At 38.3% G+C, this 67,259-nt stretch overlaps 4 protein-coding genes and 1 non-coding gene across 6 annotated transcripts; 1 reads left to right on the forward strand and 4 right to left on the reverse strand.

Moving 5' to 3' along the window:
* Window positions 1-4,875: 4,875 nt before the first annotated feature.
* On the forward strand, window positions 4,876-7,588 carry LOC103707209 (transcription factor bHLH112-like). Its single transcript, XM_008791613.6, has 7 exons — window positions 4,876-5,332; window positions 5,454-6,048; window positions 6,164-6,280; window positions 6,386-6,451; window positions 6,569-6,634; window positions 6,755-6,805; window positions 6,903-7,588. The coding sequence occupies exons 1-7, from the start codon at window positions 4,998-5,000 to the stop codon at window positions 7,050-7,052; spliced, it is 1,380 nt and encodes a 459-aa protein (XP_008789835.2). The 5' UTR covers window positions 4,876-4,997; the 3' UTR covers window positions 7,053-7,588.
* A 6,615-nt stretch (window positions 7,589-14,203) lies between these two features.
* Window positions 14,204-14,884, reverse strand: LOC103707210 (uncharacterized). Its single transcript, XM_008791614.3, has one exon. It carries the CDS (start codon window positions 14,882-14,884, stop codon window positions 14,204-14,206), a length of 681 nt encoding a protein of 226 aa, XP_008789836.2.
* A 5,610-nt stretch (window positions 14,885-20,494) lies between these two features.
* On the reverse strand, window positions 20,495-24,841 carry LOC120110658 (uncharacterized). The gene is made up of 2 exons (XM_089931073.1): window positions 23,931-24,841; window positions 20,495-20,714 (listed from the first exon to the last, which is right to left on the reverse strand). The coding sequence occupies exons 1-2, from the start codon at window positions 24,652-24,654 to the stop codon at window positions 20,701-20,703; spliced, it is 738 nt and encodes a 245-aa protein (XP_089787199.1). The 5' UTR covers window positions 24,655-24,841; the 3' UTR covers window positions 20,495-20,700.
* Window positions 24,842-34,973: 10,132 nt separating this feature from the next.
* LOC103707166 (putative NAD(P)H dehydrogenase (quinone) FQR1-like 1) lies at window positions 34,974-39,892 on the reverse strand. 2 transcript variants are annotated; one of them, XM_008791553.6, is made up of 4 exons: window positions 39,739-39,892; window positions 37,521-37,614; window positions 36,305-36,567; window positions 34,974-35,491 (listed from the first exon to the last, which is right to left on the reverse strand). In XM_008791553.6, exons 1-4 carry the CDS (start codon window positions 39,759-39,761, stop codon window positions 35,260-35,262), a joined length of 612 nt encoding a protein of 203 aa, XP_008789775.1. In that variant the 5' UTR covers window positions 39,762-39,892; the 3' UTR covers window positions 34,974-35,259. The 2 variants fall into 2 exon arrangements, with proteins under 2 accessions (XP_008789775.1, XP_088557098.1); XM_088700972.2 differs by having other exon boundaries at window positions 37,521-37,639; window positions 39,739-39,853.
* A 4,755-nt stretch (window positions 39,893-44,647) lies between these two features.
* On the reverse strand, window positions 44,648-44,753 carry LOC120105756 (small nucleolar RNA R71). Its single transcript, XR_005508069.3, has one exon. It is a non-coding gene; the product is annotated as a small nucleolar RNA R71 (small nucleolar RNA).
* Between the last annotated feature and the right edge of the window lie 22,506 nt (window positions 44,754-67,259).

Below are 67,259 nucleotides of genomic sequence, written 5' to 3' on the forward strand. Positions count from 1 at the left end.
TTTGTAATTTTAAATCTAGACTCATTCACAGAGAGACGGTAAAAAAGTAGGTAGTGCAAATATAATATAAAATATATATAAATAATAAAATATAGTGTGATAGTGGGAGGAGGTCCTGCGGCCATTCCCACTCATCCTGCTCCTAGTTTTCTTCTACTTGCATGGAAATTACAAAAGACAGCCCTTTCAAGAATTGTATTGCCACAGGAATCATTGGATTTTAGTGATGCTAATCTTCTGATGACCAAATTGTCCCGAGAGGAAAGTGGCTATGGTGTAGCAGTGTATCGTATGTCGAACAAGATACTAGTCAATCATAGTCCTCTTAGGCATATGCATCACTTGGGATGTCTCAAGCTTAGCTTGTATTCTTGATCTTTAATCTTTAATTATTTCTATCTATCTATTTATATGTCCATCTATCAATTTATGGATGTAATTATTTGTTCATTCATTCATTCATTCAGTGAAGTAGGCAACTTCTATATAACTATGAGTCTATGATAGAAATTCATGTGTTAAAATCCATGCATCGTGATTTAAGGTGGTATGCTGGTTTGCCTAGAGAGAAATACTTGGATCAGCTTGCATCTCAATACAGTCTACGTGGTGCTCTTGGATTGGAAAAAAAAAAAATATTCTTGTTTTCTTGGCTAGAGAATTTGTACTACTTCCCTTATAGTTTCAAACCTTTCTGTCGTTCAGCATAATCTAAATTATTTGATGGGTGAGCAAGATCTGTATTTTGGTTAACGACGGGTCGTCTTACCTACTTTTAGTTAAATTCAACCATGAGCGATGACTTTAGGACTTTGACTTGGATAGCAAATATGCCGATTGATTTTTGGCAAGCCAGCTTTTAGGCTCACAAGAGTTTGACTATGAATCTAACCAAGTTCAAGTAAATATGAAAAATTCCAGATTGCGCCCGCTAATGACGTCAACGCGTATCTAGCTACATATGAAGGAATCTAGCATTTATTTTCAAACTCGTAAGCTTTTCATGATCCCCTAGAACGCAGATCATAAATGAGAAAGTGTGAAGCAATTGAACTCCATAAATGTTTCACATTTACAAATCAAGATGTATGTTATGCAGATCATAAAGATATTAACTGATAGTGCAGATTCTTTTCTTGAGAAAAAAAAAGAAGTGGTAATAGATTCAACTCACCAATTTAAATTATTTTATTTTCCAACAGAAAAACAAAATCAAACCAGTTCTTTTATCAATGATCTGATGTTTTGAATCCTGTAGTTAAGAATAAATTGATGGGGTTTGTGTGGATGATCACATCTAGTTGCTTGTCGACAGAGTCCAATAATTGAATGATATAGATCATATTGTCTCCTTGTCAGGTGCAAACACTTTTTGATAGCCCAGTGAAGACACTGTTGTACCAAAGGTTAGTTCGAGAACCGGATGCTTCAAAAGGTTGGAACTTGGATATAGAATATACACTTGAAAAACGTAGGTGGAATTTGATCACATTTTTTGAATAATCTTGTGGAGGGGCCTAAGCAAACTGACACATAAAAAGAAAATTGATAGTGGCTGCAGAATCTGGAAAGCAATGAGAACTAAAAGCTTTTTTTAAATCTGTATGATAGATGCTGAGTTTATAGGGATTATCATATTGAAAAGGATGAATAAGCATGTTCTTTGTACGTAGCCCTACAATCCTGACCTTGTGAATGATTGTAGGCATCTTTTTCAAGGGACAAACACAATTTTCTTGTGGATGATTGAGAACCTAACAAGTTAGTTATCGTTGGAAATCAAATTGTTTACCCCTCTTGTTTGAGGTGCTGAAAACCCCAAGCCTACCTACAGCTTAGGTTCAAGGCATAAGCATACGTACATCGGTGGGCTCTGTTGGTAGATTTTGCTTTCTCATGCATCATGCATGCAATCTTTGCTACTGGTAGGTTGAAAAAAGCACACCAATACGGTCGTGCACCACACCAATCACTACGTCTCCTCCATGTGGGCTAATCACCAGAACGAATGTATGATGAATGGGCATGCATAGAGGATATGTTGTGATTGGCATGGTGCATGCGGTGTATGGTATAATTTCTCGTTAACTTGCCATTCACGACCATAAAGATGTACCCATCTTGTTTGGGTAGGCCATCTTAACTAGTTAGTTATGGAAGCTAGATTGAATTCCTCGGAAAATAGCCTTAGAGCTATTACATTTTAGGATGCACAAACGTGCACTTGCCAAGGATTCTAGTATACATCCAAAAGTAGTAAACACTTCTTGCAGTCTAGTCGTGAAATTTGATTTCAAGGTTAATCCTATCTAAATAGAGAAGGGTCTCATAAAATTTGACTAGGCACTTTGTAAAATCAGGTCTCGGGCTTGTTTTTGTGGTTGCACCTTTTGCTTAGCAATTAGAAGATTTATGATCAAGTATCTTATAGTGCTTTCCCAAGTTTTTATGGTCACAACAACAATAATTATAACATCATTGCATTAGTTTTTTAAAAATACAACTTACATGAATTTGTTCAGCATTGGCAGATCATCATGTTATGAGCAATGTCAACTATCTATTACTGGTGAATTCGGGTATCTATCAACATTAAATTTCATCGGATCCAGGTGCAATTTGCTTAAATCATATGAATCTTCCGCACCCTTTCTAATTCAAATTTTCTACCTTAAATGTGGCATAAAAACTCTAATATGATGTGCAATAGTTCGTATCTTGTCATGCAGATAAATCGATCAGTAGATGCCCAACTGCTCCAGTTCATTGCCTATTGATAAAAATCACATCAAGCCGAAGATACATGCATTTTAGGAGCCCTAATTGACCAAGGGTCCACCAAGAGACGCGTCCATGAGAATGTTAGGAGAAACAGAGCAGCTCGATGTTGGTTGCTAGCATTCGTCTCATCCTAATTGAAGGAAGACAAATTGAATGAACGGTCCAGATCTATCCATCTATCATGTACCCCTAGACTAATACAAGACATTTGTGGGCTCCTAAGACTACCGACACAAGATATCCCAGTGGCACTACCGTAATTTCAGTTGAAAAACGAGGGACCCGGATGTCAAAGAAATGAGGAGACGTGGGAGGGTATTTCAGTCATTTCGAAAATAAGACAGCAGTGAAGAAAACTTATAAAAACTTATAAAATGTATATATTTAATAAGAGAAGAAAAAAAAATTTCCCCCTCGTCGACTCATCGAGCGGGGAAGCCGGGGAAAATTTCCACCGTCTGCGCTGACGTGGCATTCCGAAGAGTTGCATATATGGAAGTTTTCTGCTGTGGTCAACAAGTCGGAGGAGCACCGGAATTTTGGTATGAATGGTTATTGCTATATATGTTGTAACAAAAATGTTCTTTAATTTAGTCAAAATTCTTTTATAATTTTTAGCCTTTTTATTCTATTTAGGGACATGCAAGGTGCTCATTGAACTCGTTTATGGAAACAGAAACCACACGACCTAGCAAGAAAGAATTAGATCTTCCAAGTATAGCTAAACGAGTTTCATGCTTTTTATCCAAAACTTGGGTCTAGAAAGCAATGCTCTTCTTGGAGTTTTTTTTTTTTAATCTTGTTGTGTAGTTTCCAAGCAAAACTCTCATTGAAATGATTCCTGATTATCAAATAATTTATGAGTTTTTAAATAATTTATATTATCGATCTATTTATAAAAATGAGTCACACATCACCGATTCCACTTATAACATCTTTGTTGAAAATGTAATGATTGATAATTTTATACAGAATTTACTTTTTCTAAAGTTTTTTCTTTAAACTTCTAATACATTCTCTATAAATTTTTTCCGATATGGTAAGAACAACTGATTTTCCGAAGAAGTGCTTTTTTCTTGTCTTTTCAGCTAAATCAAATAAAAAAATATAATTATCAATGAATGTTATAATCAGAATTTAACAATTAACTATTTGTGTGGAATTCATTAGCAATGGAGCCTTGACTTGTATGTTAAGCATCATTAGCAAAAAAAATTATAATTGACATGCGTATTTATAGAATTATTTTTTATGTAGAATGTCTCTCCTAGGCTTCTTTTGCTATTTTTTCCGCTAGATTTCTTCTTAGATATAGAAATCATTTATGATTAATTAGCGTATTCTCAACAATCTTTAAGTATATAGAGGTGCAACACCTTTCTAGATTATATCTGCCTTTTGCAATATATAGTTTTTTTGGATCACAGAAATGAAATTTTAAGAAGGCATCAAATCAAATAACTTGGATTGTTTAATGACATAATTTTCTAACAAAAATATTAAGACATGCGAATACCTGTTTGAGTAAATAGCTACCGCAAAATGTGAAAGACGTGATAAAAAATGAAAGATGTCAATTATAGAAGCTTCAAATTACAGCATGATGCCATTGGAGAAGATCTTTTAACACTCATTAATCTTCTTTCCCGTCAGGTTTGTATGTGAATGGAAGTTTTCATGATTAACACAGAAAGTCCTTTTGGATGCCAACATCAATACACATGTGCTTTTGGATGCCAAGATAAGAATATTCATTTAAAACAATAAAGCTAAAACTCTTAATTCTAAAGAAAAAAGAATGAGAGAATCCACAAGCTAAACAGTGGATCCAAGATTTTCCTTTGGGCATCTTATATCACGCCTTAGCAGACGTTTTTTCTACTTATTTCCCTCGCATGAAATTAGAGTATTCCATTTTTTTAAAAAGAGAAAAAATGAAATAATAACCAAGTAGTGAACGGGCAAAAAAAAAAGTAAGCCTACCGTCTCCTCACCGTTCCCTTCTATTGGTCAAACGCTTCCCAACCCTGCCCAAACCTGGATAGCCCCCAAGGGGGTTATATAAAGCGAGCTCCCAGTTCCCCCGTCCTTTCCATTCCGTCAGAAGCCAAAGCTCCAAGTTAACATACCAAGCCAACGGAAGAGAATAGAAGAGCGGAGAAGAGAACAGAAGACACACAGAGAGAGAGAGCGAGCGAGAGAGAGAGAGAGACACCATGGCAGATGAGTTCCAGTCAGGGATATGCAGTGGTGGGAGCTGGTGGAACCTTGCAAGAAGCGATGGCTTCGACGGCCAGGCCTCGGTCTCGGGTTCAGCTGCGATCCCCGACATGGGTGGTGGGGGCTTCAGCTGGGCAACTGCCGAGCTGGCGGAACCCAAGGCCCGATCCGGTGAAGAGTCGGTCGGCTCCGTCTCCGGTAGCTCTGTCAGTTTCCAAGACACCCACATGCTCCCGCCCTCCGACGTCGGCCCCTCCGTGATTGATTCTACCTTGCAAATGCCCGGTTTCAGCCTCTCAACTCCGTCGATTGATTGGACCCAAGCCCTACTGTTAGTGCTTCTTCTCTTCTTCTTCTCGTTCTTCTTGTTATAAGTTCTCTTATATTTACTCTCCACTCGATGCAAATAGAACCTTTTGATTCATTTAATTATGCAATATAAATTGATGCAGTAGGAGTAGTGGAAGAGCTGAGACCAGTTTTCATGCCGTGCTCCAAGAGGATCTAAGCTCAAGGCCTTATTTTCGGCAAGACCCATCGATGGAATCCAATCAAGTCCATGCAGTTACCGAAGATCCCTCGACAAACTTATTCAAGGACATGAATCAATCTTACTTATTAGAGCAGCAACATCTTGGCTCCGGTGAAGAGTCCAGTGTTGCCGGTGTTAGTAGCTACCCCCTTGTTCCGGCCTCCTATGGATGTTCTTCTATGATGCTACAAGGCCTGCTCGAGCCTGATGCCAAACCGCAACAGTCCATTTATGACAACCGGTTGGTGAATTACCAATCTCCGATGATGGCATATCGTGGCAGCTCGAGCGAGCCCTTGCAACACTCATGGGCTAAATTCCCTCAGTTCCTAAAGTCTTCGCCTCCAAAGCAGCAGCCCGGTAATCAGTTGCAGTTCTCCAACAACACTCCCTTTTGGAATGCCTCCGCTGCCTCCATGAGTGAAGTGAGAACGGGGTTTCCCCACCCGATGCCTCCCCAATTTGTCTCGCAGGCTTTTGAGCAGAAGCCCATTTGCAGTAACCTCGCCGCGAAGGTGAATATCATAGCTATGCTGATGTAGTTCGAGTTATTTTCTTCTTGATATTTAGGGTTTTTGTTTTGGGAGCTCATTGGGATCTTCTTCTGCAATATATTTTGGAACCTTTTAGTCAATTTCGGAACGAGTTCGAGATTCCAGTTCCTCTGCGTCGAAGAAAAGCGGCAGCAACGAGTCCGCATTCAAAAGGCCTAAAATCGAGACTCCGTCGCCATTACCAACCTTTAAGGTACGGAGGGCAATCCGATCAAGATCTTAATCAATGGCAGTTGGATCTTTTTCTTTTCCTCTCTCTTTAAACATGTATGATAGCTTTTAGATTTCATGTTCGTAGGTCAGGAAAGAGAAATTAGGGGACAGAATCACTGCACTACAGCAGCTTGTTTCACCTTTTGGAAAGGTATGATTTTTCGATCACTCTTTTCTTAAAGACTATGCCTAAAAATGTTTTTCTTCGAGTATTCATAAAAGCATTGCTCCTCGCTTTTCAACTGAATCGTTTCATAATTCTTTTCAGACCGACACCGCATCGGTTCTCCACGAGGCCATCGACTACATTAAGTTCCTTCACGATCAAGTTGGTGTAAGTCTCTTCCCCAATACCTTCTCGTTCGGATATGTCTATCGCACCAATTACGCTCGTTCACTTATTAACATGGTTTACTTCTCTCAAATCAATGTTAACATCGGTTACAAATTTCAGGTATTAAGCAGTCAATACTTAAAGAATGGGCATCCCATGCAACACCAGCAGGTACTAAAATCTCTTAGGTTTTGTTAAATGATTTAGTTGGATTCCCGTCTTGTCTACCGGTGATTGCATACTAATATTGTTGCATTGATTTGTTAAGGGCTCGGACAAGTCACAGGATGGTGAGGGACCGAAGCAAGACCTTAGAAGCCGAGGGCTGTGCCTGGTTCCAATCTCGAGCACGTACCCAGTGGCCAGTGAGACCACAGCTGACTTCTGGCATCCTCCTTTTGGAGGAACCTTCAGGTAGAGAGAAGCTAGGGTTTCGAGGAAGGGCGAAAACCACTCTAAAATCAGAATGTTGTCAAGCGAAAGCAAGGTAGGGAATGGTAGATTAGGAGAAAAAGGAAAAGAAAACACAAGTCATTTAGTACTCTGGGGAGAAAAGCAAAATCCCAGTAAAGGTAAAGATAAGCAAAGGGAAAGGCAGGGACCCTTCAAAGACAGGCTAAGTTTGGGACGGCTACAAGGTGAATGATGTGAGGCTGGCCATGGAGTAGAGGACTTCGGAGGGAATAATCATAAGTGTATTGTATTAAGAGGTGTCCAGGCCTCGGGAATGGGAACAGGTGCTAAATTTGGCAGGTTTTTATGAATTAGTTTAGGCGGGGGCTTCATGTAATTAGTTGCTGAATTTAGCAGAAGGTCATGGGGAGGAAGGTGAAGAAGGGAAAGGAAGGTGGGTCCTGTTCCTGTTTCATGCGTGTACAAGGCCTGGCACCACCTCTTCTTTTTATTTTTTCTTCTCAGAAGAAAATCAATAATAATAAGGAATAATTGAGTTCAGGGATATGGGCAAGTGTGCGGTCTTGTTTGCGGATCTTACTTTTAAATTTATTTATATGGTCTGAATGTGTTAGTGGAAGTCAGACGGTGGCCCACTCGAGACTCCTCTCTACTCTCTCTCTCTCTCTCTCTCTCTCTCTCTCTCTCTCTCTACAGGGGTGTTCGATAATTTAGTAAGGTGGGGTTGCCTCTATGCCTTTTTTAGGATCATCACATTCACGGGCGTTGATTGGAAGAAGCATTAGGCTCATTCTGTTTGAAATTTTCTTATTTGGATAGGACTGCGAGCAGTTGCACAACATAGGAGGAGAAGATAGTCCTTTCAAATTCTATCTGAAATCGTCCCAACATGAATTATGTTATATTTATGGTTAGAGTTCAGTAATTGACATAAAAAGAGAACTTAATGCAATTTTAATGGCTTTTGTTTTTTTTTTAACATCGGTGCTCACACTGATCTTGCATGAGCACAGCCAGCTACATCATTAACAATATTTTAAAGACCGATCAAAACGATGTACAGACCTAAATTTTAGTTTAAGACCTTTTCTGTCATTTTCTTTTTAATTTTTAGGAATCTTTAGCAGTAAGAGATATCTGCGAAGTTTCATTTAAATTGGAGGAATAAAGCCTTAACCTCGAGTCACATATCTTGGGAACATGTATGCATGCACTTGGCACTCCCACAAGCTTACTATAAATAGAGAAAGATAATGCTTGGTCTAACATGCACTACTTGAAGGACTGGGGTGTGAGGGATGTGGGTTTGTCGCTGTCCAACTTGCAGTATGTTTTTTTCTCTCTTTTTTTGGCTCTCTTAGCTCTTATCTGATGCTGTGCTGCAGCAAGTTATGATGACACTCAACAGTTTTGAGTGGCTGAAGAACTTCAGATGGATGTACCGAAAAAAAAGTCGAGACCGTGAAGCTTTATCATTGTTACTGTTCTGAATGATGTCGGGATTTTAATTTAATTTGGCGATATGCGTTTTTGCCCTTGAGAAATGATTTCTTTTTGAGGAGAAAGACTAGATGCATTTGCATTTACTTTTTGATTGTGAAATGGAGAAACTTCAGGCCTCCATTGAACTCAGGTAGCTTAGGAAAATAGATTGGGATTTCACCTTGGAGAGAGAAAGTGTACGGCTGCTTTGCGCGATAGAAAGTTGTCCCTATGTGAGGAGCATGTGCTTCTCAAGTTTCGATGTTGGTTATTCGTCAAATCTATATGACTTGAATTATGGCTCATCAATGTGTTTTTGTTCAAAATGGATGCTTTCAGGAGGTTGTTTCTTCTGAAAAGCATGTGTGCATACTTTCTAGTGGAAACTCAAGGTAACCTACAATTGTCTTTAGAGTCACCATGGGGTATAACTCTAGTACAGAAATCATAACGGGTATGAACGTTATCTTGGGTAATGCTATTTGCCCAACTTGTTATATTCACGTTTCAAGATTTAATTATTAATAATCGGGACATAATTTGTTGGAGATTTCCTAATCCCATTGGGTCCGATAGGACCCATTTTGAATTTACAATTATACCAAGTATTCTATTCCGTTTATGAGGCATTTGGTTTGGAACCATTTAGCTTCTTTTCTCTTGGCAATGTAACTCATCTCTGCCCCTCATCTCTATTGTAAGTATGATTAATCTTCAATAAAAGCCGGGTGGCTCCTTTTGCCTTCCTTTTACAACAACAAAAAAAAAAAAAAATTATACCAAATATGTTCATAACTATTTTTGTCAAAGGGAGAAAAAAAAGTTATGTCCGTACCTACAGATCATTTTAAGCAGCTGGAATATTCATGGTACTTATTATTTCTTTTAACTTCATCATGAAATCAAATATGCTCCAAAATTCGGACATTATTATTGTTAAAAAAGATATTTTAGAAAGTTTCCTGTTAAATAGTCAATAACAAAGGTTCCTTTCCTCATTTTTTAATTTATTTTTTCATGAGTAAACGCTATAAGATCAAAGAAAGTACAACTGCTGGTGTGTGTTTTTTTTTTTTTTTTGAGGGTGACGGGGGCTAAGAAGATAAGCACTCCATTAGCCACCAAAATTTTTATTAAATACAAAATATCTGCAACATAGATGTACAGGTCGAAGAGAGTAAAGAGAAAGAGAAGAGTCGGAGAAAGGTACAGCCACTGGTGTTGCCATTGACTTTTTGCGCAAAATGAATAGTGAATAACACCAGTGGCTGTTCCTCCTTTGTTCCAAGAGCATTTGTGTGTGTACGTGTGTGAGAGAGAGAGAGAGGGGGAGAGAGAGAGAGAGAGAGGGAGAGAACCAGAGTCAAAAATATGTCAGCAAAATAATATGAATGCAGGTCTCGTCATTCCTAGTGAATACCTAGCTTTAAGATGAATGCAGCAGCAAAATTGTTGCCACAGTGCCACGTTCCACGAGCCTGTGCATTTTGTAGTAAAATGTAATGCTACGAAACACTTCAGCATTTCAAGCTACTAGAACTCTGCATGCGCAATTAATGCATGCGACCGCGAGTATGAAAAACACATGGCAGGGATAGTTTGTTAAAGAATATAGTCCGGACTCTCGAGCAGGTGCTTGGGTGCTCGGAAAAGAGAGAAATGGCGGAAATTTTAGATGCAGAGCAGCAGTTCTGTATCAGCATTAGGAAATGGGGGTGGAGCTGGTGCTGGAGTCGAACTTGGACACCGCTTTGGTATTAAAAAACAAAGTTGCTGTGGAGTTGGACTCGAGTGGTAGAGTTGCACCCCCAAGTTGCTAGATAAAAAAATATGAGGAAGAACACTCAAGAAGAAAGTTTGGAAGAAAAATAATTTTCATTCAACTCACATAAAAAAACAATTAGAGTACATGAATATTTATAGGGACTTTATATGGTCTTTTAACCTCCCTAATTGAATTAGTCATTACACCATTCATAACCCCAAATAAATCTCAAATAACTCCCTCTAAATAAATTCCTTATAATTCCATGTAACTCCTACATGACCAAAAACCTAAAAGACATGTAACTCCTCACCATACTAATATGCAATTATTGAAAATAAAACCATAAGTTACTAAATATTAAAAACTAAGTTTAGTAACCAACACCCTCCTTTAAACTTAGTTTTGCAACTCCAAGCAAACTCCTTAACTTGCAAAAAGTTTCACTCTTGAGGGGCTTAGTAAATATAACTACTACTTGATCTTGAGATTTGACATGTATAAGCTCGATCTCCTTGTCCTTCACGTGCTCTCTTATAAAATGATATCGAGTATCAATGTGCTTGCTTCTTTCATGATAGATGGGGTTCTTGGTTAGTGATATGGCAGATTTGTTGTCAATGAACAATCTTGTAGGTTGTTTTTGTGAAAATTGTATCTCCTTTAGTAGCTTTCTTAGCCAAATTGCATGACAAACACCGGAGGAGGCAGCTACATATTCGGCTTCATATGTAGAAAGAGTAACAATTGGCTGCTTCTTCGAACACCATGTGAATGCAGTGTTTTCTAAGTAAAATACATAGCTGGAAGTACTTTTTCTGTTATCCAAGTCTCCTCCCCAATCGCTATCCGAGTAACCTACAAGACAAAAATCTTTGGAAGAAGAATAAAATAAATCTTGTACAATAGTACTTTTGATGTATCGAAGGATTCTTTTAGCGGCCTTCAGGTGATATGATTTTGGCTCCTTCATATAACGACTCACAGGTCCAACTCCATATAATATATCCGGCCTTGTGCATTTCAAGTAACGAAGACTTCCAACTAGGCTCTTGAACATAGTAGGATCAATCTTTTCTGTATCACCATACTTCATTAATTTTGTGCCACATTCCACCGAAGTGTTTGCTGGATTACAATCTTCCATTTTGTACTTCTTTAATATTGCCTTTGCATATCCTTCTTGTAACATGAAAATGCCATTTTCAGTTTGCTTCACTTCTATTCCCAAAAAGTAGAACATAAGGCCAATGTCTGTCATTTCAAACTCCCGAATTATTGATTTCTTGAATTGCATTAACATGTTTGGATTGCTTCCTGTGAAGATCAAGTCATCAACATACAAGCAAACAAGAAATATATCTCCATTTTCATTCACCTTACTATAGAGTGCATGCTCATAAGGACACTTCATAAAATTATTTTCAAGGAAGTAAGAATCAATTCTTCGGTTCCACGCCCTTGGAGCTTGCTTTAAGCCATATAAAGCCTTATTTAGCTTGAGAACTTTCTCCTCTTCTCCTTTTTTGATATAACCTTGTGGTTGTTCAACATATATTTCTTCATCAAGAAAACCATTCAAAAATGCTGATTTTACATCCATTTGAAATATTTGCCATTTAAATTGAGCCGCCAAAGAAATTATCAATCTAATTGTTTCCATACAAGCAACGGGAGCAAATACCTCTTCATAATCAATACCATACCTTTGACTATATCCTTTGGCCACCAACCTTGCTTTGTACTTTTCTACATCACCTTGTGCATTCTTCTTCATCTTGTGTACCCATTTTACTCCAATTGCCTTGTGCCCATCTGGCAAAGTAGCTAACTTCCATGTGTCATTTTTCTCAATAGCCTTGATTTCTTCATCCATAGTCTTCTTCCATTTGTGATCTTTAATGGCTTCTTCAAAATCTATAGGCTCACAATTGGCAAAAAGACAAACAAGAGTTAGATTATTTTCATTCTCTATTACTCATATATTTCACTTAGTCTTCTCATTTTGCTTGGCCTTGAACTTAGTTCTGCTGGGAATGAAGATGAAGATGGTGTAGGTGCTTGTAACTCTTCATTTCTTGGTTGCTCTTCTTCAATAAATGTGCCGGATTGCCTTTTTTCTTCTTAAGAACTCCAATCCCATGTGCCTTCTTCATCAAATTCAACATCTCTACTAACAACAACTTTTTCATTACATGGATTATATAATTTATACTCCTTTGAGCGAGCATCATAACCAATGAAAACATATTTAGTACTTCTATCATCAAGTTTAGTTCTCTTTTCTTCCGGTAAATGAGCATAAGCAATACTTCCAAAAACTCTTAAATGAGAAACAATGGGCTTCTTACCGGACCATGTTTCTTATGGTGTGATATTCCGTAAGCCTTTTGTGGGGCATCTATTCAAGATGTAAACGACACAATTTGCTGCTTCGGCTCAAAATTGTTTTGGCATACCTTTGCTTTTCAACATGCATCTCACCATATCAAGAATAGTTCTATTTCTTCTTTCTGTAACTCCATTTTGTTGTGGAGAGTATGGAATCGTCAAAGGTCTACGAATTTCATTCTCTTCACAATAAGCTTCAAATTCTTTAGAAGTAAATTCTCCATCTCTATCGGATCTCAAGGATTTAATAGTATAACCACTTTTTTTTTTTCAACATATATCTTAAATCTTTTGAAAGTACTAAAAGCTTTAGATTTGTTTTTCAAGAAATAAATCCATATTTTTCTACTGAAATCATCAGTAAAAGTGAGAAAATATTTGTGCTCACCAAAAGAGGTAGAACAATTGGCCCACAAACATCTGTGTGCACAAGTTCTAGTGGCTCCTGTGCTCGATATGTTGCTTTATTTGGAAAGCTCCTTCTATGATGCTTGCCGAGAAGACAACCTTCACAAAGCTGCTTTGGATCTTCTATGAATGGCAATCCCTTCACCAAATCATGCTTAGATAAAAGCTTTAAAGCACCAAAGTTAAGATGACCATATCTCAAATGCCAAAGCCATGATGAATCTTTAAAACATGCCTTCAAAGACATAGCAACTTCACTTTGAATGTTTAGAAGAAACATTCTATTCTTTGTCATTTCAATATTTGCAATCAATCTATTTTTTGAATCTCTTATAGAAAGAGTACGATTTTGCATTTGAATATTGTAATCTTTTTTCAAAAGTTACCTCAGGCTCAAAATATTATTCTTCATATTTGGCACATAGAAAACATTAGAAATAAATGTATGAGTGCCATTTGAACCTATTCTTTGTCATTTCAATATTTGCAATCAATCTATTTCTTGAATCTCTTATAGAAAGAGTACAATTTTGCTTTTTAATATTGTAACCTTTTTTCAAAAGTTGCCTCAGGCTCAAAATATTATTCTTCATATTTGGCACATAGAAAACATTAGAAATAAATGTATGAGTGCCATTCTTCAACCGAATCAAAATAGTGCCTTTGCCCCTTATCGGAATTTTAGAAGAATCTCCAAAAGTAACTTGACCACCGACTGATTCATCAAGCTCCGCAAATAAGCTTCTTTTGCCACACATGTGATTGCTCGCTCCAGTATCAAGATACCATGCTTCCTCTTTGTTGCTTTGTTCTCCTTTATATGCTAATAATAGAAATGGCTCTTCTTCTTCATTTCTCTTTTCACCATAATTAACCTTCTCATCAACTTGATTAGTAGCACTCCAACAATTTGAAGAGTAGTGCCCAAACTTCTTGCACTTATAACTTTGAATATTAGATCTATCATACCACATTCTTTTATATTGCCTTCCTCTACCACGTCCACTTCCTCTTATAGGATTTGAACCTTGCTCCTTCTCTTCATTGTTTGATGAGCCACGATTGATTCTTCCTCTTCCTCGTCCTCAGCCACGGCCACGACCTCGTCCTCAGGCTCTTTCTTGAGTTCTCCCATAATCTTCTTTTGTAGTAAGCTTCGTTTGTAGAACTTGCTCCAATGGCTTTTCTTCCTTTCTTCTGTTAAGCTTTTTTTTATAAACTTGCAAAGAGCCCATAATTTCTTCAATTGTCGCTTCCTCCAAATCTTTGGATTCTTTTATGGCTGCAACAACAAAAACAAATTTCGGGTCCAAAGACCGCAACACCTTTTCCACCACTCGAACATTAGTTAGAGTTTTACCATTCCTCCTTAATTGATTAACAATCACTATAACTCTTGTAAAATAATCAGCAATAGATTCTGAATCTTTCATTTGTAAAGTCTCAAAATCACTTCTAAGGCTTTGAAGACGAATCTTCTTTACCTTATCAATACCCTTGTATGCTTTTTGAAGAAATTCCCAAGCTTGTCTTGATGTTGTAGCAGCTCCAACAATCTCAAAGGTGGCTTCATCTAACCCTTGATAAGTCAAGAAAAGAGCCTTCTTGTCCTTCTTCCTTGACTCCCTTAGCGATTGCCTTTGATTCTCCATCAAAGTCGCTTCATCTTCAGGCTCCACATAGCCTTTTTCAACCATCTCCCATGCATCTTGCGAGCCAAGAAGTGCCTTCATTTTGGTGCACCAATTTTTGTAGTTGTCTTTGGTGAGTTGAGGAACCGAAAATGCCATCGTATTGTTGGTCATTGGATCAATCAAGCTCTGATACCACTTTGTTAGATAAAAAAATACGAGGAAGAACACTCAAGAAGAAAGTTTGGAAGAAAAATAATTTTCATTCAACTCACATAAAAAACAATCAGAGTACATGGATATTTATAGGGACTTTAGGTGGTCTTTTAACCTCCCTAATTGAATTAGTCATTACACCATTCATAACCCCAAATACATCTCAAATAACTCCCTCTAAATAAATTCCTTATAACTCCATGTAACTCCCACATGACCAAAAACCCAAAAGACATGTAACTTCTCACCATACTAATATGCAATTATTGAAAATAAAACCATAAGTTACTAAATATTAAAAACTAAGTTTAGTAACCAACACAAGTTCGCATTGTATAATATCATAGATAGATATAGATATCGGTGTACATAAGCTCAAAGATGCAATGGATTTTGAAATGTTTGGACATGCATGGGATGCAAGGTTCTACCGATATAGTTGTTGCAATGTCTTTTTGATGGAAACAGCGTTGGTGCAATGCCAGCATAATTTTACTCTAGTTTGAGAGAAATATTCCAAGTTATCATTATTATTCCATTTTGAGGGAAAAATCACTTCATTCAACTTATCTCAATGCTTCATTGTACTCGATCGCTGGATGAAGGGATGCACTTCTCTAAGCCTAGGAGTAGTTTGATTTTTCCAATGAGATAGATCTAAGAAATAGAATGTTAGAGTAAGTGGCTTATATTTGAGTGGTACACTGGCATTCTAGTAACAAAATGGAACGAAGGACGGCATCTACCTGCATGCCTTTGGGGCAATAATTTAATTAAGTTTGCTAGGGATGTTGATAGGAGTTGGGGGTGCGAGGGTAATGCCCCCCACGATATGGTACATAGGTATTTTTGAAAGTTTAAAAATATATGTATCAGGCTAGGGTTAGTTAAATATGTTGTAACCCTTTGTTATTTTGCATAGTGAAAATACAGCCGCTTCGTTCCGTGGATGTAGACACACTGCTGAACCGCATAAAATCTCTGTGTTGATTTCTCTTGTTCTTCCTCTATTTATTCTTCATACTATTCACCATTGGGGCAGCGATTATCACAACATAGAACTATTATATCGATCTAGCTTAGCATGGGAATGCAGTTTTTAGCGATTCAATATGGTAGACTCAGATCATTTCTGCAGCTGCTGTGACCAATGATGACCTGCGAATTCTGAGGAATTCAGGACTCATGCAAAGAAACTTGTGGACAAACGTAAAGAACCTCTAATAAGGTATATGTTACGCATGAAAAGAAGAGAGCAGATTTAGTTTTTAAAAGATGTGAAAAAAATGCAAGCAGAGCTCTACAAGGATGCAAGGGAATAAATGCCGTGAAAGACGCACTTGATTAATAATAATCACCAGGTTTAGCTTTACAACTTCGTATAAAGTTCTAGTTGAGTCTTCCAAAATCCTAGCCAGCTCAAGCAGATCGTAGCTCAATTTTATAACTTCATGCAGGATCTTGATAGCCCCAGAAAACTCTAGTTTGTCAAGTAAATGAAGTTACATGCATTAAACTTTCTCTATGGAAGCTCCTGACGGAATTAGGTTTGTCTAGAATATTTTTGATTTGTTCGCGGGACTAATTGGATGTTTTTCAATTTCTAACTGATGAAAGTAATTCTGTTGGTCATTTCGACCATGATGGTAAAGTGGTAAGTAAGAGGATTAGCAAAACCATGTCGTCATGCCCACTTGGCTGTATGAAGTTGGTTAGGACTAGAATAACAAATATTTTTGGAGTTGAAATCATCTGAATCAAGAGAATAAGATTGCCATGGTGACAGATAGTGTAGTCATCTTAGTTATAAATTCCAAATCTAAATCATTTCAAGCAATTGTTTGAAGAACATTAACCCGTATGTTTGTTTAAATAGGGTAAGTATTTTCTTTTTCCTTTTTGTAGAGTGGTAGCCAATATGGTTTTGAGGACCCATCCAAGAGTGTATTTAGTCCCATATCGGTAGATTTTGAATACATATATATATGGCTAAAAAATTCAAATAATACCTTTTAGCTAGCTATTTTTGTGTAAGGTTCTAATTATTAAGGACAACCCTTAGTCAAGTGAGAATACCGGAGTTTAAACGGAGGAGTATGTGAGGACTTGTGTAGACCAATAGACGAAGAAGGAATGAGCTTGTTCAAATGGATTTGCGAGCCAGAGTTGGGATTCTCATGCAAAAACCAAGCTAATGGCCGACGCCCGTAAATAACGCCGGCAAATAGCAAGCTATCATAACACTTTAGGCTTTCACACTCCCTTAATGCCGTCATTGATATAAGCCCAAAACATGCTATACTGGTTTACTTCTATTCAAATTTCCAACCTTTTCCTCTAGTCTATGGATTTCCTGAACAGAGTCGACTGAAATAGTGGCAGACCGTATCTTGATCATTCCTTAACGTGCATAACCTCCGCGTCTCAAAGCTTGGATTTGGCATTGTGATGCCCAATAGTTCCACATCGGAAAGACTCATTCTGGAGCCTGGGTATATGAGGCAGGTGTTTCCTAATCCTGCAGATACGTTTTGGATGGAAAACAAAACCGGAGAGGGGCTTGAGCATTGCGTGCAGCGTGCGTGCGGGCTCCGGAACCGGACCGTTTCTGGCAGGGGAGCCCCATGTCCCCTTCTCATGTGGCCCCCATGTGGGCACTGGTTGCTGCACGTGCCCCACGGAGGCGGGGTATGCTATTTGGTATCAGAGCCGAGGACGGCTCTTGTCTCATGGTGGGAAGGGTGTGAGGCCCAATAATTCCACATCGAAAAAACTTGTTCTAAAGCCTGGCATATGAGGCGGGTGTCTCCAAATCCTGCAGACGCGTTTTGGGAGGAAGATAAAACCGGAGAGGGGTTTGAGCGGTGCGTGCGGCGCGCGTGAGGGCCTCGAAACCGGATAATATTTGACTGGAGAGCCCCGTGTTCCTTCCTTATGTGGCCTCCACGTGGGCACTGGGTGCCTCACGTGCCCCATGCAAGCGGGGGTGTAACAGGCACCGAATTGAAACGGCCGAATGTCTTTTTGGCGTGGGAAATGTCTTGTTTGGAGAATGGATTTATAGGAGTTCATGCCCACCTAAAGGAGCGAATACATTATACTTACACATGGACATTCTTTGTGGGGCACCTGGGTGGTTAAATTGGTTTGCTTCCTCCAAAGGAAGGGGTTATTCTTTGAACCATAGAAGTAGTATCGGTGAATCAGCAATAAGTTTGACGTTTCCTCGTGTTTCCTCCAGCATCAAGGCTCGGGATAAAAACATAAAGCTATTAAGATTAGTAAACGAGAAAAACACAAGATATATCAGTTTTATCATGGTTAGCTTTGAGACTTCTATCTCAGGGTAGCGCTTACGACTTGCTCTTTCTAACATCAGATATTCCTCTTAGACAAAAGCACGCAATAATGCCAACCCTACGCTTTTGTTTCCGTAATCATCGATCAAGACATACGGAGAAATCTAAAAGCTTGTACAAGGTATTACAAAAAATATATATAGATATTTGAATTAAATATTTGAGAGTTATAAATAATGCTATGAAGAGAATATAGGCATTACGGAAACAGATCCCAGTAACATCTTCATGAAGGGGTAAGCAGAACACTGTGAACCATACTTTAAAGATATTAACCATTATGACAGTTATAACTATCATTATGTTCTCAAAATTAACTTTTAAACTTTTAATATTAAAATAATCTTTGAAATAGTGGCTGTTATAACGATACTATAATGAAAAATGATAGAAAATAATGAAAATAATGACAATTTTTTGTTAGATAAAATAAGATATTTTTTGATTGTAGCTAGAATCATTTTTTGAAGAAAATTTTGAGGAAAATTGAATGAAATATTTTTTTTTATTTTATGAGAGAGGAAACACAAGCAAAAATAACTGCTATTGTTTGTATTATAATGGTCCATTATAATGAAAAATAAGAATTATAGTGGAAAATAATAATCATCATATTTTTTCATATTATTTATCTTAATGATGTAACTGAAGTGGTAGGAATTGTTATTTATTACCATGCTGTCAACATACATAGTTGCTCAGAAGTCAACCTAGCTAGTAAGTTTGGAAGTGGATCAAATACATTCTCATTATCTGGTACAATTATAAAAACTATACCTCAGCATAATTTTTACTATTCATAAGATTTTAGGTTTTGCAAAAATCAAAAATTTATCAACTGTTCTTCCATTAATTTACTTGCCAATTGAAAGGAGATAAAACATTTTGATAATGGGACTCAATACTCATATAAAGATGAGCTGTTCAAAAACCCTCACTATTTTGAGAAAATAAAATAAAAAAGTTAACAATATAGGAATTCTCCTGAAAATTATATGGGAAAATGTAATTCAAATTCTAATCTCTAACTAAGGAAACTGAGGTTGTTGGACATAAATTATTGGACAATAATCTATTTTGCACGTCATCTACAGGGAACCTTCCGAATCTTTCACTTTGGCGCAGGCGGGTTATAATCCAAAGACGCCACAGTTTTTAAATTTGCAAGTCAGCTTAAACTTCCTTTTATGTTCACTCTAGATACCAGAGTTATAGCAAAAGCAGGGAGAGCCGTTTTCATATTTTTGGGCCTGCTTGATACGGATTCAGCCACAGTGAGAATTCAATAGGGGGAGCCGAGAAGGGGTGACAACCCTATGCTGCGTGATATCTGGAGGATGGCGGGCAACTGCATAACCTTTCATGCCGTACGTGCATACTATAAGGCGACTAGAGCTGCAGATTAGGTTGCTTTCTTTGTTGCGCAGCATTTCAGCGAGGTCCTCTGGATTTACCAGAAGGTCTCTCATTCTTTATTTTGTCATTTCTTGCCTTTTGATTTTGTTGGTTGTGCTCAAGTTTGACTAATATAAGCCGCCGTTGTAATAAAAAAAAAATAATCTTTTTTCATATTGTTGGGCCTGGTTCAACCAAAGTTGGCTTGGACTGGCCATTTGAGCCGCTCGGATGTGCTTTGCATGTACGGTCGGAAGGAAGATTCCCAATAGAAGTCTACCTTTTTTTTTTTTTTTTTGCTAAAAAAAAAGGGAAAGGGGGGAGGAAGGGACAAGCCCATCCCCGCGTAACAGCCCCCACTGGGCCTCCGCCCCGCCAGGAGAATGTTCGATACGGGCAGAAATGACTGTGTCTTGGGCATCTCGATCGGTTTTACTCATACCCTCCCTATCAATGGGCTCGACTCAGCTACCTCTCTGGGCTCTGGCTCGAGTTCCACATGTGAGTATGTCACACCTGGCACCATCCTGGCTACTAGAGATCCAAGAAGTGTTCCTATACCTCATGTCCAAGCAGTGGCCGAAGCCACATTTTAATCAACGCTGCAGCGACTCGAATTTGGGACCATGAGGATAGAAATTACGCCCAGTACCACTAGGCTACCACCTTGGTGGCGAAGTCTACCTCTTCTCTGATTCTGACAAAAATAAGGAACCTTGGGGGCTGCCGGATTTAGGCGAAGCCCTAGAGTTCCTCTGTAAAAGGAGTCGCCCTCTCCTCCTATCACGCCCCGAACTCGGGGCCCGGGGCGCGAGCAGACGCCGCGCACCTGCAGGGCGGACCCCGCAAGCACGCAAGGCAGATAAATCTTATCAATCATCAATAAATAATTAAAGAAAAATTCCAGTTTTCATATCAAATGTCCATATATACATAAGTCAAAAGAAAAAGTCAATATCTACTAGCTAACTACATCATGATCACTCCATCCCGTAATCCCCATAATCATATGTCATCACCTGCAAAATGTAAATAGTAGGAGTGAGCTAACAGCTCAGTAGGCAACATCATGCAATAAAGTCATCCTATAACATGTCATGATACATATGAAAAGCAGCTAAAACTCATAAATTCAAAATCCACACGATAACCCGTAAATCCAATCCGAGACTCAAAATAACTCAACCGCATGACTACGGCCACATCACCCAGTGGCATGGTTACACCGTAGTGCCAATACAACTCTCCGAAGAGCCGTTCCACTGAGCCAACGCACCACTGTGCCGCACCCCCTGGTGCCAATCTCACGCTCCACCGAGCCGCTCCGAAGAGCAAAAATGCACCCCTGTGCCGCCACTATTCTATCACCGGTGGTCGCGGTGTCGGAACTAGTTCCTCAGTACAAGTCGACAGGGCCAACGTATCATCCCATTGGCGGGGCCTAGACTATAGTCACGCGGATTTTAAAAATCAATAATCAACTTTCCAACTCAAGTCATGATCAAACTCCTAATAGTAAAGTACATAACAGTTTATGAAATTAAAAATTAATTTCTAATTCTAACACATAATGCCAATAATAAATTAATAGTTTATGAAATTAAATGCTTAATTCTAATTCTAACATATAATGCCAATAATAAATCATACATCAGCATATGCATGATACATGTTAAAATTCTACTTTAAAGCAATAGGTCACCTACCTGGGTTCGCTTAAAAATTCCTGCCACAGATATCACGAACCCCTCATTAAATATAAATATTAATTATTTAATTAATTAAGAAACATAATTTAAACTAATTCCAACCCCTTAAGCTCCTAAGTTCATAGATCCAAGAATGGGCCCCCAATATCAAACATAGATCCTAAGAACAAGTAAACTAAATTCCAAAAATCAGAATCCTTTAAACCCAAACCAATTGTGGCCCAACACAGATTAGGCCCAAATGAACCAAACCAGATTACAGGTCCAGATCAGATCTCGGGCCCAAACCAACCCAGCCCACAAATCCAATTAGGTTCAACTCAGCCCAACACAGATTCCCCAACCCAAATTCTTGATTCAGATTCAGACCCTAATCAAAACCCATTCACGGAATAGGTGGAACCGATTCACAGTTTAGACCCGGTTCAAAGTCTGGTTCACCATTAAGGCACGGATTTCAAAGCAAGGAAAACCCAGGCCGAATAAGGAAGAAGAAGAAGAAGGAAGAGAAGAAGAAAGAAGGAAGAGAAGAAGAAGAAGAAGAAGAAGAAGGAGAAGGGAGGAGGGTGGCTGGTGGTTCCGGTCGGCCTTCGGCAGCCGACCGTGGCCCTCGGCGGCGGCGCTCAGTCAGCCGCCGCCGGCCATTCCACTGTCACGGCGACGGAAGGGAAGAAGAAAAGAAAAGAAGAAGGAGAGGAAGAAAGGAAGGAAAGAGAGGAAGACCGGGGCTGGAAGCCCGACCCCCGTTCACCCACCTCCGGCCGAACTCATTTCGGCCAGATTGACCCCGGCCGGCCGCCGTCGGCCGGCCGGATCTCACAAAAACTTCCCCGAAACAGGGGAAGGAAAACCCATTAACAACCCTCATTCCTTTCCCTTTAAATCCGATCTTTCTCACCTCCGGTCGTCGACATAAGGCTTCCTAACGGCGATGGCGGCTCCGACGATGATGGGGCTCCGGCGACGGCAGCGGCAGCGGCTCTCAAGGAAGGGGAAAGAGGAGGAAAAGATGAGTTTTTTTTTGAGGGATGGGCTCTCAGAGAAGAGAAAGAGAGGGAGAGAGAGAGGGAGAGGGATTTGCGGGGAGGGGGAGGGGAATCCGCTGGCCGTTTGGCCAGCGTGTTCATCGTGGGGATGACCATTCAAACTTCACTCCTTTGCGAGTGAGTCGAGTCAGGGGTCCAGCAATACTAGAGAAGCCCTCCACAAACCTTCTGTAATAACCGGCTAGTCCAAGGAAGCTGCGAATCTCAGACACATTACTCGGTCTGCTCCAATCAACCACAGCTTCAATCTTCTTTGGGTCAACCATAATTCCTTCCTTAGAGATAACATGCCCCAAAAACATCACCCTGTCCAACCAAAATTCACATTTCTTTAATTTACCATACAACTGATTCTGCCTCAGAGTCTCCAAAACAATCTTCAAGTGATGCTCATGCTCTGCCTGACTCCTTGAATATATCAAAATATCATCAATAAATACTATGACAAATTTATCCAGAAAAGGCTTAAACACTCTGTTCATCAGGTCCATAAATGCTGCTGGTGCATTAGTCAAACCAAAAGGCATCACAAGGAACTCGTAGTGTCCATACCTGGTACGGAAAGCAGTCTTGGCTATGTCAGACTCCTTTATTCTTAGCTGATGATATCCAGATCAAAGATCAATTTTGGAAAATACCTGAGCACCCTGAAGCTGGTCAAATAAATCATCAATCCGGGGTAGAGGATATCTATTCTTAATAGTCACCTTATTGATTTTCCGGTAATCAATACACAGTCTCATACTACCATCTTTCTTCCTTACAAATAATACTGGGGCACCCCAAGGAGAGACACTAGGTCGAATGAAACCCAGATCCAATAGCTCCTATAATTGGTCCTTCAGCTCCTTTAGTTCAGCAGGGGCCATTCTATAAGGAGCTTTAGACAAAGGTGCAATACCAGGGATTATATCAATAGCAAACTCGACATCTCTATCAGGAGATAAGCCAGGCAGATCATCAGGAAAGACATCAGGGTACTCACTGACTACTGGTATATCTTCAATTCTCTGTTCAGATTGTTCAGAATCTGCAATTGCGGCCATAAAGATGGGAAACTCCTTTCTAAGAGATCTTATGCCCTGCATAGCAGACACTACCTGAGAAGAGACACCCCAGTCATCACCCATAAAACTGAACTCATCAATATCCGGGATCCGGAAGGTCACCCTCTTCAGAAAACAGTCTATGGTAGCGTGGTATGCAGCCAACCAATCTATACCCAAGATTACATCAAAATCATGCAGATTCATAACAATCAAATTAGCTCTCAAATCTCTACCCTCAACTAGTATTGGACAGGAAATGCAGATCTGACTAACTGTCATTGTACCCCCAGCTGGAGTACTAATGTATAATTCCCTCTCTAAGGAAGAGTAGTGTAAATCGCACTTATGCACATATGAAGATGAGATAAAAGAATGCATAGCACCAGAATCAAATAACACATAAGCATAAGTGGAAGATACCAACATTGTACCTGACACTATAGTGTTGGATGCCTGAGCATCCTGCTGAGTCAGCGCATAAACTCGTCCCTGGGTACGAGATCCTCCTCCCCTTTGCTGCCTGGGGACAGCTGATTGGGTAGCCTGTACTGGAGTGAAGAAAGTCTGTCGTTGAGGAGCTACAGAACTCGGTGGCCTCTGCGCAGATCTAGTACGAGGACAACTGGAAATCCTGTGACCCGGCTGACCACACCCGAAACAAACTCCAGAAAAAGTCTGAGTCTGAGGGCACTCAGCTATCCGGTGGCCCTGCTGACCACACCTGAAACATGCCCCAATACCAGGCCGTGTCTGAAGACACTCAACAGCTCTATGTCCAGTCTGGCCACACCTGAAGCACACTCCTGCTATCCCCCTGCGATCCGGTGCAGTCCTCCCATGTGGAACTCGCTGCCCTGCTCCTGGACGGAACTGCATAGGTCGGCGCAGATGCCGCTCACCGTCAGAATCAAAGTCCCTGGTCCTCTTCGACTTCCCTTTCTGAGCATCCTGTGTCTCCTTCCAGATGATCTCCATATTTTTAGCTCTGTCAACTAGGTCATCATAATCAGTCGAGTGAACAGCAGGTAAACCCTGACGCAGGCGAGGCCTCAGTCCTTCCTCAAATCTACTCATCCTAGATTTAGGGTCTTGGACAAGAGATGGTGCAAAACGGGACAACCAATCAAACTCAGCCTCATAGTCCTCCACAGTCATACTCCCCTGAGAGAGGCTCAGAAACTCCCACTCCAGCTCCCTGATACGACTGGAAGGGAAATACTTGGAGTAGAGGCCATGCGGAATCCCGGCCAGGTCACAAATCCTGCATCCTGCATCATGGTCCTCTCCACAAACTCCCACCAATGATGAGGCCGGTCCTGAAGCATATAGGTGGCAAATCTGATCTTTTCCTCCTCAGTACAACCCATGGCCCTGAAGGCCTTCTCCATCTCATCTACCCAACATTCGGCCTCTTGGGGATCGGTAGTTCCCTTGAAGGCCGAAGGAGCCAACTTCCTGAACTCTGCTATACTCCTCCCCTGATCTGAAGAACTAGTAGAGGGAAATAGCTGCTGTGGTCCCCTCTGCTGCCGAACTAACCCAACAACCTCTCTGATCAGCTCCATCACCTGGGTCGGTCCCCCCATCCTGCTCTCCTGGCCATGATCTGGTCCATCCAGTACTGTCTGATCAGTCTCGTCCTCCTGGACCCTCTCAGTCGGATGAGAAGTGGCTGGATCACTCCCGATAGTCTCGATCAGGCGGCGAGGTGCCACACGTGTACGGCGGGGCGGCATGCTGATACATACACAAATAACACAACATCAGGGTTAGATCCATCCACTGTAAGATTTTCTACCCCACTATCATTTCTTCACATGTGTCCCTATATTTCTAAGTTTTTTTTTATTTTTTCCGAATAATACATCATTAGTGTTAGATCCACCCACGCCCCGAACCCGGGGCCCGGGGCGCGAGCAGACGCCGCGCACCTGCAGGGCGGACCCCGCAAGCACGCAAGGCAGATAAATCTTATCAATCATCAATAAATAATTAAAAAAAAATTTCAGTTTTTATATCAAATGTCCATATATACATAAGTCAAAAGAAAAAGTCAATATCTACTAGCTAACTACATCATGATCACTCCATCCTGTAATCCCCATAATCATATGTCATCACCTGCAAAATGTAAATAGTAGGAGTGAGCTAACAGCTCAGTAGGCAACATCATGCAATAAAGTCATCCTATAACATATAATGATACATATGAAAAGCAGTTAAAACTCATAAATTCAAAATCCACACGATAACCCGTAAATCCAATCCGAGACTCAAAATAACTCAACCGCATGACTACGGCCACATCACCCAGTGGCATGGTTACACCGTAGTGCCAATACAACTCTCCGAAGAGCCGCTCCACTGAGCCAATGCCCCACTGTGCCGCACCCCCTGGTGCCAATCTCACGCTCCACCGAGCCGCTCCGAAGAGCAAAAATGCACCCTGTGCCGCCACTATTCTATCACCGGTGGTCGCGGTGTCGGAACTAGTTCCTCAGTACAAGTCGACAGGGCCAACGTATCATCCCATTGGCGGGGCCTAGACTATAGTCACGCGGATTTTAAAAATCAATAATCAACTTTCCAACTCAAGTCATGATCAAACTCCCAATAGTAAAGTACATAACAGTTTATGAAATTAAATATTAATTTCTAATTCTAACACATAATGCCAATAATAAATTAATAGTTTATGAAATTAAATGCTTAATTCTAATTCTAACATATAATGCCAATAATAAATCATACATCAACATATGCATGATACATGTTAAAATTCTACTTTAAAGCAATAGGTCACCTACCTGGGTTCGCTTAAAAATCCCTGCCACAGATATCACGAACCCCTGATTAAACATAAATATTAATTATTTAATTAATTAAGAATCATAATTTAAACTAATTCCAACCCCTTAAGCTCCTAAGTTCATAGATCCAAGAATGGGCCCCCAATATCAAACATAGACCCTAAGAACAAGTAAACTAAATTCCAAAAATCAGAATCCTTTAAACCCAAACCAATTGTGGCCCAACACAGATTAGGCCCAAATGAACCAAACCAGATTACAGGTCCAGATCAGATCTCGGGCCCAAACCAACCCAGCCCACAGATCCAATTAGGTTCAACTCAGCCCAACACAGATTCCCCAACCCAAATTCTTGATTCAGATTCAGACCCTAATCAAAACCCATTCACGGAATAGGTGGAACCGGTTCACAGTTTAGACCCGGTTCAAAGTCTGGTTCACCATTAAGGCACGGCTTTCAAAGCAAGGAAAAACCTAGGCCGAATAAGGAAGAAGAAGAAGAAGGAAGAGAAGAAGAAAGAAGGAAGAGAAGAAGAAGAAGAAGAAGAAGAAGAAGGAGAAGGGAGGAGGGTGGCTGGTGGTTCCGGTCGGCCTTCGGCAGCCGACTGTGGCCCTCGGTGGCGGCGCTCAGTCAGCCGCCGCCGGCCACTCCACTGTCACGGCGACGGAAGGGAAGAAGAAAAGAAAAGAAGAAGGAGAGGAAGAAAGGAAGGAAAGAGAGGAAGACCGGGGCTGGAAGCCCGACCCCCGTTCACCCACCTCCGGCCGAACTCATTTCGGCCGGATTGACCCCGGCCGGCCGCCGTCGGCCGGCCGGATCTCACCAAAACTTCCCCGAAACAGGGGAAGGAAAACCCATTAACAACCCTCATTCCTTTCCCTTTAAATCCGATCTTTCTCACCTCCGGTCGTTGACATAAGGCTTCCTAACGGCGATGGCGGCTCCGGCGATGACGGGTCTCCGGCGACGGCAGCGGCAGCGGCTCTCAAGGAAGGGGAAAGAGGAGGAAAAGATGAGTTTTTTTTTGAGGGATGGGCTCTCAGAGAAGAGAAAGAGAGGGAGAGAGAGAGAGGGAGAGGGATTTGCGGGGAGGGGGAGGGGAATCCGCTGGCCGTTTGGCCAGCGTGTTCATCGTGGGGATGACCATGATGAACAAACTGAAGTCGGCATCCATTGCCGACTTCAGTTCATTGGGCCCAAGGACGGGCCCAATTTCAGATCTTTACACCTCCTTAGGCATCCCACCGCGGAAGCCACCCACCATTGTCCAAGCTTTTTGCGGAGCTTTTCCCTATGAGTCTCCGCCAGAAAAAGTCGCCAAGCCACCTTTGGGACGTCGCTGGAGTTGAGGTAAGAGCCCAAGTTCCTCTTCTTTCCTGTTTCTTCCATCTCAAAGCTGCCATTAGAGGCTCAATTTAAGCCAGCAAGTTGCTGGATTCTGTGGAACAGTGTATCCCCTATTTCTCCCTTTCTTCTTCTTTCTACTGGCTGACCATTGTCGCCGACTGCTGTCACGGCCTCTCGCCGTGATGGGACGCCATTCTCCAGCCACCACCAACGTGGAACACCACCTTATGACCGCCACCATCGTAGATTGAGCTCTTCCCTCCCCTTCCTCTCTTTTAAGAAAGAGAGAGAGACTCCACGGTCTTCTCGCTATTCGATTCTCTCTCTCCTCTCTCCTCTCTCCTCTCTCCTCTCTCTAGTTGATCCAAAGGGAGGGATTCAAGGGGCCCAATGATGGACCTTCTGGACTTCAGTAGAAGGTTCTTGATTTCTGATTTCCACTTCATGATCTTTATTGTGACGTTTGGATTTGATTTTTAAGGGAGAAAACATCTGGGCAAGAAGAAACTGAGCGGGGTACTTTTACCCTGGTTCTTAGATCAAAGAGTGGGTCGCTACACGCTGAGTTGAGGAATGAGAGTTCCTCGACACAATCATTTACATGATTATGGAAGTTTTGCATATAGATATATCTTGATTGTGGATATTTTACACATATAAATATATTTATTATGTATTGATGATTTGATGTTGCATGAATTATGAAGTTACTTAGTTATCTCTGTATGAAACTTTTTAAATGTTGCTTAATTATAGAAATCATATAGAGTGTAAATAAATCAAGAAAACCATGCTTTGACATAATTGTATGATGAGGCATGAGCGACATATGGATTAGTTGGCAATGCAAGAAACATGATGTATGTGTTTGTGTTAGCCTTGGGCTGAAGTGTAGCATTGTGTTCGGCCTAACACGGGCTGGAGCATGGTTGTAACTAGCCCAATGCTAGAAAGTCTACTTCAGATAATGAGCTGCACTTAATCATAGTTGTGACATAATTAAATTGAAATTCATATGATTGTAAGAGTAAAAAAAGGGGAGCATCTCGACTAGCCGGCCACATGTGAAACATGGCGTATCAGTCGTAGGCTAAGATATGATATTGTGGTTGCTGCCCATGGGCAGAAGCATGGCAATATGTTTGGTTTGCCATTGGCTGGAGCGTGGCTGTGACTAGTCTAATACCAAAATCAAATCATAATAATAATTATGTTTAATTATAAGTAAATTAAATTTTGCATAACTATAAGATTAGAGAAAAAGAGGCACCTAGACTAGTCGGTATATGTGAAATATGGTATATGTGATGTCAGCTGTGGATGAGATGCGATATTGTGATTGCCAGCCATGGGCAGAAATATGGTGTGTGTGTTTTGGCCTGTCGTGTGCTGGAGCATGGGCGAGACTATTCCAATGTCAGAATAATAATGTTGTCAATATCTGACCTATGTTAACTAGTTAATGATAAGTGAATAGTTAGAACATCACTGATACCAATCAAATAGCTGAAATAGTAACTAGATAATTTTGTTACTTGTTAATGATGAAACTCTTTTAATGTGAATTGAAATCATTGTTCTATCGGATTTTGCCTTAGAAAATATGAGGCCATGTCACGTGGCCGACCCGGATGATAAATTTGGGGCATGATAAAAGCATGACAGATTAAAATCCATGGGGAAATTAAGCTCAACTTTCTCCCTCCAAACAAAAACCCTTAATATTTTTTTAATAAAAAAGGTTTAATATTGAATTATAATGCCAGAATCTTATGGTAAAAGTCACTATTGTAGGAAAAATACAATCAAGAAATAATGATGCCACAAACTTCTTTTTCCTTTTTGTGCAATTAAATAGAATATCATTCACCAAACAACAATAATCTCTATAATCTACTCAAGCAATTAACAAGCAAAATAATCAAGCAATTCATACACAAGAGGCAACATAATTTTTTGACGTGAAAAGTCCTTCGATATAAAAGAAAAAACTACGGAACCTAGTTCAGCCAAAAACTTTCACTAGTTAGAATAATGAGATTACAATAGATCCTTTCTAGTTCAATTAGAGGCTGCACAAACATCAATAAGATTTAATCTTAGCTTCCACAACAAGAACATTCATTACTAATGAGAGGGATTTTAACAATAGACAGTAAAATAGAGAATAGATATCACCAAGTGTTAATGCTTGAAATAATAAATAAATAAGGCTTTTCCAAGATTCAAATCGTTAAATCTGTAGCTCTCAATGCTGGAAAACAACATATTGAAATTTCAGCCAAATCTGAATAAAATTAACAATCCGATCATCCGACAAAGTAGCATATTTTACTCTGCATCTTTGTTTTTCCGCAGACCCGAAGACTCCCAGTTTTACATAATTACCTCACCCCCAAGCCAGTGGTTTTAAACTACTATTTTATGCTTTTTTTTTAATATCAAATGAGATGGGTCCCACATGAGGAGGGACCACACCAACAAATCTCCCCCTTCCGACTCATGTGGGGGCTTCTACCAAGCCCGCTTTCTCTTTTTAAGCAATAATTTTTTGCATGAGTACGATTTTAGTCATTATATCTGACCCATTATCATCAGTATGGATTTTTTCAGGACACAGTAACTTCATCTCCAAAGCATCCCGAATCTAATGATATCTCATATCAATGTGCTTGGATCTTGAATGAAATGTTGGATTTTTTAAGAGATCGATGACACTTTGACTGTCACAATAAAGCATATATTTCTCTTGTTGTTGGCCCAACTCTTGTTAAAAAATTTCATCCACAAAAGTTCTTTACAAGCTTCTGTAACTGCAATATACTCGGCCTCCATAGTGGACAAAGCAATATATTTTTGTAACTTAGATTGCCATGACACTGCTCCCCTTAAAAAAGTTATCAAGTACTCTGATGTGGACTATTTTAGAATTTATATCACCAATCATATCTGCATTTGTGTACCCATCCAACATAGGTTTACTATTACCAAAACATAAACAGACTCTAGAAGTGCCTCCGGGATACCTGAGAATCTATTTGACAGCTGCCCAATATTCCTTACTAGGGTTAGAAAGAAACCGACTTACAACACTAACTGCATTAGCAATATCCGGCCTTGTGCAAACTATGACATACATCAAACTGCCAATTGCAGATGTATAAAGAATCTTCTTCATTTTTTTTTTATCTTTCTGACTTGTACGAGACACTACTTGGAACTTATTTTGAAGTGACCTGCAAGTGGAGATCCAATTATTTTGGACTTGCTCATGTTGAACCTTTCTAACACTTTTTCGATATATCTCTTTTGAGATAACCAAAGCTTTCCATTCTTTCTGTCACGAGTAATTCTCATGCCAAGGATTTGTTTAACCGGCCCCAAGTCCTTCATGGCAAAAAACTTGCTTAACTCTCTTTTCAAGCTTTCAATCTTCTTAACATCATGGCCAACAATCAACATGTCATCCACATAAAGCAAAAGCATAATAAAATCTTTATCAGAGAATCTCTTCATAAACACACAATGATCAGAAGTCGTTTTACTATACCTATGGTCCATCGTAAATGAATCAAACTTTTTATACCACTGCCGAGGTGTCTGCTTGAGCCCATACAAATTCTTTTTTAATCTACACATGAGATGCTCTTTGCCTCTAAGTATGAACCCTTATAGTTGCTCCATGTAAATTTCCTCCTCTAAGTCACCATGAAGAAAGTTTTTACATCAAGTTGCCAAATCTCCAAATTCATGCTTGCAGATAAACCAAGAATAACTCGGATTAAAGACTTTTTGACCACAGGTGAGAAAATTTTTTGAAAGTCAATATCCTTTTTCTGACCAAAACCTTTCACAAACAACTGTGCTTTGTACCTTGGCTGTGAGCTCTTCTCTTAAGTCTTTAACTTGAACATCCACTTGTTCTTGAGTGCTCTTTTACCCTTAGGTAGTTTTATCAACTCAAATGTGTGGTTCTTATGCAAGAATTTCTTCTGTATGGCTTTTAACCACTCTCTTTTGTTCATGATTTATAGCCTCTTGGTAGCATTCTGGTTCTCCCTCATCAGTGATCGTTATATAGTCATGAGGAGAATATCTCTGGGAAGTTTGGTGCTCTCTAGTAGATCTTCTCAACTGAGGCTCGACTGGTGGTTCTGGCAGGCTTGCTCAACATGCTCGTCCAAGACATCATTGTCAGGTGCGGGCTCATCAACTGTGTTATCATCATCTTCTTGTACATCTTTCCTATTGTCATCATTAATCATGGTTAGAGGCACTAGACCTAGATCGATATAATTTCTACTAACAGACTTTGACTTCTCAATCTTTTCAAAATATTCAATCGTCTAGTATTCTAGAAACACATGTTTGCTTCTGATAACTTTCTTATCAACCGAATCTTATAATCTGTAACCAAACTCTTCATGTGCATAATCTATAAAGATACACTGTTTAGACTTGCCATCAAGCTTGGATCTCTCATCTTTAGGAATGTGATCATATGACACATCGTTCCCAATCTACACTCTTTATGGTACATCATCTTTAAGAGAAACTAAAGGAGAAAGGTAGATCAAATCCACTGCAGTTTTCATTGCTTTACCTCAAAAGGATTTAGACAATTTAGTATGATAGAGCATACTCCGAATTCATTTACAAATAGTACGATTCATTCTCTTAGCAACTCTATTATATTGAGGTGTTTTAGAAATGGTTTTCTTAAGCCTGATGCCATGATCTCGACAATATTTCTCAAATGGACCTCTATATTCACTACAAAATGTTATGCTCGAATACACTTCAGTTGTTTTTTTCATTTTTCTTTCAACATTAGCATGAAAATGCTTGAATACATCGAGCACATGGTCTTTAAATTTTAAAACCAAAGTTTATACTTTTCTAGAATGATCATTAATAAAAGTAACAAAATATAAAGCACCATCAAGAGTTCTAACATGCATATTGCAAAAATCGGTGTGAATTAAATCCAAATTATGTGATCTTCTATATAAAAATATAGCTTTATGTTGTTTGCCAGCTAAACAATGAGTCACAAGTCTTTAAGAGCGTATCTTTAATAGAAAGGAGTTTCTTTTTGGACAGAATGTTAAGTCCCTTCTTACTTATGTGTCCAAGCTGTTTATGCCATAATTCAATGGAGGACTCTTCAACTGCATTCACCTCCCTCTTGCATAATTTTGCTTGTTTTATGTAAAGTGAGCTCGATTTCTTTCTTCTTGCTACTACTAGAGAATCTTTGGTAAGCTTCAATTTTTCTTTACCGAAGTGGTTATGGTAACCTTCATCATCAAGTACTTCAGTAGAGATCAAGTAGAGGCGGATATCTGGAATATGTCTCATATTTTTCAGCAGTAGTTGACATCCAATGCTGGTTTTTTAGCAAATGTCTCCCATGCCCACAATCTTAGTTGCTCCATTTTTCATCTTGACGCTGCCAAAATCACCACTAGCATAGGATGTGAAGAAGTCCCGCCAAAATCTGGAATGTCTTATATTTTTCAGCAGTAGTTGACATCCAATGCCGTTTCTTAGCAAATGTCTCCCATGCCCATAATCTTAGTTACTCCATTTTCCATCTTGACACTGCCGAAATCACCACTAGCGTAGGATGTGAAAGGAAGTCTCGTCGAGAAGTAACATGAAAAGAGGTACCTGAGTTAACAACCCAAGTACAATCCTGACATGTAAGGTTTATATAAGCATCATCACAAATAATATCGACATCACCATCAGATGTAACTGTTGTTGTATCTTTTTTTATTCTTTTCTTTACCTCTTCCCCTTAATTGCTCTCTTTTAACTTTTCTGCACTCTCTTTTCATGTGCCCTCGCTTGCCACAATGAAAACATTTGATCTCTTTTCTGAATTTAGACCTTCCCCTTGACTTATCATGATTTTTAGAAATTTGCAAGATTCTAGTTTTACTCCTCCATCTTTCTTAACCAATGTCTCTGGCTGTATAGTTGTACCATGTTCTCTTTTTTTGGTCTCCTCATTAAGCATACTATCTTTTACCATTCTCAATGTTACTACATTATTAGGAGTTGAATTACTAAGTGACACAAATAGAGTTTTCCAACTATCATGCATTACTAAGTGACACAGATAGAGTTTTCCAACTATCAGGCAAAGAGCTAAACAACAACAATGCTTGCAGCTCATTATCTAACATCAGTTTCATAGCATTTAGCAGTTTTACCACATCCTAAAATCTGTTCAAATGCTCGGCCATTGAACTTTCCTCCTTAAACTTCATATTCACAAGCTTTCTGATCATGAATGTCTTGTTTTGTGCAGTCTTGCGCTTATAAAGAGTCTAATTTTTTCTATAAACTATGGACATTAATCTCCTTAGCAACATGATGAAAAATACTATCATCTATCCACTGTTTGATTAATCCATCTTTCTATTCATTTTATCCTATTTTTGCCGAGTTTTGTCACTTAGTTTGATACTATTTCATTTAATAGGATCATACAAATCTTTGCAAAATTGTAAATCTTCTATTTGGGGCTTCCAAATTAAATAATTGAAAGATGTGAGTTTAACTATATTGTTACTTAAATGCTTTTTCATTTAATCAACACAAGAAAATTCAGCCACTAGCAACCTACTCTGATACCACTTTGTTGAAAAAATGCAATCAAGAAATAATAATGCTGTAAACTTTTTTTCCTCTTCGTTTTCTTTACAAGCAAAATAATTAAGCAATCAACACACAAAGAGGCAACATAATTTTTTTAACATAAAAAATTCTTCAATGTGAAAGAAGAAAAAACCATAAAACCTAGTCAAACAAAAAATTTCCACTATTTAGAATAATGGAATTACAATAGATCTTCTCTAGTTCAACTAGTGGCTGCATAATAAACAGCAAAATAGAAATTAAATCTCACCAAGTGTTGATGCTTAAAATAATCAATAGAGAAGAATTTTTAAAAAACCAAACCGTTCAATTTGTAGCTCTCAATGCCAAAAAGAACATACGAAAATTTTAGCTAAATCTGAATAAAATCAACCATCCGGTCGTTCGACAAAGTAGTATATTTTTTTCTTTTTCTCTATTTTTTTCTTAAACTACCATCTTATGCTTCTTTTTTTTTTTTTAATATCAAATGAGATGGGTCCCTCATGAGGAGGTACGAAACCAACAACCATAACTAAAACTCTGAGGTCTAAGAATGAGCTAATCAGTGCAGCACTCACGAAAGGCAGCAAGAAATAAAATTTGACTCTTAAGATGCGACATTTTTCTGCCAACTAGCAAAAATGATCAATCATTAAAAATGCTGCTTCAGAAAACACATAACAGAGGTACTTGTCAAATAGACATTTTATCCTGACAACAAAAATACATAGACACTTTGCTGATGGTCCCAAAAGAACAACAACATTATATTACCACAAACAAAATAGCCAACTTTATGTAAGAGCCTGTACTAACAGAAGATATATATCGAAGCCACTGGCTCAAAAAAATTAACAAAGCCCACAATTATTTTGACCCAATGGAAAATGATAAAAGAAAGATTGAAGTGAGGCATATAGAATGGCAAATGACTGTGGAGGTATAAGCAGATCAGGCAGATCCCTTGAGCTTCTTTGCAATTATGGCAAAGTATTTTCCCTGATGGAAAGCTTGCTCCAATTCAAGCTCAGTTGGGCATCTTGAACCATCCCCAGCAAATGTTCCAGCCCCATAGGGGCTGCCTCCCTTCACCTTCTCCATCTCAAACATGCCAGCCCCAAAAGTGTATCCAATGGGCACGAAGATCATTCCATGGTGGGTCAGCTGAGTTATGGCTGTTAAACTGCAAAAGAGAAAAGAGTTGATGGGACATAAATTTTTTTTCTTTTCTTCTGTTTTGTGCTCTTCATACGAAGTTCATTATTTTTTAAAATAATGTAGCATAATCTACAGGAAATAATATTATGTCATGACAGTAGCACTGGTTTTACTTCAAATTATTATTGGAGTAAGGCCTGCGAAATTCCATGTGAATAGTGAGTCAGAAATATAGCAACCATCAAGGAGGCCTGTGAGAGCTAAGGACAGATGTAAAAGTGATGCTTTGCCGAGGCTTTTCGAATTTTTATTTTTTTCAAGAATCTTAGACTAGGTTTAAGTTAGATTTTCATATGGTGATGACTTGGGATAACAATAATAAAGAAAAAGGATGGAAATGGTGGAACTGGAAAAGCCCAATATGGTTACAAAATTGTATAGCAATAAGTGGTCCAACAAGAATCATTGTACTGAACTTTAAAGTTGGATTGATCTCATGAAATTTTGAGGCAATATTCATGGTAATGGTGTGACCTTGGCAGCAATACATGGTAAGGCTATCTTTAAGCTGGAGTTTTATGCATTGAGAAATCATATATATTTGGCATATATGGAAGAGTCGGCAAAACATAAGGCTTGAAAAGGATAAGTTGTTGGAGATGAGGGTTGTCAAGGCAATAGGAGTTCATTTCTCCAGAACCATAGTATTGTTTAAGTCCAGAAGATGTCTAGTTCTGAATAACAATCTCTTGAGAATTTCAGGACATGCTGCAATAGTGTAAATAAGCAATTCAAGAAGTCCAGAATGTTCATGATAATAGAGCATCATAATGCTTACGCGGTAGTCTCTTGTCCACCGCCTTGAGATCCAGTGCTGAAGAAGATTCCTGCAGGCTTCCCTGCAAGCTGCTGCATTCGCCAGAGACCTCCAGTTGCATCAAGAAATGCTTTGAACTGTGCTGCCATCATACCAAATCTCGTTGGGAACCCAAATATTAATCCATCAGCCTCAGCAAGTTCATTTGGTGTGATGATTGGTACATCACTCTTAGGTGGTGCACTCATCTTTGCAAGAACCTCTTCAGGAAGTGTTTCAGGTACCTGTACGGTCAAAGTTAGACTAATTAAGAACAAGTTGTTACAAGATTAAAAGAAGCAGCAGCATCACTATGCTTTACTGGGAATGTCTGAAAATTGTAACATGCAGGCTGTGCAATCGCCTTTTCACCCAAAGGATACTCCACCTTATTTACCCAAAAAACTTCTAGTTGCCATTTAGCACTTCAAGTAAAAGAAAGTATCAAAGGATAAATATTACAACTACAGGATTTTTGAGTGCCATTGATTAAGAAAAACCAAACATTGAAAACATATGAATCATCTCTGAAAGAATTGTCCTTAAGACCCATATTTACAGAATAGCATGCCAACTGATACCATGACAGCAGAAAAACAGATACAATATAGCATGAGGGTGGAAGACTGCAGGGATAATTGGGACTACAATGATATACTGTTTTCTTTTAGGAGGAGAAGAGAACAAAAAAACTCTTCTAATTATGTAGCTAAACAAATAATATTATCAATGTATAAAATCAACATTTAGTGGACACAGCAAGCCCATCTCCATTGTGCTGCTAATAGGTTTTGCATCATCTACCATAACTAGAGACAAAGGTTTTACTTGGGAGTCCACAATCATTTAGAAATAAGCTCAAACATAATTCCTGTGCATTTTACCAGACTAAGGGTATTAGATTTCATTTACATACATGTTGAAGGCTACATAGTTCCAGAACTCACATTATGTTTCATAATAGCCAAGATCAACCCAACAACCCAATAAATATAGAAATGTTCCTTAATACCTAACTCCACATACATAGACATATAAATCCACTTTTGTATCTGACCGAAAAAAGAGATTTTTCCAAGCATTGATTTGACAGATAAAGAAATATCGGTCAAAAAGAGCTGGTAAAGTAATGATAACTGCAGATATTTAAAATGTATACGCACTGAAAGTAGATTAGGATGGACTGAAAAGCACAAACCTGCCATAGCTTAGCTTCCACTCCTTCGACAGATGTGGCACCTTTCTTGATCTCCTCTGCCAACTTCTCAACATGACCATACATCGAGTAGTACCTGTACACACATTAAAGGATGGCACCTGTATTTGAATAAGAAATTGTTTCTAAAAGCATTATGATGAGTACATAGCAAGAAAGATAATATGACAGCTTCATTTCATATTTTTAATATACAAAATATAAATTTAAAAACACAATTTGGTAACAGACTGTCATTATTTATTCTGTGGCACCACGGCGTGTCCTTCACCTTCCTTTCCATTAATATCCAAAGTAGAGGCTTAACTATAGAAAGAGAAAATGGAAAATGGGCAGTTGCAGCATGCTCAGAACATATCAACACAAAATATAATTAGTGATAGCAGTATTTAACAAAAAACAAATACACAAAGGGAAGTAGTCACTTAGTGTTGATATAATTAATAAGGCAAAACAGTTCTAAGGCATGAGGCAATCATGTCACCGAATAAACTGAGAAAGGAAGAATGTTACTTCATAATAACAAGCAAAAAAGTAAACCAGAAGTCAAATTAACTGGTTTGTTACGGGTGAGCATCTTGATTAGTTCAGCATTATATAGTATTCTGGGTTCAATGCTGGACTAGTATGCATATATAAAGAAATGTACAGGGACACTCCAGGGGATGATGAAAAAGACAGCAAACCATTGTAGCTCACTCTCAGACTTAATTTGAAAGTGAAAGTAAAAAACATGAGTTTTTGCCTGTCATTCAGAAATTGTCAATCCTAAATTGTATATACACTTGCTGAAATACTTTGCACAGAAATTGCTTCAATGATCTAGTATTCAAAGACGAATGAATATTATTAAATCGGTGAGAGATGGAGAAAGATGAAATTCTTCATGTTAACATTAAGCAAAAAACATATATATCCCTTGCACTATATCATTTTATGATCCATACAATGTGAAGAATAATTAAGACTCGAGCGTCTGCAGGTCTTATTCTATATCGGGCCTTCTAGAAGCCGGTAATTGATAGTTCAAATGGTTTCACTTGCAAAGAATACAAAGAAACAAAAATCAGTTGATGTAACAGAGCTTTTTTTTAACGATAGACAAAAATTGCAAAGGTTAGTTATCTGTCACGCAAAATTTAATATACAACACTGAAGAATAGAATTATATTAAAAAAGTTTCTTATGCTTGTTAATACTTGTCATAACAAGCAGACACAACATGAATAGGAAACTTCTGGTAAGCAATCAACGTCATCGCAATAACGACAAACACAACATGAATAATAACAACCCCTATATAACCAAGGACAACTTCAAAAGGCACATAAAGAATTAAGTCGAAAACTATCCAGAAACTCCACTAATCATACCCACAAACCTACCATGCTGATACGACCTTGAGCTCCAACAAATAACACACAGCCAGACAACTAAATCACATAAAGAGAAAGCTAAAGATTCGACTCTTTCGTTATCTTCTTTTTTCTTTATTGGTTAGTTAGCATAGTTGGTTTCCTCAACAGATGGAGCTGGAATTCATATCAAGAAATCATTAGAAAAATAAAATTGAAACATTTTATAATAACCAAATTTTATTAATTTTCCAGATAATTTGGAGTCAAGCACATGAAGCAGAGCATAGAGAACTAAACCCTAATACTCCAAATGATCTAACTTTCTGCCAAAGACTCAGAAATATTCAATGTCAAAGAATCAGAAATATTCAAGAACAAGAACCACACAAGAAATTTAAAAGGGAGAGAATAAAAATAGCATCAATTTATTCACTCCCAAACTTCAGATCACTACACAATCATCTCGATTAATAATAATTTGAGAACTACAGCTAACGATCAATCAAGAAACGAATGAACGATGAGCAAAAAAACTCGACGAGTTCATCAGTATTCCAATAGGACAATAAAGGGGTAAAAGTCCATTTCCCCACCAAATCTACAAATATGAAGATTTCGTCAAAAAAGGGAAGAAATCAACGCCATAGATTGATTAAATCGAGTTTCCAAGATACTTCCAACCCAAACTAATTCTCCATGAATCACCAGAAAATCTGGGGAAAGAATTCATTAGAAATCAAGAAACGCATAACATAAGAATGGAACCGCAGGAGAAAGAAATTGACACGAAGATAGACCAAGAGGGACATAGAGAATGAATTAGGGGTTCTTGAAACACCTACACTATATAAACCTTGGCCGCCATTAATGGAGATCTTGGAGCTCTACCGCTCTGCTTCGGAAGGAGAAGTTGAGAAGAACCTCCTTTCTTTAATTTATATCTTTCTAGCTTTTGGAAAAGACGACGGAGAGGGTCGGGTATTTATAGACGGAACCCAGCTCGACTGCGCTGACGTCCGTATTATTTAAGTGTTACAGTAGACTTAAACCCTATCTTATTCAGTAATCTCTGATTGGTCTGTTTTTAATAAAAATTAGTAGCCAGCTGCTTTCCTAATGACCACCTTGGCCCTTGATGTCATCCCCATCATCTCCCATCAATGCCGAGAAATTTTTTAAATAAATCCCAACTCTCAATCCTGATTCAAGATTCGTGCTTTGATATGATTATTAAATTAGGTCGCGAAATAGATTAGAAGTTATGTGGAGCTGAAAACCTTGTCGTGAATCTGACGGTCCGGATTCATTTTAGAGGCCCCGAAAGGAGAGCAGGCGGTAAGTTAACCGGGAGGATTTCCGCTTGCATCTAAGTTGGAAAGTTGAAGTGTTCGTTATACCCCCAGTTATGAGAACTATACCCTAAATGTGCGCAGCGGAGCGTACATCTCCCGTGAAGGGGGCTACATTGCGGGAGATCTGATAATTTTAATAAATTCTAATAATTCCTTTTTTCTTGTATCAGCGCTAACAAGGCGGGAAGCTAATCTGAGCCGTTGACTTGTTCGTAATCTGGACTCGGAATCAATAGGATTCTTCTATATCGGCTGATGCTGACCGTCGGATGATGGAGTCTGAATGAAGAAAGTCAAACCCGGGGAGCACGGTCCAGGCTCCATTGGTCACTGAGTTTGATCTACGAGTATATAATTTCTCCACGTGGACATTTGCGGCCCCAGAACTCCCCGGCAGCGTTAATTAAAGAAAGCCTTAAAATTGGTGGTATTTACGTTTCTGGCACTTAAGCCCGCGTATTGGCCAGCGAAGCATGACGAGGGGCAACGCTGGATGCTGGGAGCCCACGCGTTTCTCCAGGCCCCAGGGGACCACGTTAATCTTCGGTAACCTTACATGGCACGTACAAGCATTGAGATTTTCACGCGCGCGCACGCGCACGCGCACACGCAGTCAGAGAAAGAAAAGACTAAACAGAAAAAAAAAAAAAAAAAAACAGAAATCAAGGTTTCAGTGTGGATCCCAGCATTAGGAAATTTTTTTTTATTTCATAAAAATAAGTTTAAAAATCATTATTTTGTTAGATAAATAACTAATAGTATAAAAATAAAATTACCAAAGTTGAGGTCAGAGCCGGCCCGAGGCCGTAGACGATCGCCGCCAATGAAAGACCTCTGGGAGGCTGACCACGAGAAAGCAAAGTGATAAGTGCTTAATAATTTATAATTTAGTTACCTTTCCATAGCACTTATCAATATTTTTAAACTGATAAATACATATTTTACCATGAAATTGAACAAACATTGAAGTAAGTTTAAAATATGGTAATTATTCTCTTAAACTAGATTCTGAACTTGTCTCTCTCTTGTTTGCAATCTTTCATGAAAATTTCATAAAAACATATAAGGAGGAGATTGTGTTGACCCGATTTGGTAACCTGATAGAGTTGTAATCAAGCTAAGCTTATAATTAAATGGGTTTTGGTCCTGATTCGATTGAAAGTTATAATTAATTATGTATGGGGCAAAGGTTTGATTAACCCTTTTTATTAGGTCACGGTCCGGTTTTTAGTCTTGTCTGGTCGAGTTCGATCTGAAGCAGCTTAGCAAGAATTAAATTTAAATAACATTGGGCTCGAGAACAAGTTCAAGGAAATCAACGATCATGACCCATCTCAAATCCAAAGCCAATTCCCAACCAATTTCGTACCTACCTTCGTGTAAAATTCATAATTTTAAAATTAAAAAAATAATAATAAAATATCCACAGTAATTTGGAGAAAAATTACTGGAATCACTGTTCATATGAACAGTGTTCCGTGAAAACACTGTTCATATGAACAGTGTTAGGAAAAGAAAAAAAAACTCATTCACTGTTCATCTTCTTCCTCCCCCGATGAACAGCTCACGCGTGCCCACCGACGCCCCCTCCGGCGTCTTCCCGTTGATCCCGCGGCCGCCCACCGTCCGCGGCTCCCTCCCGACGATCTCGCGATCAAATCTGCCGGCGACGAGTCCTCCGTGATTCCAGTCGGCCGCAATTAGCCGCGAGCCCACCGTGCCCGTGCGGTCGACTCTTCCCAGCAGCGAAGATCCAGCCCCTTCGCCATCACAGCCCGCGTCTTCAGCCGAGATCCAGCACCACCGCATCAGCTCCGTGCCAGCCGCATCAATCGCATGCCATCCGCCACCCGTTCCACCTCCCAGCAGTCGGAAATCAGCCAGCCATCCCGAGCTTCACCCGGATTCGTTCCAAGAAGAGATCCCATCGATTCCCAGCTCCAATCCCTGTAATTCAGCCTTCACCGCGATCCCAGCCAACTGCATTCAACGAGACGGTAACCCAGCTCCTTCCGGATCGGCACCCGTTTCGAGCTTCATCCCCATCTTCGCCCGAGATCATGCCATCCTCCCAGCATCACGCCCTCGCGTGCAACAGGAATCAAGCCTCCGCGAGATCATCCTCCCAGCATCACGCCCTCCTTCTCTCTCGGGATCCATCGCTGGTCTTCGGCGAGCTATAAGAAGAGGACGGCAGAGGAGAAGGGGGGGGGGGGCTCGGTTTAACAGAAAAACAGGGGAGACCCCCTGTTTCAGTGAAGAGAAAAAGAAAACCAAAAAAAAAAAAGAATAAAAGAAAAGAGAGAGGGTTTGAGGCGGATGGCAAAGGAGTTCTTCAGCCAACCAATGGAGATAGACAAGCACCATGAGCAGCTGAGCCTCGGTTTAGGGGTTTGATGAAGCCATAGAGGAGTATTCGTTTCATTTTTATTGATTTGAGTTTGTATTGTAAGAGTGTTGCATGATGAAGAATTTATCAATTGATCTTTATGATTTATCCAATTTATATGAATTATTTGTCTTGCATAAAATATTTTATATAGATTGATCTATTTCATCGAATCCAACACCTGTGGTTTGGAGGAGATATTCATGTGACATCGATTTCATGTTTAATGATTTAATGATCAGATGCATCATGCTAGGTTAGACAGGTCATGCTTATCGTTAGAGTAGATGGTTTGTGCTAGACTTAGATGATTCATGCTGGAAATTAATCATAATTTTCTTTTATGATTGCTTTGGCTTGTAGTCGGAAGCAATCAAGTCTTAAATACAACTCAATCATTGAAAGCGTCACGAATATAAATCTATCGGTGGAATCTAGCCCTAAACACCTCTCTCCATAGATAATTCATACTACTACACCCATATTAATTCTTAGTTTTTATCATTTACTCTAGCTTATCCCCTTTGAAGTAATTATTTAATTAGGAAAAATAACTTGTCTCCAATCCCTGTGGACCGACACCCGTAATCACTATCCTACAAGATACGTGCTATTGCGTGGTTTACTTTTGAAATTGAAAGAACCGATCAATTTTTGGCGCCGTTGCCGGGGATTGCTAGCATAGTTATTTTTCTTACTAAAAAAAAAATTATTTAAAAATTAAAAAAAAAATTTCTTAAAATTTTTTTTTCTATTATTGTTACTTTTCTTATCTTCTTTTTCTCCCTTACTAATTTTTATTTATTTTTTTATATATTATTTGATCAGGAATCGAGGAAAAAAATCTGGGATGATCAAAAGGAGAACTGCCGAAAAAGAAATGCTGTAGAGGTTTGCAAAAAAAAAAAAAATTAAATTGCTGGAGAAATTCCCTTTGGTAACCTCTAAACTTTTCTTATTTAAATTAATTATTGGTTTGAAATTTTGTGGTGATTGTTTGATTTTAATTATAGCAAAATTGTGAATGCATGCTTGATACACATACACAAATCAATTTGCACATAGTAAGGGCAATCACCCCAACAAGATAAGAGCCGGATTTCATCACCGGACTCTTGCCCAACTTAGGTGAACTCAATCTCACATAGTGTCATCTTTAATTAAAATCAATTAGACGTTGGCCCCTAGGGACATTCGAGCTCAATAGGACGAAGATCACCGAAGGTTGCACCAATTTCGCTCTGTGGCTTAGTTGATGTCTAGGCAAGCTTTGTCCCTATAAGGGAGACAGTTCATCTGTTCGAGGCAAGTGGGTTTTAAGTGGGACCTTTGCGAACGCATCGTGACCCCTCCACTTACCTGGGAGCTTATCTGGTCAACTCAGTTCATTAGACCGGATTGGAGGCTTAGGTGTCCTCTTCAAACCAGTTAGGAGCTGTCTAGTGATTTTAGGTCAAAGACTAGGATTGATATGCTTTTCTCTTTTATTGCATGCTTGATTGATCGAGTACTAGTGTATGCACGGTAGTCGTTCTAGAGTACAAAACCTATTACCTTTTGACCCTGAAATAGAACGAACCCTTAGGAACATTCGAGCTAAGATCAAAACATTAGGATCATCCCCACCTCTTAAGATGGCTGAAGAACAACCCAAACTCCTGAGGGAGTACTTTACTCCCACTATTTACACTTCCCCATCTTGCATTCGATTACCTGAGGTAGCAGCTGTACAATATGAAATAAAGTCTAGTGTGATCCAAATGCTTCCATCTTTTTATGGGCTCACCAATGAAGATCCATATAAACACCTAGATGAATTCCTTGAGATTTGCACCACTGTCAAGATTCAAAATTTCACTGATGATGCTCTGAAACTTAGATTATTCCCCTTCTCCCTTAAAGATAGAGCTAAGCAATGGCTGAATTCTTTAGAGGCCAATTCGATTCATTCCTGGGGGCAAATGCAACAAGAATTTCTTAAAAAATACTTTCCCATAGGAAGAACGAACCAGTTTAGACGTGCTATCACAAGTTTCTCCCAAATTGAGGGAGAAAAATTTCATGAAACTTGGGAGAGATTTCGGGACCTAATCCGTAAATGCCCACATCATCAAATACCTAAGTGGCAGCTAGTGCAATGCTTCTATGACGGATTGACTGAACGAAACCGTCAGATGATTGATGCCGCATGTGGGGGGACATTCATGCTTCAAAATGAGCATGAAGCATGGAAATTATTTGAAAATCTAAATGAAAACTCCCTCCACCATGCTTCATGTTCTCGTCAAGCACCCCCGAGTTCTCAAAGAAAAGGGACCATTTGTGAAATAAGTCATTCTATGGACCTGTCTAGCAAGGTAGATGCATTGTCCCATAAGATTGACCAACTGATGATAGGTGGGCATTACATGAACTCTTCCCAAGCACAAGTGTGTACTATTTGTTCTAGCCCATCCCACCCTATTCATGAGTGCCCTTCAGCGCCCCAATTCCCCGAACTCGTGCAAGAACACATCAATGCTGCTCAAACACTGCCTAGACCAGGTAATGACCCATTTTTCAATACATATAACCCGGGATGGCGAAATCATCCAAACTTTTTTTGGAAGCAGCAAGCTTCGAATACTGCCCAACCTTATTCCCAAAACTTTCCAAACCCTCAGAATTTTCAAACCCCACAAAATATTCATCTCTACCGTCCCTCGACTCAATTTCAACACACTCCTCCTCCACCCCAAAGAAACACAGCCTTTGAGGAGAAAGTGTTGAACGCCCTTCAAGGTTTGGAAACCATTACACAATTAGTGCACTCTCATACGCAATCAATCGCCAAGCTAGAATCCCAAATGGGTCAACTAGCTAATGCACTAAACAAGCGAGAGGAAGGAAAGCTTCCAAGCCAACCACTAAGTAATCCTAGGGGACAATACATGGCTCAAGAAAATCAACTAAATGCAATTCATCATGAACAAGCCAATGCTTTGACTACCCTAAGGAGTGGACGTGTAGTAGACAATAAGATTGGGGAGGACAATAATAAGGAAGATGAAGAAGAGGATAGAAATGTGTCAAATGAAAAACCTTCTTCTTCTTCTTCACCTAGTCCACCTTCTGCCAAAACTCATATCCCAAAGGCCCCATATCCTGAAGCTCTTAATTCACCCTCTCCCTTTGGCAAAAAAGGAACTTCACTAGAGGAAATAATGGAGGTTTTCAAACAAGTGAAAATCAACCTTCCGCTTCTTGATGCTATTAGACAAGTTCCCTTCTATGCCAAATTCCTCAAAGACCTTTGTACACAAAAGCGAAAATCTAGGACGCATGTGCCTAAAAAGGTCTTCTTAACTGATCAAGTGAGTTCTATTCTCCAACACAACACCCCTCCGAAATTCAAAGATCCTGGTGCTCCCACCATCTCCTGTGTCTTAGGAAATAATTTCATTGATCGAGCACTCTTAGATCTAGGGGCAAGTGTCAACCTTTTACCTTATTCAGTTTATGAGAAACTTGGGTTAGGTGAGTTAAAACCAACCTCGGTATCCCTTCAATTGGCTGATCGATCTGTAAAAACACCACGTGGGATAATTGAAGATGTTCTTGTCAAGGTAGACAAATTCTATTTTCCAGTAGATTTCATTGTCCTTGATATGGAACATGAACCTAATCCTAAGAAACAAATCCCCGTGATCCTTGGGCGCCCCTTTTTAGCAACAGCCAATGCGTGCATAAATTGTAGAACGGGGGTAATGAATATATCATTTGGGAACATGAAGGTAAAATTAAATGTGTTCAATGCAGACGACCAACCCGCGAGGAAAGTTGAGTGTTTTATGATAGACAAAATAGATGAACCCATAAAAGGAGATGCAAAAACTACCTGACTGTGTCTGGCTGAAGACAATAAACTTAGCGCTTGTTGGGAGGCAACCCAATTCTCTTAGATTATTTCTTAACATTGAGGACAATGTTAGGTTTAGGTTTGGGGGTATTCATCTTGATTTTCATCCCAAAAAAAATAATAATAATAATAATAAATAAAAAAAATAAATAATAATAATAAAAAATCATTTTTTAAAAAAAAAATAAAAATATTTTTTTTAAAAAAAATGTGTTTATTTTCATTTTTTTATAAAATAATTAAAAAAAAGGTTTTTGTTAAAAAAAAACCCTAATTTATATACATTTATGCGAGAGTGATAAACACACAAGGGATATAAAATCTAAAAAGCCCAATGACTAGTGGGAAGTAATACAAATTTAAGTTCTTTTTATTAAGTCTCTCTTAGGGAGTTGTAAGCTAATTAATACTTTGGAATTTCACTACACACTGGCCGACTCTTCTAAGGTCTAGGCTCGACATTATGTTGAGAGTATGGTAGCAACCTTGGACCCTGATGAATCATACTTATCTAATCCAAAAAAAAAATATCAATAAAAATGGATTTAGTCAGGAACATCGAAAAGGGCTACCTATTGTCAAAGATCAAGTGGGCTTGTGATGAGGACTCCGAGCATAAGTCCGCAGGGGAGTCTTGATGCCCGACACCTTATGCCAACTGGTGTGAGAGTTGTCGACTGATTGCTCGTTACACGGAGAAATCACCACAAGAGTAAAAGTGCACAATTTATATATCTTTCTTAAAAAAAGAAAAAAAAAAGAAAAAAAAAATGTTGTATTGACCGAAAAGATAATAGTGTGAAAGCCGTCGTTGTAAAAATTCGAGTAAACTGGAATATTACAGATAAAGCCCGTGAGGTACTAAAGTAAACATCCACAACTCTCGAAATCCTGCAGATAAGATGATTTTGAATCAGTGAGTAGGTCTTTTCGACCAATCCTTGGAAACTACTAGTATTAACAATATTTTGGAGATCCGAACCCTTAGCTTGTGTACGGTCCAGATTTCACCGAGCACTCCAGTATAAATAAGTCTTACAACTCCCTAAAAGAAAACTTAATGACTTTAACTTAGATTGCATACTAACCTAGAATTTGGGCTGACTTAGTAAATAAAACCGTGTGTGCTTTGAAATTCTTATCATTTATGTATCTTAAATAATAATAATAAAAAAAAGAGAGTTTTTGGAAATCTTAGCTAGTATGCATTTGGAATTTGATTTTCACTTCATAGATCAATCGATCTAAATATATATATATATATATAATAAAAAATAAAAATAAAAATAATAATAACCATAAAAAAATTAATAATAATAATAATAATAATAATAATAAAATTTTAGAAGTTTATGGGTATCTTCACTGGAAACCCTCACGAGACTATAACTCGTCCACTAGGGTAACCTAGGGGTTTAAAGCCTTGTTGCATATGGTAAATGCAATCGCGATGCCTGCGAAAGTGAGTTAGAGTTTTTCTTTTCTAATTTTATTTTGCTCGAGGACTAGCAAAATATAGGTTTGGGGGTGTGATAAGTGCTTAATAATTTATAATTTAGTTACCTTTCCATAGCACTTATCAATATTTTTAAACTGATAAATACATATTTTACCATGAAATTGAACAAACATTGAAGTAAGTTTAAAATATGGTAATTATTCTCTTAAACTAGATTCTGAACTTGTCTCTCTCTTGTTTGCAATCTTTCATGAAAATTTCATAAAAACATATAAGGAGGAGATTGTGTTGACCCGATTTGGTAACCTGATAGAGTTGTAATCAAGCTAAGCTTATAATTAAATGGGTTTTGGTCCTGATTCGATTGAAAGTTATAATTAATTATGTATGGGGCAAAGGTTTGATTAACCCTTTTTATTAGGTCACGGTCCGGTTTTTAGTCTTGTCTGGTCGAGTTCGATCTGAAGCAGCTTAGCAAGAATTAAATTTAAATAACATTGGGCTCGAGAACAAGTTCAAGCAAATCAACGATCATGACCCATCTCAAATCCAAAGCCAATTCCCAACCAATTTCGTACCTACCTTCGTGTAAAATTCATAATTTTAAAATTAAAAAAATAATAATAAAATATCCACAGTAATTTGGAGAAAAATTACTGGAATCACTGTTCATATGAACAGTGTTCCGTGAAAACACTGTTCATATGAACAGTGTTAGAAAAGAAAAAAAAACTCATTCACTGTTCATCTTCTTCCTCCCCCGATGAACAGCTCACGCGTGCCCACCGACGCCCCCTCCGGCGTCTTCCCGTTGATCCCGCGGCCGCCCACCGTCCGCGGCTCCCTCCCGACGATCCCGCGATCAAATCTGCCGGCGACGAGTCCTCCGTGATTCCAGTCGGCCGCAATTAGCCGCGTGCCCACCGTGCCCGTGCGGTCGACTCTTCCCAGCAGCGAAGATCCAGCCCCTTCGCCATCACAGCCCGCGTCTTCAGCCGAGATCCAGCACCACCGCATCAGCTCCGTGCCAGCCGCATCAACCGCATGCCATCCGCCACCCGTTCCACCTCCCAGCAGTCGGAAATCAGCCAGCCATCCCGAGCTTCACCCGGATTCGTTCCAAGAAGAGATCCCATCGATTCCCAGCTCCAATCCCTGTGATTCAGCCTTCACCGCGATCCCAGCCAACTGCATTCAACGAGACGGTAACCCAGCTCCTTCCGGATCGGCACCCGTTTCGAGCTTCATCCCCATCTTCGCCCGAGATCATGCCATCCTCCCAGCATCACGCCCTCGCGTGCAACAGGAATCAAGCCTCCGCGAGATCATCCTCCCAGCATCACGCCCTCCTTCTCTCTCGGGATCCATCGCTGGTCTTCGGCGAGCTATAAGAAGAGGACGGCAGAGGAGAAGGGGGGGGCTCGGTTTAACAGAAAAACAGGGGAGACCCCCTGTTTCAGTGAAGAGAAAAAGAAAACCAAAAAAAAAAAAGAATAAAAGAAAAGAGAGAGGGTTTGAGGCGGATGGCAAAGGAGTTCTTCAGCCAACCAATGGAGATGACAAGCACCATGAGCAGCTGAGCCTCGGTTTAGGGGTTTGATGAAGCCATAGAGGAGTATTCGTTTCATTTTTATTGATTTGAGTTTGTATTGTAAGAGTGTTGCATGATGAAGAATTTATCAATTGATCTTTATGATTTATCCAATTTATATGAATTATTTGTCTTGCATAAAATATTTTATATAGATTGATCTATTTCATCGAATCCAACACCTGTGGTTTGGAGGAGATATTCATGTGACATCGATTTCATGTTTAATGATTTAATGATCAGATGCATCATGCTAGGTTAGACAGGTCATGCTTATCGTTAGAGTAGATGGTTTGTGCTAGACTTAGATGATTCATGCTGGGAATTAATCATAATTTTCTTTTATGATTGCTTTGGCTTGTAGTCGGAAGCAATCAAGTCTTAAATACAACTCAATCATTGAAAGCGTCACGAATATAAATCTATCGGTGGAATCTAGCCCTAAACACCTCTCTCCATAGATAATTCATACTACTACACCCATATTAATTCTTAGTTTTTATCATTTACTCTAGCTTATCCCCTTTGAAGTAATTATTTAATTAGAAAAAATAACTTGTCTCCAATCCCTGTGGACCGACACCCGTAATCACTATCCTACAAGATACGTGCTATTGCGTGGTTTACTTTTGAAATTGAAAGAACCGATCACAAAGGCCCTGTATAAAACGGGAACAGGAGCTGCTACGAGTCTTCCCCCTTGATGGAAGGGGGGTGGGGAGTTTCCTGGCCTGCAGAGGGGCAATTTGGAAAGTTGGGGACAGTAGTTTTGTTTTGGGTGGAGAGAGAGAGAGAGGTGGGATTTGGTTGGCTTGATACCTGTCTGAAGCCACTCTTATCTTTCATCCCTTATCTTTTTTGGTTTTGGTCTTGGTTTTCCTTCCCTCACATTACTCCTGAACCAGCTGGGCCATCAGGAAGAAAGATAGGGGGATTGGAGATGGACTTCTTGGAGGGTAGAGAAAGAAACGGAGGGAGGGGGGGTTGAATGGCTGCTGTGCTGGGATGTTGCAGTGGCTGCTTGGGTACTCATTTGAAGGGGAGATGGTGGGATGGGACTTTTGTTAATTAGATGGACTGAATTTCCCATAATGCCCCTACTTTCTCGCCTTTCTGGACAAATTCTTTCCTTTACCTTCACCATGAAGTGCCATGGGATAACCTTTTCCGGCTCTGCTCTTACTTGGCATGGTAAACAGTACTGCGAAGCATTATCTCAGTTATTTAATCAGTTTTATGGGCTCTTCCTTAAGCATAATTACTTTTCCGTGCTTTCATTCAAAAATTATATTAAACTGAAACAAATTTTATCTGTTTTTGTTGCATACATGCATTTTTGTTGAAATAATGTACTTGATGGCTATCTATTTTCATATTTTTTTTTCTAAATATTTTATATTTATTACAAAAATTTATTATTAAAAAAAGGCTTCATTCACTGAATCCGTCTTAAACCTTCAAATATATTGGGCTGCCCCTGGTTGAGGTTCATCCCCCCCCCCCAACCTTCAAATATATTGGGCTGCCCCAGGTTGAGGTTCATCCCCACCACTCCCCCCCCCCCCCCCCCCCCCCCCCAACACACACACAAACACACACAAATAAATATGTTGTGGCGGCCTTCCAATTATTATCACAACCATAAAAATATAATGGCTTTATTTTAAAAATATTGTCTCTAATATGTCCAAACAAATTGTCCATTTGATTATATTTTCTCTTATGTTCTTGGTGCAGGCGGAGTTAGGTTAGTTGGAAACATATTGCATCACCTTCGGTTAATGAGTTGAATTTAGAATTGATAACACTAAATACGTTAATTTGATTTTAGATGACGGAATCTCTATTACCTGGACAGTTGTCCGAGTACTGTTAAAAAGAAAATTTGTGTGAGCAAAAACAGGTTAGACTATTAGGCAAAAGCAGGTTACACAGGTAGGCTGAGTTTGAACTTCCCAACCCCAAGCCTAAAAGCTAAAATTTGTATGGGCTACGTGACAATTGTGGCATAAAATGTGGTTGTAGTTAGAGACCATAACTATAGCAAATGCTTAAAGCTTGATCTACCTAATCGTATCTATTGATTCGACTGGGACCAGCCCTAATGACCAGAAGAAAAGCCTTTAACAACTAGCCTTCTACCTGGCATAAAAGGATGGGTCAAATTTGTGTAACTGCAGTAGATTATGAACAAAAATCATATGGGGCGTGTACCATACTAGATCCTATGGTACGCGCTCCTATTTCGGCCACGTCAATATTTTACACGAATCTCAAAAAAGTGGATTGCGACCTATTTAAGTCGGCAAACCTATCTTATGGGAGTTTGAGTGGGACCGGCTTGGAGTGAGCTATAAGCAACAGCCTGAAAATTTTAATGTCGGCAAACTTATTTAGATACCCGGCATGTTTGACATTACCACTATGTTAATCTCGTTGGCCTTCTGACGACCGCAGCTTACTTTAAGCTATTGCAGTGGATCATGATGCAATTGTGGCATAAAATACCAATCCTTGTGTCCGACTTGGATGACCGGCAGTTTAAAGCTTTTTTTTTTTTTCTGGTGTGTGTGTGCGCGCGTCAAAGAAAGTATAATATTTATTTATATAGGACGTGCCAACCCTGTAGCAGCTCAAGAAGAACAATGCGAGTAGTTAATACACCCAGAAGACATAACGTCCATGATAAGGTCCTTGACATGTGGTTCCGAAAGCGATGCATGGAATTGCTCGACCGAAAGAAGAAGATAATGTCCATGACATGTGGTTCTGAATTTATGACCGTGTGATCAGTGGAAGTTGGTGGGTCAGCAAGGATACCTCTATCGTGGTAGGTTCCCGCATAAAAGAAATAGGGGCCCACCACCATGTGGAACACTGGATGGGCACTTCTGAGTTCCGACCGTTAGGGTGCATGCTATTGTTTTGCATCCTCCCAAAATCCTGTTTGTCGGATATATTCAGATTTTGGATTCAATATTTATTTAAGTTATAATAAATATTAGTAATTTGCTAAAAGGGGATTGATAACCTACTCTCTACTATCTAGGTTATCAATCTACCTATTTTTTATTGGACAAAAAATACCCTTACTATTTATAACTCTTAAGGATATTTTATGTCTTTTACCAACCTTACATTAATTCATCCTCTCAACCCCCCAATTAATGCTCTATCCCTCTCTCTCTCTCTCTCTCTCTCTTACACACACACACATATATATATATATACATACATATAGATGTATGTATATATATAGATAGATATATGTATGTATATATACGTACGTATATATAGATACATCCATATGTATGTATCTATATATATGTATATGTATACATATATACATACATACATACACACACACATATATATATAACTGAGAGAGAAAGAAAGAGAGGGAGAGAGTATTAATTAGGGGGTTGAGAAGGTGAGTTAATGTGGAATTGTAAAAATACATAAAATACCCTTAAGAGTTATAAAAAGTAAGGATATTTTTTATCTTAAAAAAAGGGGTAGATTGATAACCTATCATAACAGAGAGTAGGTTATCAATCCCCTTTGCTAAAAATAGAACAGAGCTATCTTTTCAAGTCAACGCACACGTATTCCACTAGAAGCAGCTCAACAAATTTAGGAGCCTAAGGCGAACTTACTAATAATAATCATAATAAATGCATTTAGAAATTATTTGGGGCCTCAATGTATTTATACCTAAGAATCTTTTGGGACCTTAATGTATTTATAGCTAAGAGTCTTTAGACTTGGGGGCCTCAATGCATTTATAGCTAAGACTGTTTTGGGGGCTCAATGCATTCATAGCTAAGAGTCTTTTGGGGGCCCCCAATGCATTCATAGCTAAGAGTCTTTAGGCTGGGGCCTTACCATCCTACTGCTTGGAGGTCTCTCAAACTGAATTTTTGCTATGATCCCGTCTAATGTCCATTCATCATTAATGGCCTCCACTCATGCTTTCATCAAAACATTCGTTTTATTCTATATGCTTTTGAGAAACCATTCTGTTCTGGATGCTTAGCACTCTTTTTTCATTGCAGTATAGTTGAACAAAAAATGAGTGATTTAATTTTTTGTTCTTCTAAATAAACAAAAAACTTTTTTCACTCCCTTTTGTTCATTGGGTTGGAGGGGTGGGGGGCTTAAACAGTATCTGAAGCTTAATTTGATTTGATTTTTGAGCATGGAGTTTTTTTTTTTTTTTGGAAAGGAAAAAGTAAGGGCAAGTCAAATGCCTATATTTTACATGATGCAATTGCATATAAACTTTTTTTCTGCAAGCTGGTGGATCTTATAAAGTATTTCAATCAAATGTGCCCATAATATAGAGGTACTTTTTGGACGGTTTAGGAGCAATGCACTAGACGCAATGTGAATGGACAAAAGTCATATGAAGAGCTCTTTTTGTCAAAAATATAAAGGGATGAGCTTCTTCTATGTTCTTATTATATTGTTGGAAATATATAATAGATTGTAATATAAAAATAGTAAATTCATAGTTTACTATAATTATTAATCACTCCGGATCAAACCTCACGAACAGTTGCTTTAAAATAGCCGTTGAAGATATAATAGGAACATTTACTTTAAAGTGGCTATTGAAGATATAACATGAATAGTTGCTTTAAAGTAGCCGTTGAAGATATAAATGGTTATTTTAAAGAGACTGTTAAAGATATAATTTTTCAATCAAAAGTTTGACAATCTGTGTGAATCGTTCTTTGCTTCACGGACGGTTACAAATAAAGTCGGAAATTGCGGCAACTTAAATTAATTGATTGGCAAGAGATGTGTCGTTTGATGCCAATAGATGCAACAGAAGATGGATTATTTTGAAATAGAAAATGCACCAATTAGAAAGAGGCATCATATCTCTATAAATAGAGAGCCTTGGCCAGATTTGACAATATATGCAATATTTTATTTCTCCACTTCCGGCAATTCTGTCAAAAGAAGTTTATTTCCTTTAGTTTCTAAAACAGTTTCAGGAGAGTTTTTTGGAATCTCTTCAGAATTGTTATCTGCAGAATTTGCTAAGGCTTTGTTGTATCCTGGGGGTGATTTGCTAGGAACTTATTAGCAAACTCCTTTGAGTGGGGGCAAATATCACCTTAAAGAAAGCGATTTTACGCGCCTCAAAGCCTTGAATTGTTCTACAATTTTCTTTATTTTCTTGTTTTCTCCCACTATCTTCAACAATTTTAAGGTGATATTTGCAATGGCTTTTGAATCAAGTACTGCCTTCAAAGTCATGAATCAAGATTTTGTCAAGTTAGATCGATTTGATGGAACTAATTTCACTCGTTGGAAAGACAAGATGACTTTTCTTCTCACTGCACTAAAAATCGCTTATGTGTTAGATCCAAGTCTACGGCCAATTCCTTCTGAAACTCCACAAGATTGTGATCAAGTCAAAGAAGAATGAAAGAAGCGAGAGGATGATGAATTTGTTTGTCGAGGCCACATTTTGAACACATTGTCAGATCGTCTCTATGATCTCTATGTCTCTTTGAAGTCTCCACAAGAAATTTGGAAAGCATTAGAGGAGAAGTATACAACTGAAAGGCAAGGTACAGACAAATTTTTGATTATGAAATATTTTGAATTTAAGATGACTGATAACATACCAATCATGGATCAAGTACATGAATTGCAAGTTTTGGTTAGTAGACTCCGTGATCTTAAAATTATTATTCCTGAGTCACTTCAAGTGGGGGCAATTTTAGCAAAACTTCCTCCCACTTGGAATGATTATAGGAAGAAACTTCTGTACATGACAGAAGATTTAAACGTAGAACGGATACAAAAGCATCTAAGGATTGAAGAAGAAACTAGAAAACGAGATACTCTGTATCTGAATTCTAATGTGAATTATCTTAGTAAAAAGGAGTCTAACAAAAACCAAAGAAGTCAGAAAGTTTTCCAAGTGCAAAAGAAAGGTTCTAGCTTCAAGAAGAATATCAATCCCAACAAAAGGAATAAAATTTGTTATCATTGTGGAAAGAAAGGCCATTATATTCGTGAGTGCAGGCATCATCACAATGAAAAGAAAGTCAGTCCAAGTTCAACCAACAATGAAAACAATGCAAACATGGTGGAAGAAGAGATCAAAGATCTTGTTGCTATGGTTTCTGTAATGCAAATTAGTATGATTACAGAAATACATATGGCAATGGCCAACAAGTCGTCTGAGTGGTGGCTTGACTCTGGCGCTACAGTTCATTTTTGCGATGATAGAGATCAATTCAAGAGTTATGAAGGTGCTGCTGTTGGTCAAGAAGTACTGATGGGAAATTACAACCCTGCAAAAGTCCTTGGAAAAGGAATTGTTGAACTTTAATTTACTTCTAGAAAGAAACTGACTTTGTTAAATGTCCTGCATGTCCCAGAAATTAGAAAAAATCTTGTATTTGTTAGTCTGTTATGTAAGAAAGGCTTTAAAGTTGTTCTAGAATCTGATAAGGTGGTCCTTTCTAAGAATGGGATTTTTGTTGGGAAGGGATATTCTTGTAATGGTATGTTTAAACTCAGTCTTGATAACATTAATAAAGTATCATCACATTCTGCTTATATTGTTGATTCTTGTTCTTTATGGCATGCTAGACTAGCACATTTAAATTTTAAGTCATTACATTTTATGCATAAGCATGGATATATTTCTTATATGCATAAAGACAATAATAAGTGTGAAATTTGCATTCAAGCAAAAATCACTAAGAAGCCTTTTCCCAAGGTGGAAAGAAATACTCAAATATTGGAATTGGTACATTCCGATATTTGTGAATTGAATGGAATTCTAACAAGAGGTGGCAACGCTATTTTATAATATTTATAGATGATTGCTCAAGATACACATATGTATATTTAATGAGAAGCAAAGACGAAGCATTTGACTTCTTTAAATGTTATATAGCAGAAGTAGAAAATCAAAAGGAAAAGAAAATTAAAATTCTTCGCAGTGATAGAGGTAGAGAATATTTTTCTAGTGAATTTTCTGCTTATTGTGAAGAGAACGGTATTATACACCAAAAATCAGTACCATATACACCTCAACAAAATGGTTTGGCTGAAAGAAAAAATAGAACTTTAATTGACATGGTTAATGCAATGATTTTAAATGCTAAGTTATCTTTAAATTTGTGGGGTGAAGCATTGCTCACTACATGTCATGTTCATAATAGAATTCCATCCAGAAAAATGCAAATTTCACCCTATGAATTGTGGAAAGGAAGAAAACCAAATTTAGACTATTTTAAAGTATGAGGGTGTTTGGCCTTTTATAGAGTTCCTGATCTAAAGAGAACCAAATTAGGGCCAAGAGCAATTAAAAGTGTGTTTGTGGGATAAGCTCAAAATTCAAAAGCATATAGATTGTTAGACTTAGAGTCTAATGTTATAGTGGAAACTAGGGATGCAGAATTTATAGAAGATAAATTCTATACTGATTTTGTGCCTAAGTCTATTCCTACCATTGATAGAGCACAACCCTCACAAACTGACTTAACTCCCACCATGTCAAACCATGAGAATAATAAAAGGAAGGAGCATAATACTTCTTTGGAGCCTAGGAAAAGTCAGAGAAATAGAAAAGAAAAGAATTTAGGCCCTGATTTAATTTCTTCTCAATCTATAGTCTTTCTTGTTGAAGGTAATAGAACCACTGTACTCAAGAAAATACCCATTTTATTAAATATTGAGGATGATCCTAAAACTTATAGTGAGGCAGTGTCATCAAGAGATGTAGCCTTTTGGAAAGAGGCTATAAATGATGAAATGGACTCAATATTGTCTAACAATACTTGGGTTCTAGTGGACTTGCCTCAAGGATCAAAGCCAATTAGATGCAAATGGGTATTTAGAGAGAAGTACAATACAGATGGATCTTTACAAACCTCTAAGGCTAGATTAGTAGCCAAAGGGTTTACACAAAAGGAAGGCATAGATTATTTTGATACTTATGCACTAGTGGCAAGAATAACATCCATTAGAGTTCTTATGGCATTAACTTCAATTTATAAATTGCATGTTCATCAAATGGATGTTAAAACAGCATTTTTAAATGGTGATCTTGATAAAGAGATTTATATGGAACAATCAGAAGGATTTGTTCTTCCTAGAAATGAAAGAAAAGTCTGTAAATTGGTCAAGTCATTGTATGGTTTAAAGCAAGCACCAAAATAATGGCATGAAAAGTTTGATTCAATAATTTTATCATATGGATTTACACATAACAATGCTGACAAGTGCATTTATTCAAAGTTTACTCAACATTATGGCGTGATCATTTGTCTTTATGTGGATGACTTACTAGTTTTTGGAACCAATTTAGAAGGTGTGTCTGAAACTAAGAAGTATCTGACTTCTCAGTTTAAAATGAAAGATCTTAATGAAATAGATACTATCTTAGGCATAAAGGTTAGGAAACATAGTGGGGGATATGCCTTAAATCAATCTCATTACATTGAGAAATTGTTGATGAAATTTAAACATCTAGGAATAAAAGAAGCAAGTACCCCATATGATCCTAATGGAAAATTGACTGACAATTCTGGCAGAGTAGTGGAACAGCTTGAATACGCCAGTGCTATTGGAAGTTTAATGTATGCTATACATTGTACAAGGCCAGATATTGCATTTGCTGTGTGCAAACTCTCTAGATACAGCAGTATGCCTAGTACAGATCACTGGAAAGCAATAAATAGAGTTTTTGGATATCTCAAGAAAACAATTGAATTGGGATTGTTCTATTTTAATTATCCAGCTGTATTAGAAGGATTCACTGATGCAAGTTGGATTACAAGTGCAAGTGATAATAAATCCATGACAGGATGGATTTTTACACTTGGTGGTGGAGCGATTAGTTGGGCCTTTAAGAAACAAACATGTATTTCACACTCAACCATGGAATCTGAATTTATAGTATTGGCAGCTGCCGGAAAGGAAACAGAATGGTCGAGAAATCTGTTATTAAACATTAAGTTATGGCCACAACCTATGCCACCTATTTCTTTACACTGCGATAGTGAAGCTACCATGTCTAGGGCATATAGTAAAGTTTACAATGGTAAATCTAGACATATCAGTTTAAGACATGAATATGTGAGACAATTAATAATGGATGGAATTGTTACCATCATTTATGTAAGATCTAGCAGTAATTTGGCGGATCCACTAACCAAAAGTTTGTCAAGAGACTTGGTGAAAATTACATCTGCTAGAATGGGACTGAAACCCTTTTGTAAATAGTCACCGATAATGGTAACCCAACCTTACTCTAGAAAAAAAAACTAGTACTAAGGTTTAAAGGGTAATAACAAGTTACTGTTATGTGACTGATAGCACTAATACTTACACTGAGTCCCAAAAGAAAATTAGTGCTGACTGTTACATTAATAGAGGATGAGTTATAACTCTTAATGGAATCCAAATTATTTTTAAGTGTCTATAGTAACAGGGACACAAATAAAAATGGGATCCCACCTATATGAATATAGAAGTGGTGCCGCTTCTAGCAAGAGTTTGGGGTTTACTCTTGTAAATATTCATGAAACCAGGATTAGCACATGGCCATAATAGTGCTAAAGCGAGTTATGAACTTCTCAATGAAACTGAATATAACTATGTGTGTAATGTTTCCGGTTCTAATAAAGAAGCATTGGTTTAAGCTTCGGCCACCATTAACTTCATTAGAGCTTTGAGACATTTATACTAAGTGAAGGTTTAAATCGAAAGATACCTTTATGTATGCATGGTTATATTGTTAGAAACTAAAGGAAATTTAATATTACAATCTAGTGGGGGAATGTTGGAAATATATAATAGATTGTAACATAAAAATAGTAAATTCATAGTTTACTATAATTATTAATCACTCCGGATCAAACCTCATGTGATTAAACCTCACGAACAGTTGCTTTAAAATAGCTGTTGAAGATATAACAGGAACAGTTACTTTAAAGTGGCTGTTGAAGATATAACATGAATAGTTGCTTTAAAGTGGCCGTTGAAGATACAAACGATTATTTTAAAGTGACTGTTAAAGATATAATTTTTCAATCAAAAGTTTGGCAATCTGTGCGAATCGTTCTTTGCTTCACAGACAGTTACGAATAAAGTCAGAAATTGCGGCAACTTAAATTAATTGATTGGCAAGAGATGTGTCGTTTGATGCCAATAGATGCAACAGAAGATGGATTATTTTGAAATAGAAAATGCACCGATTGGAAAGAGGCATCATATCTCTATAAATAGAGAGCCGTGGCCAGATTTGATAATATATGCAATATTTTATTTCCCCACTTCCGGCAATTCTGTCAAAAAAAGTTTATTTCCTTTAGTTTCTAAAACAGTTTCAGGAGAGTTTTTTGGAATCTCTTCAGAATTGCTATCTGCAGAATTTCCTAAGGTTTTGTTGTATCCTGGGGGTGATTTGCTAGAAACCTATTAGCAAACTCCTTTGAGTGGGGGCAAATATCACCTTAAAGAAAGCGATTTTACGCGCCTCAAAGCCTTGAATTGTTCTACAATTTCCTTTATTTTCTTGTTTCCTCCCACTATCTTCAACACTTATATCCTTTGATGAGAGCTTCTCTCCTTCTGCTGCGGCTCTATTGGCCTTGTCAATGCTGAATGATTGGTCGCTCATTTGTAGTAGCAAAGGTACGGGGTTTTGTCGAAGTCTGAAAGAAGGTCAAAGGACTGCATCGCATTTTATCTTAATCACCACTCCTCCTGATATGTTTTCTCCCACACTGTCCTTATGTCTTTTTCATCTAATTTGGAAAAGGAAAGTGAAGACTGCTGAACTAGTTGGTACCATTGCATCTCCTCTTAGTATTTTGGAAGACTTTGTAATTCTATCTAAGGTTGAAATCTGATAAGAATCGGATACTAGTATATTTATATCCATATTTGTTTTGTTTGACGAATACAGATACGGATACGAATACTAGTCGGATACAAAAATTCATATCCATATTTGTTTTAAAAGGATATAGGTACAAATCAAACATCGAAAGTATAGATATAAATACTGATATAAGTCAGATAATTAAACTTTATGACTACAGAATTAAAGATATTATTAAGTGGATGATAAATCAGGTTAATAGCACATCAATATGGATATTTATTTTTGGGTTTTTTGCATGGATATCCTTATAAATATCGAATTTTGCGTGAATACCCTTCTAAAATTGATATTTGCATATATACCCTCGTAAAATATTTGTTTTGCTATTCTACCATTTTTTATTCTTATTTTTGCATATGTACCCATGCCATCTAACGCTTTTAAAAAATTAACGGTTTCAAATTAAAATGACTAAAATATCCTTAATGGGTAGGCGTGCAAATAGAAATTTTTATAAGGGTATACAAGTAAATAGAAACTTTACCATGCTTTTGGATAAGAATTTGGGCAAATCTAATTTAGTCATATCATAATTACGAGGTGCTGGGCGACCCATGACTTGAAAGACTTACAATTGACTTCCAGTCAGAATAGATGACCCATGACCTACTAACTAAGTCCGTCTATAAGCCAAATTTCAAATCACACTATTTTTTATCGAAATAACTGATTGGACGGAACTTGGTGTCCCCAGCTCCCCTCTGAGGAGGACAAAAAATATCCCAAACCTTATTCCAAAATCCAAATCCATTGCAGAAAACTGGCACATGACCCATATTTGGTTGAGTGTTCCCTCACTTTCTCCCTTCACAAGTTAAAAGAAATAAAAACCAAAAAACAGAAGGAAAAAAAAAAAGAGCCAGTTAACGAGACACCAGAGGTATCAACAGTATAGTAGATCCATAAAAAATCCTGACGAGCCGAGGTTCCTTTGGATTCTGTAAACCTATGCTTGTTGCCATCCTTCCACACTTGAACCCTACTCCCCTGAGGGCTTTTCCTCCTCATTGGCTGGCATTTCCCATCCCTTTAGAGAATAACAAGGCCATGGGAGCAAGCTAACAAGCTCCTAAGAAACCCATATCTCCTTCCTGTCTGCCTTGAAAACCCGCCGTAAATTCACTTAAAAACGACCAATAGTACCACCACCCACACACACAAAAAAAGAAGAGACTCCCTTGCTTGTTATCACAAAGCAAACTCATTTCTCTGAGCTTTTGCTGGATTTTAGGTGGTTTTGTGCAGCCTTTATCCTGATTTTGTTTCTCTTTTTCTGTTTCCATTACCACCAACTCAGTGCTGTTAAAGCCACCTACCTAGCATCATTTCTGGTCCTTAGACAAGCTACCTTCTTTCCAACTCAAACCAGCAATCCTCTCTCTCTCTCTCTCTCTCTCTCTCTTTCCTGGCCCAAGAGATTCTGAAGCAGAGCCCAGCTGTGTGGAGCTCCTGTCTTCTTCTTCTTCTCGCACAAGAATAGCTGTGTGGAACGCCTGCGATCGCGATCGGGATCGCAATACACGGGAGGCGGGCAGGCGCCAGGGGGGAAGCCGTCGGGGGGGGGGGGGGGGGGGGGGGGGGGGCCGGGGGTGCCGAAGCCGGGTGCGGGAGGGGGGAGGAGGAGGGGAGGGAAGAGTGAGGATAATAACGTTATTTCACATTTTTATTTTATTTTTAATTAATATAAATATAATTTTTTTAACACCGTTAGAACAACCGTTATATTAGGGGTATTCATACAATAACAGAGTTTTAAGAGGGTATACATGTAAATATCAATTTTGAAAGGGTATTCACGCAAAATTCGATATTTAAAAGGGTATCCATACAAAAAACCCTTTATTTTTTTAAAACTTTATTAATGTTATATAAAATTAAATAGTATTACAAATAAAATCGAATATTCGGATACGGATCGAATAGTTATCTTTTCATATTCATATCTATTTTTGTGAGGCCCAATAGTCCCACATCGGAAAGACTCGTTCCAGAGCCTGGGCATATGAGGCGGGTGTCTCCAAATCCTACATACGCATTTTGGGAGGAAAACAAAACCGAAGAGAGGTGAAGGACGCTTGCGTAAAGTCCCGAAACCGGACAATATCTGGCAGGGAAGCCCCATGTTCCCCCTCATGTGGCCCCCACGTGGGCACTGGGTGCTTCACGTGCCCCGCACAGGTGGAGGCATGACATTTGATATCAAAACCGAGAACGGCTCTTGTCCGATGGTGGGAAGGATGTGAGGCCCAATAGTCCCACATTGGAAAGGCTCGTTGCAGAGCCTGGGCATATGAGGCAGGTGTCTCCAAATCCTGCATACATGTTTTGGGAGGAAAACAAAATCGGAGAGGGATGAAGGACGCTTGCGTGAAGCCTCGGAACCGGACAATATCTGGCAGGGGAGCCTCATGTTCCCCCTTATGTGGCCCCCACGTGGGCACTAGGTGCCTCATGTGCCCCGCACAGGCGGGGGCATGACAATTTTGCTTTGACGGATATGGATATTAGTTGGATGTTCAAATTTCTATCCATATCCAGATAGTTTCAGATACGAAAATAGAATCGAATGGATATTATCCGATCCACTTTCACCCTTAACCCTATTCTCTTGCTTTTATCCCTCAAGTTTGAGGTAAACCTTGAAAGCTCCCCTTTTTGTTGTATTCTCTCCAGCCGACCTGTAAATTCTTCCATCTTTCTTGTAAATACCATCTCTTCTTTAATAATTTTGGGTGATTGGGTGATCCTCCGGTCTTCCTGACATAAAAAAAATTATATACTTTGATGATGGCGCTTAATAAACTATGCAAGTGGCGTAAGCTTTATTATTTGGGCAAGAGTTTAAGGCTCCATTTGGAAAAACTTTTGGAGAGCTAAAAAGCACTTTCTGGCCTTCCAAAAACACTTTTAGATGAAATAGAGGTGTTTGGTAAAAATTTCGGAAAGCTATTTTAGCTTTTTCAGAAAGTTTAAAATAGCTTTTTGGGAAAAGCTCTATTTTGGAGCTTTTTGGAAGAGCACTTTTAGATCTGGTCGGAAAGCTATATTTTTGACCAAAATACCTATGATAAAATATAACAATTACACAAAATGTTCCTTTAATAATTATTTAACCAATTTTATCATATAGCTAGAAAATTTGTTATATTATGAAAAATTAATTTACGCTAATAATTATAATATTTTATATCTTTATTATTATATTATACTATAAATATAATATTATATTACATTATATCATAATATATTCATATGTTATGTTAAATAATTTAATATTATATTAAATTATTATGCTATAGTATATAATATTATATTAATATATAAATATATGATATAGTATAATATTACTATATTCTAATGATATAGTATAATGTAATATAATATCATTATAATATATTAATATATATTATATTTTATTATGCTCTGTTGTATAATACTATGCAATGTTTTTTATAGTTATTTTGTCATGCCAAAAGTACTTAGTTTGTTTACTAAACATATGTTAAAGTGGTAAAGCACTTTAGAAATGCAGTTACCACACAGCAAATATTTTTTTATAAAAGCTTTACTTCAGAAAGCTCTATGTCTAAAAGTTTTACTGCCAACAGCTCTACCAGACGAAGCCTAAGTTTGGGGTTTCCATCTATGCCCTCTCAGAGTTTGGAGGCAGTAGTTCTATTCATTTTGGTAAAAACATAGTCCAAGTGTTTGCATAACCTTATCTTTTTTTGCCCTTCTTTTTTGCCTTGAGAGAAGGGGCAAAGATTTAGTGGTTTTGTCAGGAGAGATATTAGTAAGGTACATTATTAGGTGAGTTAAAAAGATATGACAGATAGGTTATACCTGACATTAGCTAGAAGAAGGCTTTTATGAATCCCTTAGTTGATTTCAAGACTAGAGCTAAGCCCCACAAGACATTATGGTAGATCTGATAGTTTTGAATATGACCGATTTTCTCCAAACTACCTACGAGCCATTAAATGCAAACTGGTGTATGCTAAGCTACCTCACAAGTTTATCCTTTACTTTATAATTTTTTTAATATTTTTATTGTACCTTAATTATTTCACAGTTTCTATTGCACAAAAAACGCCCATTTTCACACAAGCAGTTGGGTTTGTAATGTCATAATTCACCTGAGCGCTCATGATAGTTTTACGCATGCTCAAAATTTTTTATGAAGCCATATCACAATCTCTTGAAACCAGATGATTTATTTGGGGAGGTTACGGCATAATTGCTTTAATAAAAACTATAGCAGAGAAGTTTCGGCCAGATAAAAGTTAAATATGAAAACTTGTAATAAATAAAAGAGAGGAAAATTGTGGCCAATTCATAGGAATCACGATGAAGGTATCAAAATCCATAAAATTGGATTGCTTTTAATGCACTATGGATCAGATTTTATATAAATGAGGAGTTGGCTGCAAGCCTGGCCTACCTAAAATTTTTCATTTTCTAGGATTACCTGGCCACTAGAAGCACAACCAGAAAGTACTACTTTGGAAGCTCTTTATAAATTTAAGAAATCATCTTATCACCTCGCTTAAGCTTGAAATCATCCATTGCTTTTTCTCATTGTATGCAGCAAATCCGATCGGGCCGGATTTGATCGGTTTTATTTCATCTTTTTCTCGATTATAGTTCTTGTCATCAGCTTCATGTAAATAAATTCATGAATCTTTGGGCGCACCCTCAAGTAGAGTTAGTTTTTCTCGTTCGGTCAGGGAACATATTTATGCTGAAAAGTTCAGCAATATCCATAACGCTGTGATGTGATCAAAATGATCCGACGCCTTTATACATCCATGACTTCAGCTCTTTTGGACCAAAGTCCTTGTTTTCCTTTTGTTTGAGAGAGACTTTGGGAGGGGACTGGGTAGCTTGCATTCGTCGCGTCCTTCTGCTGATATCGAGGACCCATAAACATTGATGAACAAAAGACAGTAGACGGCTTCCCCTCGAAGGATGTCTCCCCAACAACATATCCAACTGTTTCTCCATCCCCTTGCTTCGCTTTTGAGGGCACAAATCATATGCCGTGGTAGCCTAGTGGATGCATGGCCTTACTTCCAACCAAGTGGTTTCGAGTTCGTAACGCACAGACATCGATTAAATTATAGAGACCGGATGCTTCCTACTCGGATACGGAGTCTGAAAAGACGTATTGCTCTGCTGGTAGCTTCGATGGTGTCAGGTGTGACGTACTCACAAGTGGTTTTCGTACCGGAGCCCAGAGGGACAACCGAGCCGGGCCCATGGATGGAGAGGGTATGAGTAAAACCGGCCGGAGTACCCAACACATGGTCATTTCTGCCCGCATTGAACATTCTCTTGGCAGGATAGGGGCCCAGTGGGGGCTGCTACATGGAGATGGGCTTGTCCCTTCCTCCCCCTTCTTTTTTTTTTTAAGCAAAAAAAAGGACACAAATCATATCCAATTGTTAGATTCTTCTAGAGTTTTCTCATCTGATGATGTTTAAATTGTAAATTCCAAGATTAACTTATTTGCATTAAAATTTAAAATTAAACGTAGGCCAAATTTTGGTAAAAAATATTAAATTTTACATAAATTGGTCTAAAATTCAGTTAAAAATGAATAGAGTTTAAACCTCAAAATTTCATTACATATATGCAAATAATTTTTTTTAAAGAAATCAGTTATGCAAATATTAGTTATAAGTGCGCCATGTTTCTTAAAAAAGATATAGTTAGCATAAATTCGTATTATCCATATATATATATATATATATATATATATATATATATAGCAGTGCATATGGCAAATAAATGGTATTACTATTATAAAGAAACAAAAGAATAAATTATTATTTCTAGTTTGCCATGTAGCTAGCCATCAATATTATTGGATTCTAGACTTCTAAATGGTAACAAAATGTCAAATAAATCTATACTACTACCGGCCATGTGCAATAAAGCAAAGTAGCTGTCATCTGTCTAAATAAAACATTCATCTACCAACTGTGCAACTCAATGAATTCGTTTGGATCATAGCTTGGTTGGCTAGGACAAGCAACGTTCATCTTTCTTTTCTTTTAATTATAATATATAGAATATAGTCTTTAAATAAAACAATAGTGCACAATGATCTCCCAAGATAAGAATTTTCTTTAAATTATGATAATTAAGGGTGATTTGTTTAACGGGTTTTTTTTAATTTCTCTACTCTTGTGCATGATTGCATTCCTGAAGTTCCTTTCTTAATTTTCTTGGACTTCTGTTGATTCTGTTTTTTTTTTTGTGTGTGTGTGCGCTAGTGTTTTCTGGAATTCTAGAATCCACTAATCGCTATTTATTTTGGCTTTTTTCAAATAAATAATAATCAAAACTTAATTCCATCTCCAAGATTGACCAAGAACATCGCACCTGTTTTTAATTGTTAAGCTTAACATACATTGTTGATGCTTTTGTTAATCTGATGAATTATCCTCAGCCGTCGATATATACCAGCAATAAAAAAAAGGAAGGTTGCGGGGAGCAAACAAACCTTTTTTGAAAAACTCCGAGAATGCCGCGGGTATATTTTCTTGCCCGGTTGATTAGCTAATATGATATCAGAGTTCATATTTGTTGGAGTTCGGTGAGTTCACGAGTTAATGAATTTAAAAGGTTAAATCCACTCCATACTAATTATTTAATTCAATTTACTTGATTATTACTCATTTCGGTCATTTCATACTAATTATTTGTTCGATTGTCTTAGTAATTAATCATTTTGGTATTTTT

Source organism: Phoenix dactylifera, chromosome 1 (assembly GCF_051530095.1).
Source record: "Phoenix dactylifera cultivar Ajwa chromosome 1, Ajwa_hap1_PhDact_Kaust_v1.1, whole genome shotgun sequence".
NCBI classification, from domain to species: Eukaryota; Viridiplantae; Streptophyta; class Magnoliopsida; order Arecales; family Arecaceae; genus Phoenix; species Phoenix dactylifera.

What these genes read in the sequence shown, in the direction of transcription:
- LOC103707209 (XM_008791613.6), top strand. Translation starts at nt 4,998, where the DNA reads ATGGCAGATGAGTTCCAGTCAGGGATATGCAGTGGTGGGAGCTGGTGG. An exon ending in GATTGGACCCAAGCCCTACT is followed by an intron (nt 5,333 to 5,453) that starts GTTAGTGCTTCT and finishes AAATTGATGCAG; the next exon opens with TAGGAGTAGTGGAAGAGCTG. An exon ending in TCCTTCACGATCAAGTTGGT is followed by an intron (nt 6,635 to 6,754) that starts GTAAGTCTCTTC and finishes TACAAATTTCAG; the next exon opens with GTATTAAGCAGTCAATACTT.
- LOC103707210 (XM_008791614.3), bottom strand. Translation starts at nt 14,884, where the DNA reads ATGGCATTTTCGGTTCCTCAACTCACCAAAGACAACTACAAAAATTGG.
- LOC120110658 (XM_089931073.1), bottom strand. Translation starts at nt 24,654, where the DNA reads ATGACTGTGGAGGACTATGAGGCTGAGTTTGATTGGTTGTCCCGTTTT.
- LOC103707166 (XM_008791553.6), bottom strand. Translation starts at nt 39,761, where the DNA reads ATGGCGGCCAAGGTTTATATAGT. An exon ending in GCGGCCAAGGTTTATATAGT is followed by an intron (nt 37,615 to 39,738) that starts GTAGGTGTTTCA and finishes ATGTGTGTACAG; the next exon opens with GTACTACTCGATGTATGGTC. An exon ending in TGGAAGCTAAGCTATGGCAG is followed by an intron (nt 36,568 to 37,520) that starts GTTTGTGCTTTT and finishes TTGACCGTACAG; the next exon opens with GTACCTGAAACACTTCCTGA.